This window comes from Triticum urartu, chromosome 2, assembly GCF_003073215.2.
Source record: "Triticum urartu cultivar G1812 chromosome 2, Tu2.1, whole genome shotgun sequence".
In the NCBI taxonomy this organism is placed as follows: Eukaryota; Viridiplantae; Streptophyta; class Magnoliopsida; order Poales; family Poaceae; genus Triticum; species Triticum urartu.
Window position 1 is genome coordinate 695,300,838 of NC_053023.1, and position 72,089 is coordinate 695,372,926.

Below are 72,089 nucleotides of genomic sequence, written 5' to 3' on the forward strand. Positions count from 1 at the left end.
GACAAACTCACTCTACTGAAATCAGTCTTCTCCAGTATGCCAACTTTTTTCATGTGTACTCTCATGCTGCCTAAATCAGTGGTCAAACAGATTAACATATACCTGAAGCAATGTTTTTGGAGGAAGTATGGCACCCTGGACAGTGGCCCTTCCCTTATCTCCTGGGAGAAAGTATGTAAGCCTAAGAAGTTAGGTGGTCTTGGTGTCCTTGATATCACCACCCACAATCAGTCCCTCCTCATGAAGCACCTCCATAAGTTCATGAATAAAGTAGATACTCCATGGGTGAATGTAATATGGGAATCCTATTATCAAGATTCTGTACCTCGTGATAGGATGGTTGGATCATTTTGGTGGAAAGCCTTGCTGAAACTACTACCCACCTTCAAGATTCATGCTAAATGCAAGGCATTTAGAGGAGACACAACTCCTTTCTGGTTAGACAACTGGTCTGGACAATCTATGCAAAACAAATTCCCGGAGCTCCACTCCTTTGCAATAGACAAGAACTCCACTCTTGAGAATATGCAGAGTCAAGATGATATCAACCTTCTTTTTCATCGACCTTTGTCTGAACAAGCCTACTCTCAATTTAATATGGTCCAAGATATGATCTCCAACAGAATGGTTTCAGTAGATAAAGATCAATGGCACTATGCATGGTCATCACCACACTACTCTTCCAGGAAAATGTACAAGCAGCTCATGGGTCCCAACTCTGCACACATAATTTTCAAACACCTCTGGAGCACCAATTGCAGGCTCAGGCACAAGATTTTCTACTGGCTACTGCTATATGATAGACTTAACACCAGAAATCTTCTTCATAGGAAAAATATGTGAAAGTGCAACTATCCCTAGGTGGTTTTGGTAATTCATAACAACATATAGCTCATTGAGCTAATGCTATTCCAAGATGACTATTTCAGGAAAGCTCAATGATTGGCATGGCATGGATGTGAAAGTGGAACCCTCAAAATGCTAAGGACAAAGGATTGGCTCAAGCTCAAAAGCTCAAGACTCTTCATTTTATATTTTAGTGATCCAAGATCACATTGAGTCTTTAGGAAAAGCCAATACTATTAAGGAGGGATGAGGTGTTGCTTAATGAGCCTCTTGCTTCATGTGCTTAGTGATATGCTCCAAAAGCCACAACTACTTTCCCATATCCACATATGACCTAAACCCTAAGCCAAACTCGGTCCTACCGATTCTTTCTATCCAGCGCCACCGAGTTTCACTTGTCATAAGCCACTGCCAAACCCTAGCAATTCGGTTCTACCGATGGGGATCTCGGTCTCACCGAGATGGGATTGCAAACTCTCTGTTTCCCTTTCGTAACTTTTCGGTCTCACCGAAAGAGCGAATGGTCCCTCCGAGATTGCAATGTAAACTCTATGTTTCCCTTTTGTAACTTTTCGGTCTCACCGAAAGAGCAAATCGGTCCCACCGAGTTTGCCTGACCAACTCTCTGGTTAGCTTATTACCAAACTCAGTCTCACCGAGTTTGTGTAATCGGTCTCACCGAGATTACGTTATGCCCAAACCCTAACCATATCGGACCTACCGAGTTGCATGTCAGTCCCACCGAAAATCTCTAACGGTCACTAGGTTTACCTTTTCGGTCCGACCGAGTTTGTTGATTCGGTCCCACCGAGATTGGAAAACTGTGTGTAACGGTTGGATTTTGTGTGGAGGCTATATATACCCCTCCACCTCCTTTTCATTCGTGGAGAGAGCCATCAGAACACATACACAATTCCAACTCATATGTTCTGAGAGAGAACCACCTACTCATGTGTTGAGACCAAGATATTCCATTCCTACCATATGAATCTTGATCTCTAGCCTTCCCCAAGTTGCTTTCCACTCAAATCTTCTTTCCACAAAATCCAAATCCTATGAGAGAGAGTTGAGTGTTGGGGAGACTATCATTTGAAGCACAAGAGCAAGGAGTTCATCATCAACACACCATTTGTTACTTCTTGGAGAGTGGTGTCTCCTAGATTGGCTAGGTGTCACTTGGGAGCCTCCGACAAGATTGTGGAGTTGAACCAAGGAGTTTGTAAGGGCAAGGAGATCGCCTACTTCGTGAAGATCTACCGCTAGTGAGGCAAGTCCTTCGTCTGTGATGGCCATGGTGGGATAGACAAGGTTGCTTCTTCGTGGACCCTTCATGGGTGGTTGCTTCTTCGTGGACCCTTCGTGGGTGGAGCCCTCCGTGGACTCGCGCAACCATTACCCTTCGTGGGTGGAGCCCTCCGTGGACTCGCGCAACCGTTACCCTTCGTGGGTTGAAGTCGCCATCAACGTGGATGTAGGATAGCACCACCTATCCGAACCACGGGAAAAACATCCGTGTCTCCAATTGTGTTTGAATTCTCCAAACCCTTCCCTTTATATTCTTGCAAGTTGCATGCTTTACTTTCCGCTACCAATATACTCTTTGCATGCTTGCTTGAATTGTGTGATGATTGCTTGACTTGTACTACAATAGCTAAAATCTGCCAAGAACTAAAATTGGGAAAAGGTTAAGTTTTTATTTGGTCAAGTAGTCTAATCACCCCCCCCCCTCTAGACATACTTTTGATCCTACAAGTGGTATCAGAGCTTTGGTCTCCATTTGCTTTGATCTCCATAGCTTTTGGTGGTCATAGCCTTGGTTTCACAACCTAGGAGAGTATAGCGTCTAGCGAGGGAAATTATCACCGTAGAGGTCCTTACTTTGATGGTACTAATTTTGCTAGTTGGAAGCATAAAATGAAAATGCATATTCTTGGACATAACCCCGCCGTTTGGGCTATTGTGTGTGTTGGTTTGCAAGGTGACTTCTTTGATGGGAAAGAACCAAACCGTGAAGCTACCGCGGATGAGTTGAAGATGTTGCAATACAATGCTCAAGCTTGTGATATTCTCTTCAACGGATTGTGCCCCGAAGAATTCAACAAAATCAGAGTCTTGAGAATGCAAAGGAAATTTGGGACACTTTGATTGATATGCACGAAGGTACCGACTCCGTCAAAGAATCCAAGTTGGATGTGCTTCAAAGTCAACTTGACAAGTTCAAAATGAAGGATGGTGAAGGTGTCGCTGAAATGTACTCTAGGCTTGCTCTCATCACAAATGAGATTGCCGGCTTAGGAAGTGAAGAGATGACCGATAGATTCATCATCAAGAAGATTCTAAGAGCCTTGGATGGAAAATATGATACCGTGTGCACATTGATCCAAATGATGCCCAATTACAAAGATCTCAAGCCAACGGAGGTGATTGGAAGAATTGTTGCTCATGAGATGTCACTTAAGGATAAAGAGGAACTTCACAACAAATCAAGTGGTGCCTACAAAGCCTCATGTGAAGCCCCTACATCATCAAGTGAGAAACAAAACTTCAATGAAGAATTGAGCTTAATGGTGAAGAACTTCAACAAGTTCTACAAGAGTAGAAGCAAAGATAGAAGCTTCAAGTCAAGGTCCTACAATGACAAAAGATCTTCTAGTCGAGAGCGGAACTGCTACAGTTGTGGAAGACCCGGACACTATTCCAATGAGTGTACGGCTCCCTACAAGAGAAGAGAAGATTCTCCAAAAAGAAGAAGCAAAGAATCACCACCAAGAGAGAGAAGGAGTAGAGATGATCCTTATGAACGAAGATACTCACGGAGAAGCAAGGATTCGGAAAGGAAGGAAAAATCATCAAGGAGCTACACAAAACAAAGACATCAAGCTCATGTTGGTGAATGGGTATCCGGCTCCGACTCCGACAGCCACTCCGAGAGAAGTTATCACTCCGACTCCGAAGATACTCAAGATGAAGGTGTTGCCGGTCTAGCACTTGTGTCAACCAACTCCTACGACGTATTTGACTCACCAAATGAAGGAATTGGAAGATGCTTCATGACCAAAGGTCCTAAGGTAACACACCCCGAGTATGTTGATTTCAATAGTGATGAAGATGACTTGTTAGGTGATGATTTGCTTGTTGACAACTCTAGTGATGAATACTATGATGAAACGTCAATTAATCATGCTAATCAAGATAAAACGAATGACAATGATAAGGAGAAGATTGAGGCTCTAACTAAAGAACTAAACACTCTTAAGTTAGCTCATGAAACTATCTTCGAAGATCATCGAGAACTTTTAAGAGCTCATGAGAAATTACGCTTTGAAAAGCTCAATCTTGAGCAAGAGCATGAGTTCTTAAAAGCAATCAATGATGATCTCCGCAAGAAAACTTCTTCTTACATTGCCAAGCGTTTACTCTTATCCACTTACATGCCTCAAGTCAAGTCTAGTAACAAGAACAAGAAAGGTTCTTCCTCTAGCGGTAACAATGATCATCCTAAATCCAATATTGTTGCTTCTAGTAGTTCTCTTGATTCCACTAATGATTCTCTTAGCCAAGTTACACTTGAGCAAGAAAATAGCTTATTGAAGGGAATTATAGAGAAAGGAGTGTACAAAAGCCTTGCCGGGAGTAAGCAATTCGAGGAAATTGTGCGCAAGCAAGGAATGCACCGGAAGAATCAAGGTGTTGGTTTTGAACGAAAGTTCAATGCCAATGGAGTTGAGTGGGAAGAAGATCAATACCCCAAGACAAAGTTTTTTCCTCAACAAGATAAGTATGATACTTCTTTCAATGGGACACAAGCTCAAGATGATCTTCCACCACAAGACCACAAGCTATTTAGGTGAGACTATAGAATACTCAAGCTTCAAGAGGAAATTGATGCATTTGAAGAAGCTCCTAAGACCTTAGTCAAGTGGATTCCCAAGACTACTTCAAGTTCCACTTCATCAAGTACGACTACAACTCCAAGGATTCCCATCAAGATGGTGTGGATCCAAAAGAAGAAGAACTAGAGAGTTCTTGAGGGTGACTCCGCCAACATACTTCACTCTTATCATTTTGGCAAGAACAAGTGCAATCAACTTCCACATCTTGCACTAGTTCAAGGAGTCACAAACCCTCTTGTTGGTAAGACAAGGAACAAGGTAACCTAAAAGTTTTCATGGACATCATCTTGTGTGTGCATCACTCTATGTCTATGGATATCCTTGTTTGTTCCTTGTGGGACTAACCCATGTAGGTATTGAAAGTGCAATTCACTCAAATGGATAGCTCCAAGTGATCTACATCAACATTGAGCATCCACATCTTCAACATCTACATGAAGTCATCATCGACAAAACCCGAGGTTAGTTCATCCCTCTAAGGGGGGATATCACATCTAGGGGGAGCTTTACTCTAATACTTGAGCTAAAGCAACTCTAAAGATGTGAACACAACAATGCTTTATGTAAAAGTGGTAATCCCACTTGAGCTTAAACGATGAGTATGACCAATGATCAAGTGTTCTCACTTGACTCCTAAGTCAATATACTCATATATAGATGACCTTGTCATCGCAAATTGCTTGATAGATGCTAGAATTGGTTGTGCATGCCTTGTCACATATTTCATTTGCCATCTTATTGTGTGAGCATGCTGGTTGCATATTTTACTCATTCGAGGACATCCACTTGTTGTTTTGATTGTTTGGTTTTATTTCCTTTTGCCAAGTGGATGGACAAGAATGCCTAAGAACCTCCTCTAGCTATCTATGCTTTTCTCGTCTCAAACTCTATTCATGCTACATCACAAAATTTGATCAAGTCAGATTCGAACCACTTTGTGTGAGGAGTGCTCGGAGTCCCCGATTCGTCATAGACTTAAACTTCCAAAACCTCTTTATGATTCTCGGTCTGACCGATACCCTACTTTCGGTCCTACCGAGATCATTAAGTTGATCTAGGTTTTCGATCTCGGTGCAACCGATTTGAACCATTCGGTCACACCGAGTTGCAAAAACTGTATACAGTTTTGCATCTCGGTGCCACCGAGTTATTCCACTCGGTCACACCGACAGGGTCGGGCTATATATAGTCACGGGCAAAAATTTGGAAATTTCTCCGAACCCCTTCGCCCGTGCGATAGCCTGCTCTGCCAACTTGGTCTCCGGATCGTCTCCTTGCCGCCAGCCGCCTCCAGTCGCTGGTCTCCGTCGCCGTCAATGGAAATTCAACCCCGCCGTTGCCGCGGTAGCGAGTCTCCGCCGAACTAGGGTATGGACTCGATCTTTGTGCTATTCCCCAATCTGATTCTTAGCACATTGTGATCATCATGATTCTTGCCACGTTTGTTAAACTTCTGTCCAGTCAATGAACTCGTAGATTAGGTTTAATTTGAAAATTTTAGGGTTAGGTTTCCGCCAAAACCATCTCGGACCCACCGAGTTGAAAAACTCGGTCCCACCGATTTGGCTTATGCCATTGCACAAGTGAGACTCGGTCTGACCGAGAATTACTTATCGGTGTGACCGATTTTGGAACTCTGTGAAACCCTAGCAGTCTCGGCGCCACTGAACTGTGACTCGGTCTGACCGAGTTCACTAGTTTAGGTGCCAAAACTGCTTCTGTATCACCGAGTTTAGGTGCCAAAACTGCTTTCAGTGGGAAACTAAAACTAAGTTTTTGAATTATTCTTTTGCAAAAATATCTGCATTTTGTGATGCTTATCCACTCTATCTCATCTATAACCTATTCACAGGGTCAGCAGTCAGAGTTTGCATCATGTCAGACCAAAGTGATAGCCAGAACTTGTCAGAGCAGCAAGTGCAGATGAGTGAGGGCACTAGTCCCTCAAGTTCCTCAGATGATGGCAGCAGGAGCACTCCTAGCAATCTGCCTAAAGCTGCCACAAGACAGAGAAAGAAGAGAACCTCAGACTCAGAAGATGAGATTATGTGGCAGAAGAGGAAGCAACTTCCAAGAGAGTTGAGCCAGCACAGGGCATAAAACCAGGGATGAAGATCAAAAAGCTAGCAGGCAGGCAGCCTATGTCAAAGGCTAGAGCTTCAACTGAGAAGCCCACTTCCATTGAGCCAGTTATTGCTGAAGGCAATAAGAGGAAAGAAAGGGTGAAGAAAACTGTAGCCAGAGTGCTTGGCAAGGCTTCCATCATGGAAGATGAAGAGGAAGAAGAAGAGGTTGCTGCACCAGCACCTAAGGCACCCAAGCTAATGGGTGATGCTATCAAATCAGGGGCTACTGCATCTAACCCCAAGGAAGCACCCAAGGCTGCATCAAAGGTCAAGATAGCTCCAAAGAGAAATACAAGGAGCATACCTGCAACTGAATAGAACAAGGCCCCAGTGCCTGAAGCTGCTGAAGAAGATGATGAAGAGCATGTTTTGAGAAAGCTCAAGCCCAAGATCCCAGACCACAATGATGCTCATCCTGTGGCTGAGGACATGAAGCTCGGAAGAGACTCAGGGCTGAGGAAGTGGAGAGAAGCAGATCCGTATGCTTCAAGGAGAAGAACTGCTGTTGATTACAGGTTTCACACTAAGGAACAGCAGGACTTCTATGAGACAGTTTTGTTGGACAAGAAGCCCATAGTTTGTGACATGAGATGGGTTGATTGGGAGTACATCAAGGACAATGAAGAGCACTATCCTGGAGTGCAAGACAACTTCAATGCTTATGGAGTAGCAGACTTTGTTGGGCAGAAGCTCACAAAGTGGAACGAGGAACTTATTATGCAATTCTACTCCACGGCACACTTCTATCCAGATGGTAGGATAACTTGGATGTCCGAAGGTACGAGGTACCAATCTACAGTTGCTGAATGGGCTCAGCTGATCAATGCCCCAGAAGAGCAGGAAGATGACTTGGATGTATATGACAAGAAGAAGATGGACCACAACTCTATGTCCAACATGTACAAGGAAATTCCAAATGAAGCACTTGATACTTTCAAGTTTGGCTCAGTGCATTATCTTCTGTCAGGGCTGCCAACTATCAACTGGATTCTTAGGCACACCCTATTGCCCAAGCCTGGAGATCACAAGATGATCATAGGCCATGCAATCAATTTGCTTCATATATTTGATGTGCCACAGAAGTTCAAAGTGATGAGCCTCATGGTAGAGACCATTAAGAGGACAGCAGCTGATCAGAAGAGGAGCTGTGGATATGCCCCACAAATTTAGGAGTTAATCAACTCCAAGATGGGCACAGGCATATACTTATTGGACAAGGAACACCTGCCCATCCGTCCAGATTTTGAAGATAATCAAGTTGTCATGAATGAGAATGAACCATCATCTGCACAAGCACAAGCAAAGAAGGAGAAGGCAAGGAAGGAGAAAGCTGCCAAGATGCCAACTCAAGAGGAGGCATCTGAGTATTTCTTGAAAACCAAACAAGAGCAGCTTGGTTACTTGATTGCATCCACCCTGCGGATTGAGCAAGGACTAGCCACCCTAACTCAGAACCAGGCAAGCTTAGAGAGGATCATGGAACAAAAGTTCTATTACTTGGATGTCAAAGTGACAGAGATTCAGACTGCAGTGGAGCAGCTTCAGGATGACATGCAGGAGAGGAGAGGCAAGACTACAACTAATGCCTTTGCCAGAGTGCCACGAGGTCCGAGGTCGTCCGCAGTGCCAGTTGCTGACCCCAGAGCCACCACGTCTGCACCAGCTACAGCCTCAGTTCCTGCACCACCTGAAGATCAAGCCTGAGTGTCGACTTAGCACTATGCATTTTCTAGGAACTTTTTGGTAACTTGTTGCCAAAGGGGGAGAAAATGTATAGATCATAGGCTTCGAGAGAGAGTGTTGCTTTTATTCTCTCTTGTTTTATTTGGTGGTTTTTCAAACTTTGTTTGCTTTTGTGTGAGATACTATGTCATTGCTCGTGAGACATTGATGATCATGTGTTTGATCATAAGCTACATTTAATGTTTGCTTAATATTGTCATCTTATCTATCTTATGTGATCACTCACTATTCTTGGTGATGAGTGCATGTATTTCATTCTTATCATTTTAAGCGCTCCACCAAGATGTATGTGACATGGAAGAGTAACCCATGACTCTAACTCTTTGTGCATTTGCAGTCCAAAGCAAATTTTAAATATGCACAAATTTAGGGGGAACTCTTACTTGTCACATACTTCTCAAAGCCACGATATATTTCATGCTTATTATCATTTGTCGAAGCTTTGATCTATATGTTGTCATCAATTACCAAAAAGGGGGAGATTGAAAGTGCAACTATCCCTAGGTGGTTTTGGTAATTCATAACAACATATAGCTCATGGAGCTAATGCTATTCCAAGATGACTATTTCAGGAAAGCTCAATGATTGGCATGGCATGGATGTGAAAGTGGAACCCTCAAAATGCTAAGGACAAAGGATTGGCTCAAGCTCAAAAGCTCAAGACTCTTCATTTTATATTTTAGTGATCCAAGATCACATTGAGTCTTTAGGAAAAGCCAATACTATCAAGGAGGGATGAGGTGTTGCTTAATGAGCCTCTTGCTTCATGTGCTTAGTGATATGCTCCAAAACCCTCAACTACTTTCCCATATCCACATATGACCTAAACCCTAAGCCAAACTTGGTCCTACCGATTCTTTCTATCCGGCGCCACCGAGTTTCACTTGTCATAAGCCACTGCCAAATCCTAGCAATTCGGTTCTACCGATGGGGATCTCGGTCTCACCGAGATGGATTGCAAACTCTCTGTTTCCCTTTCGTAACTTTTCGGTCTCACCGAAAGAGCGAATCGGTCCCACCGAGATTGCAATGTAAACTCTATGTTTCCCTTTTGTAACTTTTCGGTCTCACCGAAAGAGCAAATCGGTCCCACCGAGTTTGCCTGACCAACTCTCTGGTTAGCTTATTACCAAACTCAGTCTCACCGATTTTGTGTAATCGGTCTCACCGAGATTACGTTATGCCCAAACCCTAACCATATCGGTCCTACCGAGTTGCATGTCAGTCCCACCAAAAATCTCTAACGGTCACTAGGTTTACCTTTTCGGTCCGACCGAGTTTGTTGATTCGGTCCCACCGAGATTGGAAAACTGTGTGTAACGGTTGGATTTTGTGTGGAGGCTATATATACCCCTCCACCTCCTCTTCATTCGTGGAGAGAGCCATCAGAACACATACACAATTCCAACTCATATGTTCTGAGAGAGAACCACCTACTCATGTGTTGAGACCAAGATATTCCATTCCCACCATATGAATTTTGATCTCTAGTCTTCCCCAAGTTGCTTTCCACTCAAATCTTCTTTCCACAAAATCCAAATCCTATGAGAGAGAGTTGAGTGTTGGGGAGACTATCATTTGAAGCACAAGAGCAAGGAGTTCATCATCAACACACCATTTGTTACTTCTTGGAGAGTGGTATCTCCTAGATTGGCTAGGCGTCACTTGGGAGCCTCTGACAATATTGTGGAGTTGAACCAAGGAGTTTGTAAGGGCAAGGAGATCGCCTACTTCGTGAAGATCTACCGCTAGTGAGGCAAGTCCTTCGTGGGCGATGGCCATGGTGGGATAGACAAGGTTGCTTCTTCGTGGACCCTTCGTGGGTGGTTGCTTCTTCGTGGACCCTTCGTGGGTGGAGCCCTCCGTGGACTCGCGCAACCATTACCCTTCGTGGGTGGAGCCCTCCGTGGATTCACGCAACCGTTACCCTTCGTGGGTTGAAGTCTCCGTCAACGTGGATGTAGGATAGCACCACCTATCCGAACCATGGGAAAAACATCCGTGTCTCCAATTGCGTTTGAATTCTCCAAACCCTTCCTTTTAGATTCTTGCAAGTTGCATGCTTTACTTTCCGCTGCCAATATACTCTTTGCATGCTTGCTTGAATTGTGTGATGATTGCTTGACTTGTCCTACAATAGCTAAATTCTGCCAAGAACTAAAATTGGGAAAAGGTTAAGTTTTTATTTGGTCAAGTAGTCTAATCACCCCCCCCTCTAGACATACTTTCGATCCTACAATATGACCATTCAAGACTACAACTGTGCTTTATGTTCAGAACATATTGAGGAAACGCTGTCACACCTCTTCTGGAATTGTCCATTTGCTCTTCAGTGTTGGGATTTCATTTCCCCAAATAGACACAGAGGTATTTCTACCTATGATGAAATTCTGATGATCACCAGACAACTACCCCAGGAGATTGCTCAAGATATAGTGCTTATGAGCTGCTGGGGGATTTGGTCAGTCCGTAATGACAAGATTTTCAGATCAGCTGCACCGCACATTAACTCCTGGAAACACTATCTTAAGGAAGGCTTATGGGCAACTCAACTCAGGTCTAAGCAGAGCAAAGCAGAGATTCTAAGAACTTGGACTGAACAGATCCTTTAATTGACCATGTGTTCTTTCCCTAGAACAGGAGTGGGATGATGATGTAATATTTTAAGACTTTGTACATACTTCTTAATTTAATGAGTTTACCGTAGAACTATTGTTCTACGGTCTCAGTTTCAAAAAAAAACATCACACAGTACACGGACAGGTAATCAACTCCAATTTGAATTCTGTTATAAGAGGAAAAAAACAGTTTGTTTAATTTACATCTAGATGTTTTTTAAGGATGTCACATCTAACCTCCCACAAGTATATAATGCATCAACAAGAAACAAAAAAACTAGGACAAAAAAAAATAGACCACAAACAGAGTGAAAATCAGCTTAGATGTGACATAACTATGTCACATCTAGATGTGTCCTAGACAGACCCAAAAAAAATCCATAGCCACCTAGACTACGTAGGGAATCTGTCACCTTTTATGTATTGGAAGGATCCTGCCACATTTTTGCCCAGTTTCACGCCCCAGCCAATCAAGAAAAGCATATGGGGAAATAGTAGTGGCTCCAGCTAATCAGAAAAGATTACAGGCAAATAGTAGTAGGCTATCAAAGGGTAAAGAAACAAGCGAGGTGATAAAAGACTGGAAGCATGAAGCACACAGATCCGTTAATCTATAAACGACGCTTACGAGATGGATAAATAATATTCCATCCGATCCAAAATAAATGCCATGGTTTTAGATGAAATTTGAACTAAAACCACAACGCTTATTTTGGATCAGAGAGAGTAATATATATGATATTATTAGAAAAACTAGCACTTTTGTTTCAAAAACAAAACTAGGAACATATATATGATGCTATTTTAAATCTGTGTATAATTTACAAATATTATATATGAATTAAGTTGTAATATTAGAAACACTTGGTGAATGGTTAAACAAAAATATATGCTGACTTAGTGAATTAAGTTGTATCGTATGATATGAAATACTTAATAAATAAATAAAAACAATCAAATTGCAGCTAAAGAGTGCAAATATATGCTTACTAAATGAACTAAAATAAAATAAAAAATAGAAAATTATTTTTGTTTAAACCCTGAGTGAAATCCTCAATCGATAGAAGGAAAATAAATGTCTATATCTAGAAATCTTAGCAGTTGTGTTGTGATTACTACTCTGTTGTGTATGAATTTGGGAATAAAGAAAAACAGAAAAATGATTTTCATAAAAAAATCCAAAGATAGTCTATAAATGAATTGCAAACTTTACATGTATTAAAAATTGGACTAATCAAGTAACATCATAGTACATTTTTCATTACTATTTTTTGTAATAATGTCATTTATTAATTCATACAGTAATAGCCATATGAAAAACACTGCTTAATGTTGTGAAAGATGATCATGTGAAGACATAAGCTGACATGCACAAATTGTAACGGTTATGGCTGTAGTAATGCGCGAGTAAACGCAGCGTAAAAACATGGTCCGGATTTAGAGGTAAATGCAAACTGTCTATGCAAGCTATATGGCGCAATATGTGTTCATTTGTAAAATGAAAGAACAATTGATGACACAAAAATCGAAAAAAGCACCGCGTCTTGCCATAGATTATGTCATCGATTAGATTCCTAAATTTCCCAATATGTAATTCTATTTAGAGCAGATTAAAAAGCTAATGTTAATTTTATTTCTATGTTGAGTTTTTGTTGCAAGGGCCGGATTAACGACAAAACGTGACATGGAAATATTAAGAAATTTCATGTGCTATCAATCTAGCGATTAGTTATAGTCACTTCTAACTATAACTACTATTGTGACATTCATAAACAAAAAACTAGACGTAGAGTCAAACTTAATAGAAATGTTAAGCAATGAGGTCTATAGACATGATCTTGGTACAGTCAAACTAGATGTAAATCTCTAACAACATAGAAATAATTCAAAATAAATTATGGACACCAATTTCAAGAAAACATTATAAGTGTAAGTAGCTAGAATCTACATGCATGATCTTGGTTGAAAGAACGACAACTAATGGTGTTCAACGACAAATTCGAGCTGGGAATCTTTGCATCCTCTATGTTACAGCCAGCCTAGGAAAGAGAAGGGTGAGAGTCCGGAAAAAAAAAACCTATCGCTAGGCAGTTCCTAATCTTCTCTAAGGAAGGACCGATCCGATTTGTTGGTCACCGTATTGGAAGTTGGATGTTGGACTATATGCCGACCTCTCCCATCATCCGCGAGCGTGGCTCCACGATGTGAGCATTGGATTGGCCGGTCCCTAAATCGGGACATCATGCGTTGCTGCATGGCACCGGCGCACATACACACTTTGCCTGATCCCAGCTGAGACACACAAGTATAAGAGATCTGGCTTTGGAGGCAGACTGCAAGATCGTTTCCGTCCAACGTTAGCTAGCTTTCGATCGGCCGGAAACACATGCATGTTACAGCCTGGGTTAATCGATTTCATTGATCATGTTGGCGATAATTTTCTGAGACATAAGAAATACACCGACCTCTGCATCTGACATGCTCTCGGTGCACATCAAGCAGTCCCGAAAATTCAGACTAAAACCATTGTCTACTCATTTTCGATTCCTTCGTGTCGCCTGCATTGCCCTAAGTACACGTATAGGATTGGTATCTACATTAAGATGCAAAAGAATTATTCGCGTGTAGGATGCCAACATGTGGCATGATTGGAGAATGGGATTACATGCCGGTATTGGGCTAGGTGTGCCCCGAGGGACAAGACAGCAGCCTAGGCCTCAGGCATTCTCTTTGTGCATTGCAATCAGGAATGTAAATTTAGACTATGGTCTCTGTTGACTCATACCTTGAATTTCTTTGGGGCTGCAGGCCGGTGTTGGGAGAAGTGCGCTCGGAGGGACAAGATGACGGCCCCCGCCTCGGACATGCTCTTAGTGCACTGCAAGCAGCCATGCAAATTTAGGCTGTGGTCTCTGTTTACTCATCTTGGATTTATTTGTTTTTTGGAGAAAAAGGGCGAAAGGCCCCAGCCCCATTGCATTACCAGCGTGAATTTCTTTGTGCGTGTCGCCTCCACTGCCATGTTTAAATTTCGAACTACATGTATATAGGATAGATATTGACAATAAGACGCAAAAGAATTGCTCGCATATAGGCTGCAACATGGGTAACAAGATGAATGTTGTGGTTCTGATATCTGTTTATGCATTGTCGTGTGTGAAATGTAAGTAAACACAATGTAATTTATTTCTGATGGTAGATTATATGTTTTTAAAATACAAATGATTTTCCACTGAGATTATATGACGTAGCAAGCAGAACCTACAAGACAATGCCATTTTTTTACATTGCAGATGGTAGAGGACTCGCCTAATATAAACAAAATTACACAATAAGGTTTTTCATGTCCATGTGCCTGATCTTTTTTTTCTTCTGTATATCAGTTCCTTGCAAGCCTTTTTGTTCAGCTAGAAAAAAATATAAATAACTACAATAGGAGATTCACCCAACTAAGGAACACATTTATGTCTTGGGTTTCAAATACTTCAATTCTGATCTGAAGCATGAATGGTTAATCAAATGCTTTTTTTTATCATGCACTGTAATTATTGATTCTTCTGTGTTTTTTTCTATGGAAGAACCATTCAAAGTGTGCAGCAGCATTGGAAATTGGAGGTTTTTACGTAACATGGCGAATATGTTTATTTTGTTGGTATTACAGGCAGTAGTGTATGTTCTACAATCTCCATATTCTGTACTTTTTTGTTTCTTTTAGGTCATCCTGCATTGCTTGGGGACAAGTGAGATGCTTAAAGTGCATGAGCATAAGAGTCACTAAATTTTGTACCTATCTATCAATTTTATCATCCTGCAGTAATTAATCCTATTGTTACACTCATAAATATTTTTTATTTATCTATTATACTATTAAGAAGATAGAAAATGAATGTCTCGAATGCATAGTAGATATATCTTTTACGATTTGGATAAAAGAGTAATCCTTTCTTTTAGGTATAAAGTATAAAATACTATTAAATACCTCCTTTTTCCAACAATAGTGCAGTTAATGCAGAGATTTCTTCCTAAGTTTGGTTGTGTTTCATCGACTTCTACCTTATCATGAGTACGAACGATAGAACATTTACCAGTTTTGAAGCATTCACCAATAATTACAACTGCCGATAATGTAAACCAACTTTCATAATTAGATCACAATCAGAAGGCATTGAAACAAATGGATCAAGTATGATATGCCATTAAAAAGAACAACATAATTGCAATTTGGCCAAATGTGAGTCGAATGATGTAATGGATAACAGGGTTCATCAAAGATTAGGTTTTCTTTGAAAAGCCCTAAAATAAATTTTGTTAAGAAATATCAAGAGATAAAAAGAGTGGAATTAGGAAAGCTTGAAAATAGTACGAGCACTTATGGTTTTCGTTATGGGACATATACCATGATTCCTTTGATCTTTCACCATCACACATCAAATCTTTGCCAACAACTTAGTGAGAAATAGGGAAAACGTGTACTAAAGTTTAATCACATTTTCTCAAGATGTAACTGTTGACAATTTATTGACATTAATATTAGTGTAGCCAAAAAAATAACACTCACAGAAAAATAACACACTAAAATAATATATAGAAAATCTAGCCGCGCAAATGCGCGGGAGAACCTGCTAGTTTCTAAAAAACTTGCGTACTTGACACATTGTTAATTGGAATAAATTTCTTGACATAAATTAGGACTTCATTTGAAAATTGTTTTTCGATGAAGTGCTTGGGCTAGATGGAGTGCTTGGGCTAAATAGCCTTGATATTAGGCATTGTGATCTATGGATATAGATTTGCCTAATAGGGCTAAGGAAAAATAAATATTGACAAGATGCTACAACAGTTTAACACTAAAAACGTCAAGGAGTTTTGCAAGACTAGGTGTCCCAAAACACTGATGAGCAAAATACCAAAGTGATATGTCCGATACTCCCAAGATATTCCACACACTCTTGTGTTTGGATTAATCATGTATTCCATGGTATGTAAAACAACCAGATATGTCCGATACTCCCAAGATGTTGCCAGTATATATACCAAAGTGACCAAAGTACTTATCATGGGACAACAATGAAAAGGGGTCATTGAGTACTAAAGTAGCATTGATGACAAGTTTTCTCACAAGGGAAGATCATGAAGAGTTCGTTGTAAAAGGTTACATCGATACAATCTTCATCAATGCTCCAAGTGATTTTGGTTTAAATTAAGGGTTTTGTGTAATACACAATATGGTGGCACGGTAGTTTGAAATTGTTCCAAACAGGTTACCATGGTGAATTCTATAACAAAGGCTAAGTATGTCGATGCTTTAGAAGTGGCAAAGAAGATGTTGAATCATATAGTTCATTCATGAACTTAATATGGTTCCAAGAAGGCTTGGGTCAATGGGAGATTATTGTAGATAGTTGCTCCATAGCTCAGTATGAGGAATCAGGTTTTCACCAATGATTCACATATATACAAAGCCAAGTCCACACAAATATGAATTTTGTGAAAGCATGAAAGCGTGAGGATATGCAAAAGATACACATGGAGCTGAAGTTGTCAGATCCGTTGGAACAGGCTATACCACAAGCGAAGCATATTTTACACTAATATGCCATAGGTGTAAAGTGAATTAGCATTGACTAGATTATTGACTCTAGTGCAAGTGTTAGTGTCGGTGTCAAAATCGGCGGATCTCGGGTAGGGGGTCTCGAACTATGCGTCTAGGCCGGATGGTAACAGGAGGCAGAGGACACGATGTTTTACCCAGGTTCGGGCCCTCTTGATGGAGGTAAAACCCTACGTCCTACTTGATTAATATTGATGATATGGGTAGTACAAGAGTAGATCTACCACGAGATCAGAGAGGCTAAACCCTAGAAGCTAGCCTATGGTATGATTGTATGTTGTGATTGTTGTCCTACGGACTAAAACCCTTCGGTTTATATAGACACCGGAGAGGGTTAGGGTTACACAAGGTCGGTTACAAAGGAGGAGATATCCATATCCATATTCCCTAGCTTGCCTTCCACGCCAAGTAGAGTCCCATCCGAACACGAGACGAAGTCTTCAATCTTGTATCTTCATAGTCTAACAGTCCGGCCAATGGAGATAGTCCTGCTGTCCGGAGACCCCCTAATCCAGGACTCCCTCAGTAGCCCCTGAACCAGGCTTCAATGACGATGAGTCTGGCGCGCAGTATTGTCTTCGGCATTGCAAGGCGGGTTCCTTCTCCGAATACATCATAGAAGAATTTGAATACGAGGATAGTGTCCGACCCTACAAAATAAGTTCCACGTACCACCGTAGAGAGAATAATATTTTCGCAGATCTAATTGGTTGGCTTGTTTCGGCAGCATGACGTTATGTCATGGCCCGGTGATTATTCGAACCGTTCCTTTTAACCAGCTCCACACATAACGCGGGGCGGTTTCTTGACACATCTTGTCAGAGCAGAGATCGTGTTCCCCCAATTACGGGATTCTCATTAATGCGGTCGTGGGTAACCCAACCGTGTCTAGGACTCCTAGATTATAGGCAAGTCCTAAACGGCTACGGAGAGGACGCTTGATATTCACCCTCTTTATAAAGGGACAGGGTTTTCGCTTTTTTCCTCTCGTGCTCAATCGAACCCTTCCCCCGCCTCGAGTTCCAACACCCAAAGCCCAGGTTAGGTGCTCCGGATCTTCAATCATGTCCGGATCCAGCCTTCAAGGCCGATGGATGCCCTCCTCCGTGACGGAAAAGGACATCAAGAAGTTGAGGGAGGCCAGATACCTGACCGCCGAGGTTTCGCATCGGCTTCCTGCTCGAGGGCAGGTCGTCCCTACTCCCGAACCTAACGAGAACGTCATGTTCGTCCCTACTCACTCTGGATCCCTTCATTGGGAGTTTGATGTTCTATTACGGGCTAGATTTCCATAATCTAACTCCGAACTCCTTTCTCCAAATCTCGACATTTATTGTCGTGTGTGAGGCCTTCCTCCGCATTACCCCTCACTTAGGCCTATGGCTCAAGACTTTGAAGTGAAGCCGAAGATGATCGAGGGGCAACATGCAGCGTGCGGAGGTGCATCAATAGGCAAGATGGCAGGAGCTCCATGGCCGAAAGGTTCCTTTCCAGAGGTGTCCGAATTATGGCAACGGGAGTGGTTTTACGTCACAGCTACTAGAAGTGCCAAGTGGGCGGCTGCCCCCGCTTTCCGCTCGGTCCCCCCACCACGAATAATGTCATGGATTAGCAGAGGTCTGAGCTGGGGTCCCGCCAAGGACGTGCCGATACTGCAAAGCCGCATTCGAGATCTCTTAGAGGGAGATTTTGATTTGGTAGTGGTAATACAAGTTATGCTGGTTCGTCAAGTCCAGCCTTTCAAACACCGGCCCCTTCGCTTGTGGGAGTTCAACCCGGAAGGACTGCGTTCCATTCAAAGTTTCCTTGGCCTGACGCACGAGGAGATGTACAAGTCATTCTTCGGACCTCAAATAGAGTGTCGGGATGCTACTGAGGACGTGGGCCTGAGCGGTAGCCGCACCGCCGAACAAGTAAGAAATCCTCTAGCCGAACACACCGCCTTTTATTCATCATGAAGTTATTTCTGAGAGATCGCTCTTTGACCAGGACTGGCTAACAAAGGCGAAGATGATTCGGTGTTCGGCCCCCCTCCGTGAGGGTTTGGAAAATCCGGTATTGGAAAAGATGCTCGAGCTCGCACCTTGCCCAGAGCCCTCGAAGGAAGATATAGGGGGAATAATATGGGAGGAAGCGGGCCCCCATCGCTGCCAGTTTCAACCGAGGGAATGAACGCCTCCTTAAAGGAGGATAACCGGGGGAGGAAGAGGACTGCTTCCGAGGATCCGGAAGCCGAGGCCTCCAAACGAGAGAAGAAGTCTCCAACAGAGGGTCCTGCCTCGGGGGGTGCTCTTGCCGCACATAGTCCGCGGGGGGATCAGCCCTCCAACGAGTCTTAAGTGATCCAAAAATTAATTTAATAGTGAAGGTATACTATCTTTCTTCTGAGAAAATAACCGCCGCATATATCTTGCAGTTTGGGTCTTAGCCCTTCTCAGCTGAGCTCATCTTCGGGGGATCTTGTTTCGAAGATGATGGAGAGCGAAACGCCTCCCCCAGACTCCTCCGCTCAAGAAGCGGGCGACCCCGAAGTGTCGTCACGGAGGGCCTCTCCGGATTCGGTGAGGCCAGAAGATAATCCCATAGATCCCCGAAGTCCCCAGCGTCCGGCTCCCAAAGAGAGCAAACAAAAGAGTCCGGCACCGTCTGGTATGCGGTCGGACGTTCTGAGGGAGCTGTTGGGCGAGCGGCCATCTCAGAAGAACACCGTACGCTGATGGGTACGGTGATGGAAAGAATTTCGTCCGTCGAAAGCGGATTACATGAAGCATTTATGAGTCTACTGACAGGCTTTGAGGTACGTGAAATAATATGTGATAGTACCGCACATGTTAGGTGTGCCCTGTGTAGATAGTAGCCCCTGAGACTCTGGTTGCCATCGAGAACAGTGGCGAACAGAGGATCATAGTCCCAGGCAATAACCAGACTGCCTTTATGTGCAGGTGGTGGAAGCTCCGGTGGCTAGCCGGACTAGTGAGTTTGCCGAATTAAAACGGCAACTGGATGCGGCAGACACCGACATCGAGCTTGTTAACAAGCGGCTTGACGAATCACAGGGTAAGTAATGTTCTCTGGTGAATGTCACACAATAAGAGTAGCATGATGCCAGTATCTTTAATATGTTGTGACTGCAGACGGAGCTGCCAACGTGGAGACCCTTCGGGCGGAACTCGCCCAAGCAAAGGAACAAGTGAGGGTTAGTAATGCGGCTGCTTTGAAGGTGGCCGAAGAGTTAAGAGCCGAGAAGGCCCCCCATTTTGAAAGTAAAGAAAAGATGGCCAAGATGGCCGTAGAATTAAAAGGCACTGCCGACCGTTGCCAACTCCTTGAAGAAGAAAACTGAGTGAAGGTAGCGGACCTTGAGAAGGCCACTATGGCGACCAAAGACAGTCGCTCTGCTATGAGGGCAAAGAAGAAAGAGCAGCGCGAAGCCGGGGATATTGTTGCTGGGAAGCCCTTTCTGCTACAGAGGCAGTTCGGAGATCCGCGGTATGCCCCTCTGGATCGGCTGTGGAGTTCGGAAGACGCATATATGGACTTGGCGGCGAGCGTTGTCGATGCGGTCGAATACTTCCAAGATCAATCAGATCGTGAAGTGGACAAGCTATTCTGGTCACAATTCAACGTTCCAGAGCGTCCGCTTCCCTTGACTGATCAGCTAACCGAATGGGCCGAACTTAATAGGTTGTCCGGACTCGCCATGAGGTCTGTTGTAGATCATTTGTGGCCGGAGAAGCTGAAGCCGAACAACTATTTTAGCTTAGTGCAGCAGTTCCTTGGTGCGGTGCCACGCATCAACGCGATGAAGAGGTCGGCATGCATAGAAGGCTCACGGATGGCCTTTGCCCGTGTCAACGCATACTGGGCGGAGATGGATGCTACCACTATTGCGGCGCAAGGTTCGGCCATAGGCCGAGTAGCTGCCGAGCACTATTTTGAAGAGGTTCTTGAGGGTGCTCGCTTGATAGAGTCCCAGTGCTCGAAGAATATTATGTTTGAATGACATGTATTCCCATTGTAAACATAATGTTTTTATGAAATATAGTAAGGTTGTATTTATACTTTTGCCGGAAAGTAATGTGATGCCTCCTGTGCGGCTGTTTGTGTGTATATATGCATATAACCTGAAAGATTGCAGTCATCGGCTTCAACCCCCACATATATAATGCAGAGGTGCTCGCAAAAAACGCGTGTTCACACTTGACCCAATGTCTTGGTCCTATTAAGGAGGTGATAGCGCAGCGAACGAGGCAACTGGACTATAATGCTTTAACACTTTCACTTAGCCATAGGAGTTTGACAGTGGGGCTATTAGATAGCCCCTGGTGGCTCTGCACTCTCCCGATCTCGGGGTGCGTACATGCCTGGCCGGAAAACGGCCCTTCGTTAAGGCGGAGGAATTCTATCATTCGGATAGGTCATCGAGTGGTTGACTAGTATCACGCTATATCATGACAGTCAGTTTTCGGCTTTCTCTACTGAGCTGCTCATCCGGGTGAACCAGGGCACAATCGCAGTAGTTCTCCTGGTGCTGCCTTAGCCAATAAAGCGGAACGTAAGGCACAAAAACACAGGAGCCGGGCAAACCAAACATTTGACCAAAGAAAATGATTCAGAGCTGATGCATATAAGGCCAAACTAGCGACGCTGAACACTCCCTAAGGTATTCGGTCTTTATGGTATAAACCAGGCCTAAATAGTGCCCTTTGTAAGAAGCCCCTTGTGTCCAGGTACGTGCATTATTCTGACGTGGCCACATGCCAAGACGTCAGCATCCTTCCCAATTGTGCTGAGAATTCGGTGGATGTGTATCAACAAGAGACAGTAAAAAGGGTTTACGCATGGTCTTAATCTAAAAAGAATCTTTGGGCTGGGTCCCTGCTGCACGTCTGCGCCTGTGTCTCCGTTGTGCCGTATCCTGGACGGGTGTAGCACGATGATCATCTGTAAAAGAGAGGAACTTAGGTGAAAAAGTTGTCGTGCAAAAAGATAGTTTTTAAAGAAACCATGTAGAACTAAAAATGAGTAGAAATTGCCACTTGTCTGCGCGCGTTGAGCCCCTTGTATTTGTAATAGGGGTGTGGCCATCAATCCGGTACAAATTACATATAGCAGCGCCGGACTCGTCTAACCGCGTCCATGGTCTTGACGACCTATCAAATGCTTTAGTTGGTGAGGCCGTTTTTAGTGTGCGGCTGCCAAGGCAGTCGCATTCTATTCGGCATGCAAAGATCGCTTAATACTTCCCTTCACTGTAATGATGCCGCATGGTCCGGGCATCTTGAGCGTCAGGGAAGCGTAATGTGGTATTGCATTAAAGCGAGCAAAAGCTTCGCGTCCAAGTAGTGCTTGATAGCCACTTTGGAGCGGAGCGATATGGAAGGTTAAATGTTCGCTACGGAAGTTATCGGGGAAGCCGAATATAACCTTTAGCAGGGAGCCCGTGCAATGAGCCCCTGGGCCGGGCGTTACTCCTTTAAAGGTGGTAGTGCTATGGCAAATTTTCATTGGGTCTATCCCCATTTTGCGGATTGTATCCTGGTATATCAGGTCGAGACTGCTGCCACCGTCCATCAGGACTCGTGTGAAGTGGTATTCATCAATTATTGGGTCTAATACCAGGGCAGCCCATCCTGCACGCCGGATACTTGCTGAGTAATCACGATGGTCGAAAGTGATCGGTTGAGACGACCAGTGGCAGGACTCCGCGGTGCTAGGCCTTTGGGCATATTTTTCTGGGAGTGCCGTTTTGTTTCTCCCCTTGATCACGTGTAACACATTTACCGTTTTGACTTCTGGTGGAAATTTCTTTTGTTCCCCAGTGTCTTGCTTGAGAGGCTCATCCTCGTCTTCACTTGGTGTATCCTCCCCCTTGTGTATGGCGTTGAGCTTGCCGGACTGCTTGAAGACCCAACATTCTCTGTGGGCATGATTAGCTGGTTTACCAGGGGTGCTATGGATCTGACATATTTGGTCCAGAATTTTGTTTAGGCTGGACAGTTCGTCTCTGGCGCCTTTAGAGGGCGGCTTTTGCTGTCCTGGCCGAGAACTTTTGAATCCGGCGTTTACTGCCGTGCTCTTCGTGTTGTCTTCTTTATTCTGGCGTTTGTTATTGTTGTTGCGCCGTGTTTTCCCGTTTCCATCTCGAACTTCAGATGTACTTCGGTCGCTGGTGCTGCATCTAGCTAGCCAGTTGTCCTCACCCGCGCAAAAGCGGGTCATGAGGCTTGTTAATGCTGCCATTGTTCTCGGCTTTTCTTGGCCGAGGTGTCTCGCAAGCCATTCCTCACGGACGCTATGCTTAAAAGCTGCCAAGGCTTCGGCGTTCGGACAGTAAACAATTTGGTTCTTTTTAGTAAGAAACTTGTTCCAAAGCTTTCGGGCTGACTCTCTGGGCTGTTGAGTTATATGACTCAAATCATCCGCATCCGGAGGTCGGACATAAGTCCCTTGAAAATTTGCCCGAAAAGCGTCTTCGAGCTCTTCCCAGCTTCTAATGGAGTTTTCGGGAAGGCTTTTAAGCCAGTGATGAGCTGGCCCTTTGAGCTTGAGGGGTAAGTACTTGATGGCGTGGAGATCATCTCCTCGAGCCATATGGATATGGAGGATATAGTCCTCAATCCAGACCCCAGGGTCTGTTGTTCCGTCGTATGCCTCTATGTTTACGGGTTTGAATCCCTCTGGAAATTCATGGTCCAGCACCTCGTCGGTGAAACATAGGGGGTGTGCGGTACCCCTGTATCTGGGTGTACCGCGTTGTTCGGATGTTTGTTGTGTTACATCGTATGCTGGGGCGCGCTTGCGTGGTCCATAGATGGATCTGGTTGCGCCGTCCTTTTAGTGCGAGCCCTCGCGTGGATCGCGTATTGGCTTGTGAGTGGCGTTGTTTGCCACTCTATGTTGGCCGTGAGGTCATCTATCCGGCCAGGTGGCTGTTTTGATTTTTGGTTGTGGGGGGTCTGAGGCCTCCTCATCAAATTCAGGTAGCAACTTCCGCTTTGGGTAGCTCTTGGTGGGGCGATTGTCGCCGTACTTCGCTGCTGTGTTGAGTAATTTACTCCATCTAATTTGGAGTGTGTCCTGCGCAGCCTTGAGCCTTTGCTTCTACTTTTTCAGACTCCTCGCGGTGGCAACAAGCCTTTGACGGGCATTCTGCTACTCCGGGTGCTTGTCCGGCGTTATGTCGTCCGGACTATTATCTTTGACAGAATTGGTTTGTTCAGATTGATTCTCCGTATTGTTGTGGTCCTGCAGTGGTTCGCCCTGCTCCAACGCTGGATCTGTATGATCGTTATTTCTGCCGAGGCGGGATTTGGGGCGGCGCTTGCGCCGCCGCTTTGACTGCTTCGCGAGGGAACAAGCCTTCGGTGCGTCCTTCCATTCCTCGTCGTCGTCTTCTTTTGGTGTGTCCACCATGTATACGTCATATGATGAGGTGGACGTCCAGCGCCCTGTGGGCGGTGGTTCCTCTTCGCCTCCCGCATCGTCGTCCGTACCGTCGATGTCTTCAGAGTCGAAGTCGAGCATGTCGGTTGAGTCATCGACAGTGGCTATTAAGTGGGTGGTGGGTGGGCGTCGAATTTCTTCATCGTTCGCGTCCCAATCCTATTGACCATAATCCGGCCAGGGCTCTCCTGACAAAGAGAGAGACCTTAGTGAATTCAGAATGTCGCCGAAGGGCGAGTACTGAAAGATATCCGCTACGGTGAATTCCATGATCGGCGCCCAATCGGGTTCGATTGGCAGGGGCGCGGGCGGTTCAGAGTCAGAAAAAGAGTCCGGCACCTTGGAGTCACGGGCTGCGCAGAGGATTATGCTGGTGTTTGGCTCGATCGCCGTTGAGACTGCAGCCCCTGAGGCGGTGTCTAACCACACGTCCTTGATTGGCGCAGTTGGCTCCGAACTAAGGGTCAGAGCTGATGCGGGCGCGGCCTCTGGGGTACTGTTCGGTGGCAGAGCTAGGTCATACCTATCGCGACAGTGCGGCGCGCCCGGCTGTGGCTCGAATCCGACGAAGATCATGTCTCCGCAGATGTCGGCCGTGTAGTGCAAACTTCCAAATCTGACCTGACGGCCAGGGGCGTAGCTTTCAATCTGCTCCAGATGACCAAGCGAATTAGCCGGCGGCGCAAAGCCGTCGAATACGAAGATCTGTCCGGGGAGAAAAGTCTCACCCTGGACCGCATCGCTATCGATGATAGTAGGAGCCATCAGACCTAACGGCGACGACACAGAGGAACTCCCAATGAAAGCACCAATGTCGGTGTCAAAACCGGCGGATCTCAGGTAGGGGGTCTCGAACTATGCATCTAGGCCGGATGGTAACAGGAGGCAGGGGACATGATGTTTTACCCAGGTTCGGGCCCTCTTGATGGAGGTAAAACCCTACATCCTGCTTGATTAATATTGATGATATGGGTAGTACAAGAGTAGATCTACCACGAGATCAGAGAGGCTAAACCCTAGAAGCTAGCCTATGGTATGATTGTATGTTGTGATTGTTGTCCTACAGACAAACCCTTCGGTTTATATAGACACCGGAGAGGGTTAGGGTTACACAAGGTCGGTTACAAAGGAGGAGATATCCATATCCGTATTGCCTAGCTTGCCTTCCACGCCAAGTAGAGTCCCATCCGGACACGAGACGAAGTCTTCAATCTTGTATCTTCATAGTCTAACAGTCCGGCCAATGGAGATAGTCCGGCTATCCGGAGACACCCTAATCCAGGACTCCCTTAGTTAGTCTATAGGAGATATGCCCTAGAGGCAATAATAAATTTTATTGATTATCTCCTTGTTCATAATTATGTTTATGTTCCATGCTATAACTTCTATGGTTCTCGAGTATACAATAACACGAGGCTTGGAGGAAGACTCATATGCACGTGTGGAAAAAATGGTAAAATGTATTCCTAGTCTCGCCTCTAAGACTAGCTCAAGTGGTGCATGATGGTTCTGTTTTCCTGATCATGGGCATGACTATGCCGGCAACATTGAGGGCACAATGTTAGGAGAACACTTGTGTTGAATCGACCCAATTGATGTTATGCTATGAGATACATTCGTCACAAGTTAATGATTAATAACACAGAGATGGTTAATGCTTGCATGATTCCTTAGACCATGAGAGTATCGAGTTTCTTCATGCTTGCTTGAATTTTGGGGTTTGTTAAACGTCATCTGTAAATGGGTGGCTATTACGGCGGCTTACGGGTTCATGGAAAAGTATGTCAAGTAACTTGATAGCTCAAGATTGGGATTTGCTCCTCCGGCGATGGAGAGATATTCTTGGGCCCTCTCGGTGTTACGATATCCATCATCGTCTGGCCAGACACAGTGTGATTTGATCACAGGGATGCCGGAACACGGGAACAATACTGGTAACGAGGTAACTGGCATAGTGGACAAGTTGTTGATCCACGGGAATGCCAACACGTCTCACCTCGGGTATTTGTAACATATCGCTAAGCAACAAGAATAGCACACGGCAACTGGAGGTTCACTCGATTCGTGTGGGTATAGGGGTCAATATGGGTGCCCATGGCTCAGATGTTGATCATTGATCGGAAAGGGTTCCTGTCATGTCTATACTTCACCGAACCTATAGGGTCACACACTTAAGGGCCATCTATCTGCTGAATACTAGACAGGGAGTCTGAGAGAAATTCGCCGAAAAAGTTTCGGAGACAACGGAAGAGTTCCAGAGAGAGAATAGCGAAATAGTTTCGTAAAACCGAAAAGTTTTTTTGGGGTATACCATTAAGTCAAATTGGTTTCGGTACATGCCTGATAATTCTTGGAGGGTACCAGAATTATTTTGGAAACTTCTAGGAATTTTTTGGGATAAAAACCGGAAATGTTCCGGAGCTGTGGGTATCAGATTGGTTGCTTTTCGCAGATGAAATTCACTATTATGAAATTATTTCAGAATGAATCCAAATTCATTTTAGTGGGTACTGGAATTATTCTAAGACCCACAGAAATATTTTCGGATTTAATGGACGCGAAAAGTTGCCTTCATGAATAGTGAAAATGCATTCTTGTTTGCTTTTCGCACATGAAAATCACTAATCCGGAATTGTTCCGGAACGCGTGGAAAATTATTTTAGTGGGTACTAGAAATGTTCTAAGCCCACATAAATATTTTCGGTTCGAACGAACGCTGAAAAATATCGTCATGAATAGTGAAAGTGTTTTTTGCTTGGCTTCTTGGAGAAGTCACCTTGAGGGCCTTCTGTTATTATCCCCTTGGCTTCTTGGAGAAGCCACCCGTGGGTTTGGCCTATAAACAGGGGTGGAGGGGGCTGCCTAAAGACACACTCTTACTCTCATACAAATGCCATGCATGATCTGTCTCTCTCTCTCTCCCTCCCAAGCAAAATAGTTTTGTAGAGCCGAAAGGCTGTCTGGGTTCCGACAGGAACTAGTTCTGGATGGCGAAGCCCTGCCGGATAGATGACACCGTATGTGTGCAACCCCGTAGAGAGGTTGTAGTTTTGATCTTTGTGCCCCAGGGGCAGTTTTGAGAGTGCCTCCCATAGGGCTGTCCAAGTTTTGTGAGTTCTCCCAAAGAGCTATCCGAGTGATCGTCCGAGTTTTGAGAGTTTGAGGGAGTCCTGGATTAGGGGGTCTCCTCACAGCCGGATTATATACTTTGGCCAGACTGTTGGACTATGAAGATACAAGATTGAAGACTTCGTCTCGTGTCCGGATGGGACTCTACTTGGCGTGGAAGGCAAGCTAGGCAATACGGATATGTGTATCTCCTCCTTTATAACCGACCTTGTGTAACCCTAACCCTCTCCGGTGTCTATATAAACCGGAGGGTTTTAGTCCGTAGGACACAACAACTACAATGTACAATCATACCATAGGCTAGCTTCTAGGGTTTAGCCTCTCCGATCTCGTGGTAGATCTACTCTTGTACTACCCATATCATCAATATTAATCAAGCAGGACGTAGGGTTTTACCTCCATCAAGAGGGCCCGAACCTGGGTAAAACATTGTGTCCCCTGCCTCCTGTTACCATCCGCCTTAGACGCATAGTTCGGGACCCCCTACCCGAGATCCACCGGTTTTGACACCGACATTGGTGCTTTCATGAGAGTTCCTCTGTGTCGTCGCCGTTAGGCTTGATGGCTCCTACTATCATCGATAGCGATGCACTCCAGGGTGAGACTTTTCTCCCCGGACAGATCTTCGTATCCGGCGGCTTTGCACTGCGGGCCAATTCGCTTGGCCATCTGGAGCAGATTGAAAGTTACGCCCCTGGCCACCAGGTCAGGTTTGGAAGCTTAAACTACACGGCCGATATCCGTGGAGACTTGATCTTCGACGGATTCGAGCCTCTGCCTTGTGCGTCACGTGGTCACGATGAGTACGATTTAGCTCTACCATCGGACAGTGTTCAGGAGATCGCACAGGCAGCTGCTCCGACCCTCAATTCGGAGCCAGTTGCGCCGTCCATGGACGGGTGGATGGACCCCGCCACGGAGGCCTTACCCTCAGCGGCGATCGAGCCAAACATCGACCTTACCTTACACGAGAGCCGTGTTGTTAAACTGCCAGATCCTTCTCCGGCCACGGACTCCGAGCCGCCTGCGCCCGTTCCTATCGAATCTGATTGGGTGCCGATCATGGAGTTTACCTCCGTGGATATTTTTCAGCACTTGCCCTTTGGCGACATACTGAACTCATTAAGGTCTCTCTCCTTGTCAGGAGGATCCTGGCCGAACTATGTCCGGCAGGACTGGGATACGAACGACGAAGAAATTTGCGGCCCACCCACCACCCACTTAATAGCCACTGTCGATGACTTAAGCGACATGCTCGACTCCGACTCCGAATACATCGACGGCATGGACGACGATGCAGGAGACGAACCGGAACCACTGCCCCCAGGGCACTGGACGCCCACTTCACCACATGACGTATACATCGTGAACACACCAAAAGAAAACGACGACGAGGAACAGAAGGACGCAATGAAGGGTTGTCCCCTCGAGAAGCAGTCAAAGCGGCGGCGTAAGCGCCGCTCCAAATCTCGCCTCGACAGAAACAACGATCATATAGACCCAGCGTTAGAGCAGGGTGAACCATCGCCGGATCATGGCAATACGAAGAATCAAACCGAACAACCTGACTCTGTCAAAGATAATAGTCCGGACGACCTCACACCGGACAAACACCCGGAGCAACAGAATGCCCGTCAAAGGCTTATTGCCACCGCGAGGAGTCTAAAAAAGCAGAAGCAAAAACTCAAGGCTGCAAAAGACACACTCGGAATCAGATGGAGCCAAGTATTCAATGCAACAGCGAAGTACGGCGGTAATCGCCCCACCAAGAGCTACCCGAAGCAGAAGTTGCTACCCGAATTCGATGAGGAGTCCATAGATCCCCTGCAACCAAAAATCAAAACGGCCACCTGGCTGGATAGACGACCTCACGGCGAACATAGAGCGGCAGACAATGCCACACATAAGCCAATACGCGATCCACGCGAGGGCTTGCACCAAAAGGACGGCGCAACCAGATCCATCTACGGACCACGCAAGCGCGCTCCAGCATACGATGCAACACAACAAACATCTGAACAACGCGGTACACCCAGATAAAGGAGTGCCGCACACCCCCTATGTTTCACCGATGAGGTGCTGGACCATGAATTTCTAGAGGGATTCAAATCCGTAAACATAGAGGCATACGACGGAACAACAGACCCTGGGGTCTGGATTGAGGACTATATCCTCCATATCCATATGGCTTGAGGAGATGATCTCCACGCCATTAATTATTTACCCCTCAGACTCAAAGGGCCAGCTCGGCACTGGCTTAAAAGCCTCCCCGAAAGCTCCATTGGAAGCTAGGAAGAGCTCGAAGACGCTTTTCGGGAAAAAATTCAAGGGACTTATGTCCGACCTTCGGACGCGGATGATTTGAGTCATATAACTCAACAGCCCAGAGAGTCAGCCCGAAAACTTTGGAACAGGTTTCTTACTAAAAAGAACCAAATAGTCGACTGTCCGGACGCCGAAGCCTTGGCAGCTTTTAAGAATAGCGTCCGTGACGAATGGCTTGCCAGACACCTCGGCCAAGAAAAGCCGAGAACAATGGCAGCATTAACAAGCCTCATGACCCGCTTTTGCGCAGGTGAGGATAGCTGGCTAGCCAGATGCAGCACCAGCGACCCCAGTACATCCGAAGTTAGAGATGGAAACGAGAAATCACGGCGCAACAACAATAACAAACGCCGGAATAAAGAAGACAGCACGAAGAGCACGGCAGTAAACGCCGGATTCAAAAGCTCTCTGCCAAGTCAGCAAAAGCCGCCCTCTAAAGGCGCCAGAGACGAACTGTCCAGCCTAAACAAAATTCTAGACCAAGTATGTCAGATCCATAGCACCCCCAGTAAACCTGCTAATCATACCCACAGAGAATGTTGGGTCTTCAAGCAGTCCTGCAAGCTCAACGCCGTACACAAGGGGGAGGATACACCAAGCGAAGACGAGGATGAGCCTCTCAACCAAGACACTGGGGAACAAAAGAAATTTCCACCAGAAGTCAAAAAAATAAATGTGTTACACGTGATAAAGGTGAGAAACAAAGCGGCACTCCCAGATAAATATGCCCAAGGGCCTATCACCGCAGAGTCCTGCCACTGGTCGTTTCAACCGATCACTTTTGACCATCGGGATTACTCAGCAAGTATCCGGCGTGCAGGATGGGCTGCGTTGGTATTAGACCCAATAATTGACGGATACCACTTCACACGAGTCCTGATGGTTGGTGGCAGCAGTCTAAACCTGATATATCAGGACAAAATCCGCAAAATGGGGATAGACCCAACGAAAATTTGCCTCAGCAATACTACCGTTAAAGGAGTAATGCCCGGCCCAGGGGCTCTTTGCACGGGCTCCCTGCTACTAGAAGTTATATTCGGCTTCCCCGATAACTTCCGTTGCAAAAATTTAACCTTCCACATTGCTCCGTTCCAAAGTGGCTATCAAGCACTACTTGGACGCGAAGCTTTCGCTCGCTTCAATGCAATACCGCATTACGCTTCCCTCACGCTTAAGATGCCCGGTCCACATGGCATCATTACAGTGAATGGAAATATTAAGCAACCCCTGCGCGCCGAAGAGAGTGCGACTGCCTTGGCAGCCGCACACTAAAAAGGGCCTCACCACCTAAAGCATTTGATACATCGTCAAGACCACGGACACGGTTAGACGAGTCCGACACAGCTATATGTAACTCACACAGGTTTGATAAGCCACACCCCTATTGCAAATACAAGGGGCTAAATGCGCGCAGACAAGTGGCAATTTTTACTCATCTTGAATTATACATGGTTTCTTCAAACCTACCTTTTTGCACGACAACTTTTCACCTAAGTTTCTCTCTTTTACAGATGACCATCGTGCTACACCCATCCAGGATATGGCACAACGGAGACACAGGCGCAGACGTGCAGCAGGGACCCGCTCCAAGGATTCTTTTTAGATTAAGACCCTGCGTAAACCTTTTTTACTGTCTCTTGTTGATACACATCCCTCGGATTCTCAAATACAATTGAGAAGGATGCTGACGTCTTGGCATGTGGCCACGTCAGAATAAACGCCCGTACCTGGACACAAGGGGCTTCTTACAAAGGGCACTATTTAGGCCCGGTTTATACCATAAAGACCGAATACCTTAGGGAGTGTTCGGTGTCGCGAGTTTGGCCTTATATGCATCAGCTCCGAATCATGTCTTTGGTCAAATGTTGGGTTTGCCCGGGTCCTATGTTTTGGTACCTTACGTTCCGCTCTATCGGCTAAGGTAGCACTAGGAGAACTACTGCAATTGTGCCCCGGGTCATCCGGACCAGCAACTCAGTAGAGAAAGCTGAAAACTGACTGTCATGATATAGCGTGAGACTGGTCAGCCACTCGATGACCTATCGGAATGTTAGAATTCCTCCGCCTTAACGAAGGGCCGTTTCCCGGCCAGGCACGTACGCACCCCGAATTCGGGAGAATGCGGAGCCAACAGGGGCTATATAGTAGCCCCACCGTCAAACTCCTATGGCTAAGTGAAAGTGTTAAAGCATTATAGTCCGGTTGCCTCGTTCGTTGCGCTATCACCCCCTTAATAGGACCAAGACGTTGGGTTAAGTGTGAACACGCGTCTTCTGCGAACACCTCCGCATTATATGCATGGGGGCTGAAGCCGACGACTACAATCTTTCAGGTTATATACATATATACATAAACGGCCGCACAGGAGGCACCATATTACTTTCCGGCAAAATTATAAATACAGCCTTACTACATTTCATAAAAACATTGTGTTTACAATGGGAATACATGTCACTCAAACATAATATTCTTCGAACACTGGGCCTCTATCAAACGAGCGCCCTCAAGAACCTCTTTGAAATAGTGCTCGGCAGCCACTCGGCCTATGGCCGAACCCTGCGCCACAACAGTGGTAGCATCCATCTCCGCCCAGTATGCTTTAACACGGGCAAGGGCCATCCGCGAGCCTTCTATGCACGCCGACCTCTTCATCGCATTGATGCGCAGCACCGCACCAAGGAACTGCTGCACTAAGCTGAAATAGTTGTTCGGCTTCAGCTTTTCCGGCCACAGCCGATCCACGACAGACCTCATGGCGAGTCCGGACAACCTATTTTGTTCGGCCCATTCGGCTAGCTGATCCGTCAATGGAAAAGGACGCTCTGGAACGTTGAATTGCGACCAGAACAGCTTGTCCACTTCACGATCTATTTGACCTTCGAAGTATTTGGCCGCATCAGCAGCGCTCGCCGCCAAGTCCATATATGCATCTGCCGAACTCCACAGGCGATCTAGAGGGACATACCATGGATCTCCGAACTTTCTCCGTAGCATGAAGGGCTTCCCAGCCGCAATATCCTCGGCTTCGCGCAGCTCCTCCTTCTTCGCCCTCATAGCAGAGCGAGTGTCTTTGGTCACCATCGTGGGCTTTTCAAGGTCCGCTGCCTTCAATCGGTTCTCTTTTTCAAGGAACTGGTAACGGTCGGCAGTGTCTTTTAATTCTACGGCCATCTTGGCCATCTTCTCTTTGCTGTCGCAATGCGCGGCCTTCTCGGCTCTTAACTCTTCGGCTGCCTTCAAAGCAGCCGCATTACTAACTCTTGCTTGTTCCTTGGCTCGGGCAAGTTCCGCCCGAAGGGTCTCCACGGTGGCAGCTCTGTCTGCAGTCACAACATATTAAAGATACTGGCATCATGTTGCTCTTATTTTGTGACATTCACCAGAAAAACATTACTTACCCTGTGACTCGTCAAGCCGCTTGTTAACAAGCTCGATGTCGGCGTTTGCCGCATCTAGTTGCCGCTTTAGTTCGACAAACTCATGAGTCCGGCTAGCCACCGGAGCTCCCACTACCTGCACATTAAAGCGGTATGGTTATTGCCTGGGACTACGATCCTCTGTTTGCCACCATCCTCGGCGACAACCAGAGTATCAGGGGCTACTATCTACACAGGGCACACCTAAAAGTGTGCGGTACCATCACAAATGTACATCATTTTACGTACCTCAAAGCCCGTCAGTACACTCACAAAGGAATCATGCAACCTGCTTTCGGCGGATGAAATCCTTTCCATCATCGTACCCATCAATGTACGGTGTTCCTCTGAGATGGCTGCTCGCTCCAACAGCTCCCTCAGTACGTCCAACCGCATACCAGACGGTGCCGGACTCTTTTGTTTGCTCTCTTCAAGAGCCGAACGCTGAGGACTTCGGGTGACTATAGGATTATCTTATGGCCTCACCGGATCCGGAGAGGCCCTCCGTGATGACACTTCAAGGTCGCCTGCTTCTTGAGCGGAGGAGTCTGGGGGAGGCGTTTCGCTCTCCATCATCTCCGGAAGAAGATCCCCCGAAGACGAGCTCTGCTGAGAAGGGCAAAGATCCGAACTGCAAGATAAATACTTCGGTTATTTTCCACAGAGGTAAGGTAATATATCTTCACTATTAAAGTACTTTTTAATTACTTACAGCTCGTTAGAGGGCTGATCCCCATGCGGACTTTGTGCAGCAAGAGCACCCTCCAAGGCAGGACCCTCTGGTGGAGATTTCTTCTCCCGCTTGGAAACCTTGGTTTCCAGATCATCAGAGGTAGTCCTCTTCCTCCCCCGGGGTGAGAGACTGTCCGATTCCTCCCCTCGGTTATCCTCCCTCGCGGAGGCGCTCGTTCCCTCGGTCGGAATAGGTAGCGATGGAGGCCTGCTTTCGCCCTCGTTATTCCACCCTTTGTCTTCCTTTGAGGGCTCCGGGCAAGGTGCTAGCTCAAGCATCTTTTCCAGTACTGGATTTTCCAAACCCTCAGGAAGGGGGGCCGAACACCGAATCATCTTCGCCTTTGTTATCCAGTCCTGGTCAAAGAGCGATTTCTTAGAATAATGTCATGATAAATGAAAGACGCTGTGTTCGGCTAGAGGATAACTTACTTGGTCGGCGGTGCGGTTCCTGCTCAGGCCCACATCCTCGGTAGTATCCGGACACTCTATCTGGGGTCCAAAGAATGATTTGTACATCTCCTCGTGCGTCAGGCCGAGGAAATTCTGGATAGTACGCTGCCCTTCTGGGTTGAATTCCCACATGCGGAGGGGCCGACATTTGCAACGCTGGACTCGACGAACCAGCATGACTTGCGCCACCATAATCAAACTGAAATCTCCTTCGAAGAGATTTTGGATGCGGCATTGCAGTACAGGCACGTCCTTGGCAGGACCCCAACTCAGCCCTCTGTTAATCCATGACATCAGTTGTGGTGGAGGGCCTGAGCGAAAAGCAGGGGCAGCCGCCCACTTGGCACTTCTAGGAGCTGTGATGTAAAACCACTCATGTTGCCATAATCCGGACACCTCTAGAAAGGAACCTTTGGGCCACTGAGCTCCTGCTATCTTGCTTATTAATGCGCCTCCGCACGCTGCATGCTGCCCCTCGACCATCTTTGGCTTCACGTCAAAGGTCTTGAGCCACAGGCCGAAGTGAGGGGTAATGCGGAGGAAGGCCTCACACACGACAATGAATGTCGAGATGTGGAGAAAGGAGTCCGGGGCTAGATCGTGGAAATCTAACCCGTAATAAAACATCAACCCCCTAACGAAGGGATCTAGAGTGAGGCCTAGTCCTCGGAGGAAGTGGGAGATGAACACGACGTCTTTGTTGGGTTCAGGAGTAGGGACGACCTGCCCTCAGGCAGGCAGCCGATGCGAAACCTCGGCGGTCAGGTATCTGGCCTCCCTCAACTTCTTGATGTCTTCTTCCGTAATGGAGGAGGGCATCCATCGGCCTTGAAGGCTAGATCCAGACATGATTGAAGGTCCGGAGCACCTGACCTAGGCTTTGGGTGTTAAAACTCGAGGCGGGGGAAGGAATCGATTGAGCACGGGAGGGAAAAAAGTAAAAGCCTTGTCCCTTTATAAAGAGGGTGAATATCAAGCGTCCTCTCCGTAGCCGTTTGGGACTTGCCTATAATCTAGGAGTCCTAGACACGGTTGGGTTACCCACGCCCGTATTGATGAGAATCCCGTAATAAGGGGACACGATCTCTGCTTCGACGAGCCATGTCAAAAAACTGCCTCGCGTTATGTGCGGGGCTAGTTAAAGGAAACGGTTCGAATAATCACCGGGCCACGGCTCAATGTCATGTTGCCAAAACAAGTTAGCAAATTGGATTTGCGGAAATATTGTTCTCTCTACGGTGGTATGTGGAACTTATTTTGCAGGGTCGGAACCTATCCTTGTATTCAAATTCTTCGGTGATGTATTCGGAGGGGGAACCCGCCTTGCAATGCTGAAGACAATACTGCGCGCTGGATTCATCGTCATTGAAAGCCTGGTTCAGGGGCTACTGAGGGAGTCCTGGATTAGGGGGTCTCCGAACAGCCGGATTATATACTTTGGCCGGACTGTTGGACTATGAAGATACAAGATTGAAGACTTCGTCTCGTGTCCGGATGGGACTCTACTTGGCGTGGAAGGCAAGCTAGGCAATACGGATATGTGTATCTCCTCCTTTGTAACCGACGTTGTGTAACCCTAACCCTCTCCGGTGTCTATATAAACCAGAGGGTTTTAGTCCCTAGGACACAACAACTATAACATACAATCATACCATAGGCTAGCTTCTAGGGTTTAGCCTCTCCGATCTCGTGGTAGATCTACTCTTATACTACCCATATCATCAATATTAATCAAGCAGGACGTAGGGTTTTACCTCCATCAAGAGGGCCCAAACCTGGGTAAAACATTGTGTCCCCTGCCTCCTGTTACCATCTGCCTTAGACGCACAGTTCGGGACCCCCTACCCGAGATCCGCCAGTTTTGACACCGACAGAGTGCCTCCCGAAGGGCTATCCGTGACACTGTTCGAGGGACTGTCCGACCGCCTCCCAGAGGATTGCCATGGGGCAGATGAGGGAGTACATACTCATGGTTGGGAGGTTGTAAATCCTAGCTGTGGGGATCTGCATCACCAATCATCATCGACTCTACTTCCACTGCACTACGAGTCGGTAGCAAAAAAGATCAAACCTTGTATGTAGTTTCCATACTAGTCTTGGGCTGGTGTGTAGGGCAGAAATTTTTGTTTTCTGCTACGTTACCCTACACCAACTAGCGAGGAAGCTAATGATAATGATCATGAAGCTTCGGATCAAGTTACTACTGAACCTCATAGGTAAACCAGAGCATGTTCCGCACCAGAGTGGTACGGTAATCCTGTTCTGCAAGTTATGTTACTAGACCATGAAGAACCTACGAACTATAATGAAGCGATGATGAGCCCAGATTCTGCAGAATGGCTTGAGGCCATGAAATTGAGATGGGATCCATGTATGAGAACAAAGTATTGACTTTGGTTGACTTTCCCGATGATCGGCAAGCCATAGAGGATAAATGGAACTTCAAGAAGAAGACTGATGTTGATGGTAATGTTACTATCTACAAAACTCGACTTATCATGAAAGGTTTTTGAAAAGTTCAAGGAGTTGACTACAATGAGACCTTCTCACCCGTTGCGATGCTTAAGTCTGTCCGAATCATGTTAGCAATTGCCACATTTTATGACTATGAAATCTGGCAAATGGACGTAAAAACTGCATTCCTTAATGGATTTCTTAAATAAGAGTTGTATATGATGCAACTAGAAGGTTTTGTCGGTCCTAAAGGTGCTAACGAAGTGCACAAGCTCCAGCGATCCATTTATGGACTGGTGCAAGCATCTCGGTGTTGGAATATACATTTTGTTGAGGTGCTCAAAGCATATTGGTTTATACAAAATTTTGGCGAAGCCTGTATTTACAAGAAAGTGAGTGTGAGCTCTGTAGCATTTCTAATATTATATGTGGATGCAATATTGTTGATTGGAAATGATGTAGAATTTCTGGATAGCATAAAAGGATACTTGAATAAGAGTTTCTCAATGAAAGACCTCGGTGAAGCTGCTTATAAATTGGGCATCAAGATCTATAGAGATAAATCAAGACGCTTAATTGGACTTTCACAAAGCACATACCTAGATAAAGTTTTGAAGAAGTTCAAAATGGAACAGTTAAAGAAAGGGTTCTTGCCTGTGTGAAGTTGAGTCAGACTCAATGGCCGACCACTGTAGAAGATAGAGAGAAAATGAAAGTCATTCCCTATGCCTCAGCCATAGGTTCTATCATGTATGCAATACTGTGTACCAGACCTGATGTGTGCCTTGCTATAAGTCTAGCAGGGAGGTACCAAAGTAATCCAGGAGTGGATCACCGGACAGCGGCCAAGAACATCCTGAAGTACCTGAAAAGTACTACGGATATGTTCCTTGTTTATGGAGGTGATAAAGAGCTCATCGTAAATGGTTACGTCGATGCTAGCTTTGACACTGATCCGGATGAATCTAAGTCACAAACCGAATATGTATTTATATTGAATGGTGGAGTTGTTAGTTGTTACAGTTCCAAGCAAAGCGTCGTGGTAGGATCTACGTGTGATGCGAAGTTCATAGCTGCTTCGGAAGCAGGGAATGAAGGAATCGGGATGAAGGAGTTCATATCCGATCTAGGTGTATCCAATGAAAATCTTTTGTGACAATACTAGAGCAATTTCCTTGGCGAAGGAATCCAGATTTCACAAAAGAACCAAACACATCAAGAGATGCTTCAACTCCATCCGTGATCAAGTCACTGAGGGAGACATAGAGATTTGCAAAATACATACGGATCTGAATGTGGCAGACCCGTTTACTAAGCCTCTTCCACGAGCAAAACATGATCATCACCAAGACTCCATGGGTGTTAGAATCATTACATTGTAATCTAGATTATTGACTCTAGTGCAAGTGGGAGACTGAAGGAAATATGCCCTAGAGGCAATAATAAAGGTTTTATTTTATATTTCCTTATATCATGATAAATGTTTATTATTCATGCTAGAATTGTATTAACTGGAAACTTGATACATGTGTGGATACATAGACAGAACACAGTGTCCCTAGTAAGCCTCTACTAGACTAGCTCGTTAATCAAAGATGGTTAAGTTTCCTAACCATAGACATGAGTTGTCATTTGGTAAATGGGATAACATCATTAGGAGAATGATGTGATGGACATGACCCATCCATTAGCTCAACATAATGATCGTTAAGTTCTATTGCTATTGCTTTCTTCATGACTTATAGATATTCCTTTGACTATGAGATTATGGAACTCCCGGATAGTAGAGGAATACCTTGTGTGCTATCAAACATCACAATGTAACTGGGTGATTATAAAGATGCTCTACAGGTATCTCCGAAGGTGTTTGTTGGGTTGGCATAGCTCGAGATTAGGATTTGTCACTCCGAGTATCGGAGAGGTATCTCTGGACCCTCTAAGTAATGCACATCATGATAAGCCTTGAAAGCAATGTGACTAATGAGTTAGTTGCGGGATGATGCATTACGGAACGAGTAAAGAGACTTGCCGGTAATGAGATCGAACTAGGTATGAAGATACCGATGATCGAATCTCGGGCAGTAACATACCGAAGACAAAGGGAATAACGTATGTTGTCATTACGGTATGACCGATAAAGATCTTCATAGAATATGTGGGAACCAATATGAGCATCCAGGTCCGTTGTTGGTTATTGACTGGAGAGGTGTCTCGGTCATGTCTACATAGTTCTCGAACCCATAGGGTCCGCACGCTTAACGTTCGATGACGATTTTGTATTATATGAGTTATGTGATATGGTGACCGAATGTTGTTCGGAGTCCCAGATGAGATCAAAGACATGACGAGGAGTTTCTAAATGGTCGAGAGGTAAAGATTCATCTATAGGACGATAGTATTTGGACACCGGAAGTGTTCCGAGGGTACCGGGCACGTATCGGGTCACCGGAAGGGGTTCCGGGCTACCCCCGGCAAACTATGTGGGCCTATTGGGCAAAGAGGGGAAATGCAGCAGCCAGCATGGGCTGCTGCGCCCCCCTAGTTGTCCCAATAGGAAGGGGAAGGGAAAGGAGGAAGAGAGAAGTAAGGGGAGGCAATACGGCCTCCCCCTTCTTCCCTCTTCTCCCCCTTCCTTCCCTCTTCTCCCCCTTCCTTCCCTCTTCGAAAATGGTGGTAAGGGGGGCAAATTGGACAAGGCCCCCAAGTAGGATTCCTCCTACTTGGGGCGCCCCATGGCTGTCCCCCTCCCCCTCCCACCTATATATATGTGGGGAGGGGGTGCCTAGAACACACAACAAACATTGTTAGGCATGTGCGGCGCCCCCCTCCACAGTTTACGCCTCCGGTCATATTCACGTAGTGCTTAGGCGAAGCCCTACGCGGATCACTTCACCATCACCGTCACCACGCCCTGACGGAACTCTCCCGTGACACTTTGCTGGATCAAGAGTTCGAGGGACGTCATCGAGCTGAATGTGTGTAGAACTCGGAGGTGTCGTACGTTCGGTGCTTGATCGCTAGGAACGAGAAGAAGTTCGACTACATCAACCGCGTTGTCAAACACTTCCGCGTTCGGTCTATGAGGGTACGTGGACACACTCTCCCCCTCTCATTGCTATGCATCTCCTAGATAGATCTTGCGTGAGCGTAGGAATTTTTTGAAATTGCATGCTACGTTCCCCAACATATTCCTCCTGGTCAAGGACAGAATAACGGATTGCTGCGACCAAGAAATCATACCGACCTTTCGACATAACTGCCGAGACGAAGGGATCTCGAACGCCCTCGCCCGTTGCCACGTTCAAAACTTCACCGAGTTATCGAATCTTGTATGCAAATATTGCGCCATGGAAAGCGCCTGGAAGGCACAACAGATGTGTGTGGAGTCAATCCATGCCAAATAACCCAGAAAGGCTTGGGCAAAATGTGCATACCCATGACAGTCGGCCAAACACGAGCCCACCAAGAAGAAGAAAAAATCCCTCACCGGACCCAAGGAAGTCCTCGACAAGCTACTAGACAAACCATGCCCCATACACACGGTCTTGCTAAACACAAACCCATCCCACAGCCTTCGAGCTTGTTGGGTGGTTAGGAATGTGGCTAAAAGTGGGGAAGCCATCCTCAGATTTACACCCTCCAGTAGGTGGCCAGCAACACACCACCCTACAACGACACTAAGGTCCTAGCGATCTATGAGACATTTTCCTCAAATAATCATAGGAAAAGAGCCTTTCGAGAGCTCGACAAATCCACCAAGTTACAATCGTGAATTCATGGATGAATACACCAATCACCTTCAACGAGGAAGATGAGCCAAGGGCCCACCCTGTCCGAGCACCCGCCACACTCGTCCTTGATCCCCCAGTGGATGGATTTAGACTAACCAAGGTGCTGATGGACGAAGGCAGCGGTTTAAACCTCATTCACGAGGATACCCTTGACAAAATGCAGTTCGACAGATCTCGTATCGAACAGAGCCACACCACCTTTCGAGTAATTATCCTCGGCGGAGAAGCATGCTACTCCAGATGAGTCACGCTCGACGTGGTATTCGGCACCCCCGAGAACTACAGGTCCAAAGAACTACTCTTCCACATTGTGCCCTTCCATAGTGGATACCACGCCCTATTGGGGCGTGACGCATTCACAAGGTTTCAGGCCATACCACATTATCAGGTATATGAAACTCAAACTGCCAGGGCCCAAAGGCATGACCACAATTACAAAGCAATGTGGATAGTGCCCTTCGAGCCGAGAACAAAACAGCTTCGCTTGCCCTCAAGGCATTATCCGAGGCTCTCGCAGCTAAGGAATTAACGACACTCCGCACAATGGTGGATAGGGATGACGTAATCCTCAATAAAAGGCCCAAATCCACATCCTTCAAACCAGCTGATGTAATCATCATATTTCAAGTGCATCCAACGGACCCCAACAAAACAGCGACCATTGGAGCCCAGCTGGACCCCGCGGTCGATGAAGCATTGCGCACATTCCTGTGCGAGAATTGGGACATATTTTCCTGGCACCCTTCGAACATGCCAGGAATCCCACGAAGACTGGCGGAGCATGGCCTGAATATATTTAAGGGCTTCAAGCCAACTAAACCGGCGTTGCACCGATTTTCTGAACCCATGCGTCAAGCCATGGGGGGTGAATTAGCAAAATTACTTGAAGCTAGCTGGATTCATCCGAGAAATAAAACACCCCGAGTGGTTGGCGAATCTGGTCAAGGTGCCCAAGAAGGACAAATCTTGGCGGCTATGCGTAAGACCTAAACAAAGCATGCCCTAAGGATCCCTTCCCCTTACCCCGAATAGACCAGATCATCGACGCAACCACCGGACACGACTCACCGTGCTTCCTCGACGCCTACTCCGGATACCATTATATCAAGATGAAGGAGTCTGACCAAGCTGCAACCACCTTCATCACCCCCTAATGGCCATTCTGCTTCAACACAATGCCCTTCTGGTTGAAGAACGCATACACCACATATCAGCGCATGATACAAACATGCCTGGAAAACCAAATCGGCAAAACAAATGAAGAATACATGGAGGACATGGTCATTAATACCAAACACGTCAGCTAGTTGGTGGATGACCTCCGCCAGACCATTGAAAATTTGCGAGCTTACGATATACAGCTCAACCCAGACGAATGCGTCTTCGGGTTTCTCGCTGCAAAACTGCTCGGATTCATTGTTTCCCACAAGGGGATACAGGCCAATCCGACTAAAATCCGAGCCCTTATCCTAGCTAGCAGTACCCATGGAGCCTAAACATGTCCAGAAGTTGGCAGGTTGCATACCAACCTTGAGCTGCTTCATCTCCCGCTTTGGTGAAAAGGCAATGCCACTCTATAGATTGCTCAAAAAGACCAAAAACTTCGATTGGACCGATGAAGCAACCATTGCACTGGAGGAAATAAAAACACTACTAGCAGGCAACCCTATACTAGTAGCACCCGGCATAGCGAACCCATGTTGTTATACATCTAGGCCACAAATGGAGTGGTGAGTGTGGTACTCGTGGTAGAACAAGAAGCGGAGGGCCACAAGTTCTGGGTGCAGAAGCCAGCCACAAATCAATGGTGTGCAGCGACTCTAGGCCGTCTCGGCGAGATGCGGTGAGAAACGAAGAACGTGTGGAGCGAGCGAACAGCGGCAGTTGGAGTCGACGAGATCGATTCGCTCGATCGAAGTAGCAGCTGGCAACACGGGCGGCCTGTGGGGGCGCTAGAGCATGCACCATGAGTGGTTGTGTGTTGCGAGGGCCAAGGCCGAGGGCGGCAGTCCAAGTAGCCTGATGGGCTGGCACAATGGGGCAGTTCAAGTGAGCGGGCCAAGTCATAGAGTCATGGTTCTGTGTGGGGAGATGCTGCATGCGAGATTTGTTTAAGACTAGCCATAGTGGGGAGTAACTTAGACTGGTAACATGCATATGTTACTAGTCTATGTTACTACCTCTATAGTGGGGAGTAACATATATGTGGTGTCATGTAACACTTCATTTATTATGTTGTAGACTCATCTTGCCTTGATATGTGTGATGTTACTCATACTACTAGTAACTAGCCATGTTAACACATGACTCTCTTTCTTCATTAATTACTTGCCACATCATCTATTTTTCCTAGATATATGTGATGTTACCACCTATGTTACTCTCACTGTGGGTAGTCTAAGAAAAAAGAAGTCTGGTTCCAGGATACTTTGCAATGTGTCAGAAAAATTAAAATAGATGCCCATATCGGAGTAAGATCATGAGCAAAGCAAAGAACAAGGAAGATAGCAAAGGTGGCCGTGTGTATTGTTTATTGTGGAGCTGAGAGTTTTTATTGAGCTAGTTGCTACATGGGCACAAGGCTACGAGTGACTACTTTTGGGATTCTTTGCTTTGCACATGGATCGGAGATGGCATCATGGCAGGAGTGTTCTTTAACATGAGCAATTAAACAGGAATCAGGGACGGAGACAAGTGTATAAGGCTTGGACGAGTCTGGAGCACGTCGTGCAGTATCATGCATATACAGGGCATCAAGCAAGGCATGAAGATGTGCGGGCAGATGATGTCTGCTAGAACTACATCGGTATTTCCCTAAAGAGGAGGGGATGATGCAGCACAACAACGGTAGGTATTTCCCTCAGTGATGAGACCAAGGTTATCGAACCAGTAGGAGAACCACGCAACACCATGTAAACAGCTCCTACACACAAAGAACACATACTTGCAACCCATGTAAGAGAGGGGTTGTCATTCCCTCACGGATAAAAAGGTAGGTAAAATTGTAGTAAATTGGATAAATAGATCTCGTGGGAACGCGAGATAAAATAAATAAATAAATAAATGAATGAATGAAAATTGCAGCAAGGTATTTTTGGGTTTTTGGAAATATAGATCTAAAAATAAAAGAAAAGGTAAATAGATCTTGAAGGCAAATATGATAAAGAAGAGACCCAGGGGGGGCGTAGATTTCACTAGTGGCTTCTCTCGAGAAAAATAGCATACGATGGGTAAACGAATTACTGTTGGGCAATTGATAGAACTTCAAATAATCATGATGATCTCCAGGCAATGATCATTATATATGCATCATGTCCAAGATTAGTAGACCGACTCGTGCTTGCATCTACTACTATTACTCCACACATCAACCGCTATCCAGCATGCATCTAGTGTATTAAGTTCATGGAGAAACGGAGTAATGCAATAAGAATGATGACATGATGTAGACAAGATCTATTTATGTAGAAATAGACCCCATCTTGTTATCCTTAATGGCAACTATCAATACATGTCTTGCTGCCCCTTCTGTCACTGGGAAAGAACACCGCACGACCGAACCCATCACAAAGCACCTCTTCCCATGACAAGAAAAAACGATCTAGTTGACCTAACTAAACCGAAGATTCGAAGAAGAAATACGAGGCTATAAGCAATCATGCATATAAAGATCAAAAGACTCAAATAACTTTCATGGATAAAAACATCGATCTGATCATAAACTCAAAGTTCATCGGATCCCAACAAACACACTGCAAAAAGAGTTAAATCAAATAGATCTCCATGAGACCACTGTACTGATAATCAAAAGAGAAGAGGAAGCCATCTAGCTACTAACTACGGACCCGTAGGTCAATAATGGACTACTCACGCATCATCGGTGTCGGAGGTTGGGTGCGACATATGCCAAAGGATGGCTCATCATGGTGGGGGTGAGTAGAACGTCGCCGGTGCCTGGAAACGGGATAAGGTAAAGACATGCACGCCGGTGAATCTTACCCAGCTACAGGGCTCTCCGGGGAGATAATACCCCTACTGCTGCTCTACGGGGCCTCCGCATGATCACTACGGTAAAGTGTTTACACGGTTGCTCCTTGAGCTGTTTCCTGGAGGTAGAAGAAGGCAAGGCTAGCTCTCTCCTTCCTATATGATCTGGTCTAGTGCTAATGGATTCCAACCCTTTGCATGGATGCCCTGGGGGTTTATATAGGCCTACCCCCCAGGGGTACAATGGTAATCCGGCTGGGCACGGGCCCAGCCCTCAGTCTCTCTGGCCACCGTCTTATCCGCCGACTCCTGGGGCCCACCGACTGGCTTGGTGTGGAGCCGACAGGCTGCGTCCACCGCGGGCGGGTCTTTGCCGGCTACAGATTACTGTAGTCATGCCTCTCATGACGCAGGCTCGGTCATGAGGTCGTGGCGACAGCCCCGCCGTCTGGCGGGCGATCACTTTGGCCACTACTTGTCATGTCTGATTTATGGCGCGTGGGGCCCGTTGGAGGGGCCGGCCGACTTCTGGTGGCCGACATCCATCCGGGCCAACTGGTGGTGCTTTTGCCGTCTTTTGTACGCCCGTCGACTGGTGGGACCCATCATCCCTGGGTCGTACCAGCAGGCCGTCGTGGGCACAGGGCTCCGCCCCCTGGGGCCGATGTCAGGGCCGGCATGGCAACTGTGTCACGCCGCACGGAGATCTCCGCGGGTACGGCATTCTGTAGCCACGCCTGCCCTTGGAAAAGGGGTGGGAGTGGACCTTACTGTGGCCACTCCCCATCCCATCCCTTTTTATGAGGGCATGGGGGTTGTTGGCGTCGCGGGCCGACTCCCCAAGGCTGGCTTCTCTGGAAGTCGCCAGTCAGGAGTCGGCTCATCCTGAAGTCGTCCCTTGGACTCGGCTGCGAGTGGGCAGCTAGCTGCCTCGCCGCCGACTCTCAGAAGGCGGCTCTTCGTCCTGGGATCTCGAGGGGCGCAGTCTGCCTCAATGTCTTGAAAGGTTCTGGGCCTCGGTTAGCCTACCCGTGGCCCATTACTCCGATAGTTGTCCCCGAAGCTGGTGAGGCTCCAAGGGCGACATGTCATGGAGCCTCAACAGTTTCTTCTCTCCGGCAGTCGGATGTAGGCTTCGCTATCCGTCTTCTGTCAAGCCGACTAGTTGGAGTCGGACTTGCTCAAGGCCGACTTGCCCCTAAAAAAGTTTGAACGTTGTGGCGGAGTTCAGGCGGCGTGCCTGATAAGCTTCCGGGTTGCCGCCCGTGGTAGACCCGTCGCGAGGCGCCACGTGGTAGAGCTAGTCTGATCGCCCACGCGCGCGACAGGACAGGCCTACAGGCGGGGCCTGCCACTACCACGCCTCGGCATGCAAACGGATCCGTTGCGGCCACGCGGATGGTTGGGGTTCCCGCACGATTATTGCGCGTGGTAACTTCATGTGGTAAATTGTGGGGGTCGTGGGTCCCGGGCACAGTTAATCCCACGTCCGCCCCCTCGACTTCTCAGCCCACGAGCCTACAAGTAGGCGGGGGGAGGGGGCGGCGAAGCACGCGCGCCCATTCTCCCCACTTCCTTTCGCTCCTTCTTGCTTCTTCTTCTTCTTGCCGCTGCTGCTTCGAACCACGCCGTGCCGCAACGATGAGCTCCTCCTCCGCCGTCGCGCCTCCTGTTGTTCGCTCCGGAGTGTGGGATGGCTCCGAGGTTGACGATGACGACATCGAGATCCTCTGCCAGACACGGCGGCTGCCTGGCAGAGACTTAGTGCGGGTCCGCCTTGTTCCAGAGGGAGAGGTATCGCCGGCGTCGGAGGAGGGCGAGCGGGTCATATTCTGCTCGCACCTCATGCGCGGCCTGGGACTGCCGGCGAGCGGCTTCTTCCGCTCCTTCTTGGAGTTCCACGGGCTCCAGCCGCACCACCTTACTCCAAACACGGTGGTGCTGCTGGCTGCCTTCGCCACCCTGTGCGAAGGCTTCCTCGGCGTTCTCCCCACCATCGAGCTCTAGGGAGCGTTCTTCCAATCCAAGCTCGGCACACACGTCGCCGGCGTGCCGGCCTAGTGCGGTGCATTCATCGCGATGCGGAGATCAATGGCCGACAATCCGTTTCACACCATCGCACTAATTAAGTCGGTGAAGATGTGGCAGCGGTCATATTTTTATGTGAAGAACGTCGCCCCAGAAGGCGACTGGGTCAACCTGCCGGCTTACGAAGCTGGCGCGCCAGCTGGAAGGCTCCCCAGCTGGTCACACCGAGCCAGGACATTGTCTCCTGCTGGTGCCGCCGCCGTCGCACGACTCCGAGTGCTGATGTAGTCGAAGGGCCTGACCGGGGCCGACTTGCTGGCCGCCTTCGTGGCGCGCCGAGTCCTCCCACTCCAAGGCCAACCTCACCTGATCTGCCAGATGAGCGGTCATCGGGACCCGAGTCAGATGTGCTCCAAGGACATGCCTCACGCGGAGGTGGCGAACACGGTGAACTACATCGCGAACTGCGGTCTCTCGGTGGACTGGCGGTTCGGCAAGGAGCCGTATTCACGCGCCAACCCCTCGCCTATTGTAAGTCGTCTTCCATCTTCTTCTGTTTCTTTTGTTGCCGAGTGCGACTTGTCAAGTCTAACCGTTTTTGTTTTGAATTAGAATCCTCTCGTCCCTCCTTCGGCTGGCACCGCGGGGCCGGCTCGTCAGTTTGTCCCCGATCGGGCGGAGAGCGACGTCGACGATCCCGACTTGGGGGCGGCAGCCATGGAAGCCGACGCCGAGGGAGGAGGAGGAGAAGCAGGCGGCTGCAGGCCTTCGGCCACTTTCACCGACTGGCCTGACGACGAGGCCAAGGGAGAAGTCGCCAGCCAAAAGCCGGCTAGCCAAGCGCGAGTTCCTCCGCTGGCTTGGATGATCAAGGCGGTGCGAAGAAGCGTCGGGCCGGGCCGAGTACGCTTGGTGGCCGGTCGAAGAAGTTCAAGGGAGCGGCCGCCGCGACCAAGCGAGAAGAGGCGGCCGCGAAAGCCAATCGCTTCTGCAAGGAAGTGAAGAAGCCGCCGCTGGTCTCTGCGTAAGCGCCTCCATTCCTTATCTTTATTTTCTCTTTGTTGATTTTGTCTGAGTTTTTCATATGCTTTTCTCGCCTCAGGGCTCCCCTCACTCTTGAGAGGGTTGCTGCCACCTCTGTTATGGGGTCGGTGGAGACGTCTGCCACCACTCGGCGGATTGACCCCGCCGCGACCTTCAGGAGGCGACAGAGCGGAACGCACGGGAGAAGCGCGAGGAGGATGAGGCCGCCCGCCGGGAGAAAGCGGAGGCCGAGAAGGCGGAGGCCTCCGCCCTGAAGAAGCTGGAGGCGGCCAAGGCTGCCGCTGCAGCAAAGCAGCCGGCTAAGGAAGTCGCGCCCCGGCGGTCGGCGATGTTCGTCACCCCTTTGAACTCCGCGCCGCCGCCCCCGGAGTTCACGGGGCAGTCAGGGGAAGCCGGCGGCGAGTTCTCGATCGTGGAGAGAGGCGGCGGCGACGCCCCCATGTCGGACGTGGTCGCGACGCCACAGCCGCCCCGCCGCCGTCTAGAAGCGCACAAGGCAAACAGCCGGCGGATCCGCCCTTGCCGCCGACTGAAGACGAGGACGTGGCAAGGCTACTCCTTCAAGTCGGCTCGCCAACGCGCCGCCGTCTTGAGAAGGCGACTTGGGCGCCACGCCCCATGGAGACCGGCACCGCCAGCTCGACGATTCCAGACGCCAAAGCGACGAGCGCCGCGCCCATTGGGTGGGTACGAGGAGGCGGCACGGGCCCGCTGAACTAGGCGCTTCTGGATGTCCAGACGAAGCTACGAGCTGAGAGCGACGCCATCCAGAACTGCACCAAGGCGCACCTGGCATCGCGGGCAGCCATCCGGGTATGCTTTCTCCTTTGTCCCTGTTTTCTTGTTTCTCTCTGTGGGGGCGCGCCAGCGCACCCACTTGGTGTTCTGGGCCAGCTGCTGAGCAGGCAGCCCGGAACTCCAATTGGTAAGTTCCGGGTACTAACCTTTGTTCTGAAATACTTCTTGCAGGACTATCACAACCTCCGTGTCACCGCCTTCAACCGTAACGTTGAAGAGCTGGGCAAGCGGACTGCCGACTTGTCGGAGAGCCGGAGTGAGTCCTTTTTCTTCTTTGCGGGGGCGCGCTGGCGCACCCGCGGGCTGTAGTCCCCGAGATTCGGGCCGACTGCTGAGCAGTCGGGCCAGATCTCCCCGGCGACCTTCTTCGTTGATGACTTAACGCCTTCTTTCTTCTTTCTCTTCAGAGGCCAATGCCGCTCTTCAACAATAGCTGAGCTAAGCCAACTCCACGTTGCCGCCAAGGAGGAGGAGTGCAGCAAGCTCGCCGCAGAGCACGATCTGCTGGCCGCACAATTGGCAGAGCAGAGGGAGCTGCTTATGAAGACGCAGAAGGAGGCGGAAGAGGTGGAAGCCGCCCTCCTGGCCGAATTCGCGAGCGAGCGCTCCTCCTGGACCGACAAGGAGGCAATGCTGGTCTCCGGCTTCCACGAGATCGAGGACCTCGTCGACGGTGAGCTTCTTTGCTTTCCTTCTTCGAGCCGCCGACTATATGTCGAGCCGACTCCTGGTTTTTTTGACTTGTTCTTTATTTTTTCCGTCTTGGCAGACTTCTTCCCCGGCCACTCCCAGGCCGCCATTCAAGCTATCGAGGCCGACCACGAGGAGCGGAGGGCGGGTGGCGCGGAGATCGCCACTGATGCCCCTCGGACTCTTGACGAGCACATTCTGAGCATTGGGGCTTGCATGCGGCCGGCCCACCAAATGTTGCGCCGGCTTCAACGTGTCGGCGCCCAAGCGATCGCCGCCCTGTGGCCAGACATGCAGGCTCCGCGCACCCCCAGTCGGACTGCCGACTGGCTAGAGGTCGCGGTTGGCTGTCTTGAGGCCTGGAAGGGTTCCTCGGCCCGGGCCAGAGCGCGCCGAGCCTTGGAATTCATCAAGGCATGGTATCCGGGGCTGGACCTGGACCGGCTGGACACACTCCGGTCAGAGGCCAAGCCGGAGCTGCCAGCCGCGGAAGACGCCATTGTCAAGCGTGCGGCGGCGATCGCCAAGTACACCGACACCAGCATCTTTGTCCCTGAGCGGGCTGAAGACGGCGAGGAGGTGCCGCCGGAGTGGTTTGGGTTGAACCCCAACTACGGCGAGGACTCGACAGAGGTGATTGGCTCTAGCATCGAGGAGGAAGATGAGGCGGAGGACGGAAGCGAGACGGAGGCACCGGAAGACGGAGCGGACGGCCAGCCTCAGCTCGACCGTGCCTCCAGCAACGAGCCGTGCCCGCCCGAGCCGACTGCTGCTGGAGGTGATCAAGCCGAGACCGCCCAACCGGCCGCCCCAACATCCGACATCGTCGTCTCCTCCTATCCTCCAAACCCGCCTGCCGCCCCTTAGGCTGCCACCTTGTCTTTGTTTTATCTGTTCTAATAGTTTTTGAAGAACTCGTTAATCCGCACAATTCCACCCGCGGGGTGTATTTTGAAATTCTGCTCGAAGATTCGGCCAAGGGCCTTTGTTATGTAAATATTCATCCGACTTCTATCTTTCTTGCTCATTGTTCTTTTGGCTTTTTCCTTTGTTGTCTTCCCTCAGTTGCCGTGTTTGTCAGTCAGACAGCCGCTCCGCGGACTGCTGCTGTATCAAATTTTTGGTCACTTTTGGGAAGGCAAGTACTTAGCCGTTTTTAGGGTTGTTTAACAATCAGATAGAAGGCGGCAAACCGACTATTCAAGAGTCGGTTTGCGAAAAAAGGCTGGAAGCCGGCCTTAAGATATGTTTGTGCTTTGAGTCCTTAGCCATTTTTCATGTGGACGCCCATTCTTCCTTACTCCTGCCCACCAGACTGTCGCTCTGCGAGCTGCGGCTTCTGGAAGGAGACGGTTTAGACGCCACACACTACATGTCCGGCTGCAGGAAGCATTTCATAGCGCAGGTCGGCAAGTCCCCGGGCCGACTAGTCGAACCCGGTGCCAAGCGGCATAACAAAGAGTAATATACTCGAAGGCATATTTCTTATCATATAGATAAAAGAGGGTAGTCCCCGAGCTCTTCTCGGGGGGGGGGGGGGCGAAGTCTTGGTACTTTTAATACAAAAGGTAGCGTGATACATAGTGCGTTTAACTGTAAAATTTTCGGAGGAGATTTGCATTCCATGGCCGCTCTGTCTCTTTGCCGGAGTCGTCCCTCTTGCGTGCTCGGGGCTTCTGAACATCGATCAGGTAGTAGGAGTCGTTGCCCAGCACTTTGCTGATGATGAAGGGGCCTTCCCAAGGTGTCGACAGCTTGTGCTGGCTGGCTATTCGCTGGATTAATCGGAGCACGAGGTCGCCCTCCTAGAAAGATCTCGGCCTGACCTTCCTGTTGTAGTATCTATGCAGGCTCTACTGGTAGATGCTGGACCGGCTGAGTGCCAACAGCCGGCCCTCTTCCAGCAGGTCGACGCCGTCTTGTCGTGCTTCTTCTGCTTCTTCCTTGGTGTACATGGTGACTCGCGGGGAATCGAACTCTATGTCCTTTGGGATGATGGCAGAGGACAGCTGGCAACTCGTCGAGCCAGCAGCCCGCCGAGCGCTCCAGAGGCTCGATCAGTCAGGGCTTGATGCCGGACAGGATGAGGCCGTTTGCTCGCTCCACCTGGTCGTTTGACTGTGGATGGGCGATGGATGCTAGGTCCAATCGGATGCCCTGTGTCGCATAGAAACGGGGCAAGGCGCCTTTGGCAAAATTCATGCCGTTGTCGGTGATGATGCTGTGTGGTATGCCATACCGAATTGTGATGTCGGAGATGAAAGTCACGGCAGTCGGACCGTTCAGTTTCTTGATTGGCTTCGCTTCTATCCACTTGGTGAACTTGTCCACCGCGACAAGTGAGTTAAGCCACCTCGTGCCATCTTGAATGGTCCCACCATGTCTAGACCCCAAACTGCGAAAGGCCAGGCAATGGGGATGGTCTTGAGTGCAGAAGCCGGCTGATGCGGCTTGGAGCGGAACTTCTGGCACCCTTTGCACTTTTGGACCAATTCCTTGGCCTCTTCTAAGGTCGTGGGCCAAAAGAAACCATGTCGGAAAGCATTGGCGACGAGTGCTCTTGAAGACGCATGGTGGCTGCACTCGCCTTGATGGATGTCTTTGAGAATTGCTTGGCCTTGCTCTAGCTCTATGCAGCGCTGGTAGACACAAGTGACGCTGCGCCTGACCAGCTCTCTGTTGACTATGGTATAGGCTGCCGCTCGGTGTTGTACTTGCTGAGCTAAGGTCTCATCAGTCGGCAGCTCTTTGCTCACCAGAAATTTGAGGATGGGCTGGGCCCATGAGGGTGCTGCTATTTCTTCGACTGCCAGAACTGCGACTTGGACGAGGGCGGCTGGGCTGGGAGGCGGCGGGCTGGAGTCAATAACCGCTTGCTGGATTAATGAAGTCCCCGGGCCGACTGGCATAGCTCTTGGGCCGAGTTCTGGAGTCTTCGAGCCGGCCGCCGCAGTCCCCGGGCCGGGTCCTGCAGTCCCTGGGCCGGCCTCGACTGTGGCGGCTTTGGAGGCATCTGCCAAAATCCCTGTACCTTCCGTCGGGGTTCCGGAGTCGGATCCGAATTCTTCGGGAGGAGCCGGCATGAAGATGGAGTCTGATTCTGGTGAAGGCTTGACAGACGGCTTGAGGAGGCGTTGAAGGGCGACGTCGAATGGTATTGCTTGGCGGGTAGAGCCGATTCGTGCCAAGGCGTCTGCTTGGTCATTGTCGTTTCTTGGCACATGGAGGAACTCGCACCCCACGAAATACCCACTGAGTTGCTGCACGAGGAAACGGTAACTCGCCATCTTTGCGTCTTTGGCGTCCCAGTTGCCAGACGACTACTGGACCACTAAGTCCGAGTCGCCATAACACAGGATCCGGCAAATGCCAAGTTCTTTGGCAAGCCGGAGCCCGTGAATGAGCGCCTCGTACTCGGCGACGTTGTTGGAGGCGGCAAAATGGATTTGCAGTGCGTATTTGAGTTTCTCGCCTTTAGGAGAAGTGAGGACAACGCCGGCTCCCAAGCCGGTGCGCATCTTGTAGCCGTCGAAATGCATCCGCCAATGGGTGGAGTCGGGCGCTGGAGGTAAGTACTGGGTCTCAGCCAAGTCGACGAGAAAGTCCTCCAGTTCTTGTGACTTGATGGCGGTGCGGGGCTGGTAGTGAATGGTGTAGGGAGCCAGCTCTATGGCCCACTTGGCCACTCGGCCAGAAGCATCTCGGCTTCTGATGATCTCGGCAAGTGGGGCCGTGCAGACCATAGTGATTGGATGCTCTTGAAAGTAAGGCTTCAATTTCTTGGCGGCAAAGTGCACACCATAGCACATCTTCTGGTAGTGGGGGTAGTTCTTCTTGGAGGCTGACAGTACTTCGCTCAGGTAATATACCGGTCTCTGGACAGGTAGTGCCTTGCCTTCCTCCTTGCGTTCCACTACAATGACTGTGCTGACTACCCGGCTGGTGGCGGCGATGTACAGGAGCATAGGTTCCTTAGGAGTCGGAGCCGCCAGAACGGGTGGAGTAGTCAGCATCTTCTTCAACTAGAGAAAAGCTTCGTCCGCCTTGTGGTTCCACTCGAAAAAAGTGGTCTTCTTCATGAGCTGGTATAAGGGGAGAGCTTTCTCGCCCAGCCGACTGATGAATCGGCTGATGGACGCCAAGCAGCCGGTGAACTTTTGCACGTCCAGCAGTCGGCTAGGTACCTCCATCTTCTCAATGGCCTTGATCTTTACAGGGTTGCACTCTATGCCGCGTTCAGAGACCAGGAAGCCAAGCAGTTGGCCGGCTGGTACTCTGAAGACGCACTTCTCAGGGTTGAGCTTGATTTGGAATTGGCGCATGTTCTCAAAGGTCTCCTTGAGGTCTTCCAGCAGTGTTCCACGCTTTTCCGTCTTCACCACCACATCGTCCACATAGACGTGGGCGTTTCTGCCGAGTTGCTTGGGGAGGCACTTCTGCATGCAACGCTGAAAGGTGGCACCAGCATTCCTCAAGCCGAATGTCATGGTGAGGTAGCAGAAGACTCCAAACGGCGTGATGAAGGCAGCCTTCAGTCTGTCAGCCGGGTTCAGCTTGATCTGGTGATATCCTGAATATGCATCCAAAAATCTCAACAACTCGCATCCGGCTGTGGAGTCTATCACCTGATCAATTCTTGGTAAAGCGAATGGGTCCTTGGAGCAGGCCTTGTTGAGGCTTGTGTAGTCAATACACATTCGCCACTGCTTGTTCTTCTTCAGTACCAGGACCGGGTTGGCTAGCCACTCTGGAAAGAATACTTCCATAATGAAGCCGGCTGCTAGGAGTCGGGCTATCTCTTCTCCGACAACTCTTCTCTTTTCTTCTGATAGGCGGCGCAAGGGCTGCCTGACCAGCTTTGCGTCAGATCGGACATGTAACTTGTGCTCGGTGAATTCCGTCGGTACACCTAGCATGTCTTTGGGGGACCATGCGAAGATGTCCCGATTCTCACGGAGGAAATCGATGAGCTTGCCTTCCTATTTCCTGTCGAGGTTTGCGCCTACGACAGCGTACCTCTCTGGGTGCTCTGGATCCAAGGGTATCTTCTTTGTATCTTTGGCCGGCTTGAACGAACCCTCAGCCTTCGACTCCTTTGGGTTAGGCGACACCTCTAGCTGCTTGCCGGCCATCGCCACAACCTGGTCAGGGAGCCGCTTCTCGACCGCGATCACCAGGGACTCGGCCAGCCGACTACTCTCAGCCGCGCAGGCAGACGACTTCCGATAGTCACCGGCTATGGTCAGAATCCCCCTGGAACTGGGCATCTTCATTTTGAGGTAGGCGTAGTGGGGGACCGCCATGAACTTGGCCAGGGCAGGTCGGCCAAGTAATGCATGGTATGGGCTCTCGAGGTCCACCACCTCAAACCAAACTGACTCTTGGCGGAACTGATCTTTGTCTCCAAAGAGGACGTCCATCAGGATCTTGCCGATTGGTGAGCAGGAAACACCAGGAACAATGCCGTGGAACACATTCCGGCTGTTCTGAAGCTGTCTTTGCTTGATTCCTAACTTCTCCATGGTGTCCTTGTCCAGGATGTTGATGTTGCTGCCCCCGTCTATCAGAACTCGCGAGAAACGAGCAGCTCGTCTATCCATGGCAAAGGTGGCATCCAAGACCAAGGCATAAGAGCCCGGACTCGGCATCACCTCTGGGTGATCAGCCCTGCTCCAGCTGATAGGCTTCTCGGACCAGTGCATGAACTCTGGTGTCTTTGATGCTACTACATTCACCTCTTATCGCTGCAGCCGCCTGCTGCGTCGATCATCAACCACGCTGGTAAATATCACGTAGGCTCCGTGCTCTTCGGGGTACTTGTCTTGTACTGCGCCGACTGGCCTGACAGCCGGCTGCTGGGGCGGAGGCGGAGGCTGCTGCCCAGCAGGCGGGGGAGGTAGGAGGCCGTCTCCTTTGGCGATCCTGTTGAGCCAGTGGCACTTCCGGGTGGTGTGGTTCGACGGCTTCGCGCCGCTATGGAACTTGCAAGGACCATCCAGAGTCTGCTCGTATGAGAAAGCCGACAACCAGTTGGGCTTGCCACCTTTCTGTTGCTTGGGTGGAGGCTGCCCATCCGGCTGCTGGTCTTCAACTGTCGCGACCTGCCGGTTGCTGGAAGCCGGCTGCGGGGCCTTGCACTTGTGGTCGTTCTGCTGTTGCCGCCGACTGGCGTCTCCCGCCGGAGTTCTAGGAGCTTGAGGGGCCACTTTGCCAGTCGCGCTAACTTGAATCTCCGCCTTCATGGAGGAGTCGGCCGTGGCATACTTGTCTGCTATGATCAGCAGCTCATCGAGGGTTTCTGGCTCGTCGCAGAGGAGCTTGTGCTTGAGGAGGGTGCCTTCTCTGCACCCGGCGGTGAAGTACTCGATAGCCTGCACCTCGTGCACGACCTCGCAGGAGTTCCGAAGCTCGGCCCAACGCGTGAGGTAGTCCCGAGTCGACTCGTTGGGGCCTTGCATGCACAAGGAAAGCTGACGAGGCTTGGGAGGACGCTTGTACGTGCTTGTGAAGTTGCGGACGAATGCTTCGGTGAATTCGACCCATCTGTTGATGTTGCGGGGCTTTAGATTGTTCAGCCATGTCCGGGCCGTGCCCTGGAGCATGAGTGGAACGTATTTTACGGTGACACGCTTGTTGCCGTTTGCTATGTTAACAGCCGTGGAGTAGTCAACCAGCCAGTCCTTCGGCTTCACGGAGCCAGTGTACTTGGGCATGTCTCTTGGGAACATGAACCCTTTGGGAAAGGGCTCGTCTCGAATGCGGGGCCCGAAACAAGGCGGACCCAACTCGTCTTCTTCTTCCAGCGCCAGGGATCGGTGAAGTCGGTCGATCCAGTGGCGGGCGTCGTTTTCTCCGACTCCCTCTCTGCAGCCAAGGCGGTCTCCGAGAGTCGGATGGTCAACAGGCGGCGGGGAGACTCGCCTCTCCGAGAGTCGGATGGTCCCGTCGTTCCACTACTCTCGGGCGGCCGTCTTGGTCGCGCTCTATGGTAATGTGAGTCCGACTGTGGCTGACAGCCGGATCCTTGTCTTTCCTTCCTCGGGCGCCGCCAGTTGGCGTCCGAGACGCCGCGCCTTGATCTCGGTGAAGGTCGTCGTTTTGCCGCTGCGACGCCTCCGTGCGGCAGCCGGCCTCGTTCTACGCGGCAGCCGTATCGAGGAGCCGTGTGGTGCGTCCAGGTTGTTGGCGGTTTTGTTGCGCCGGTGGCGTGCGTCTGCCTATATAGGTCTATGTAGCTCGTGATTTGTTTACAGTTTGAGCTGGAGAAAAACGCTGTTCGTCAGCGAGGCGTTTGTCACCGCAAAACACCTATGCGTTTACTTCTTCTACCTCTGTCCCTGAAAACCAGTTCGTGCTATCTAGGGTTAGACCCAACAATTGGTATGCAGAGCCTCGTTTGTTCCTATGCTCGTGGCCATGGTGATTGTCCCGCACCGCGCAGGGGGTAGCACGGTGTCGATGCCGATACCGATGCTCACACCGGACAACTACACGGTATGGGCGATCAAGGCCGAAGCCATCCTCGACGCCCAGAACCTCTGGGAAGCAGTGTCGCCGGCCGGCGACGTGGCGGTCGACGCGGGGAAAAACAAGACGGCGAGGGCGGTGCTGTTCGGTGCACTCTCCGAAGACTTGTTGATGCAGGTATCGACGAAGAAGATGGCGGCTGAGGTGTGGGCCAGCTTGAAGACGAGGTTCGTCGGCGCTGATCGGGTCCAGGCGGCGCGGCTCTCCACTCTCCATGGCGAGTTTGACAACCTGCGCATGGAGGAGGGGGAGGCGCTCGACGCGTACGCCAGCAAAATCGGCGGCATGGCAGCAAGGTATGCTGGCCTCGACTCGACGCTCGGCGACGCCGCCATGGTGAAAAAATTGCTCGACACGGTGCCCGATAGGTTGTATGCCGCGGTGGCAGGGATCGAACAGTTCTGCGACGTGGAGACGATGGCGTTCGAGGAGGCGTTGAGCAGGCTCAAGGCGTTTGATGAACGCTTACATCGGCGCACACAGGACAACAGCGGACGAGGCGGCGATCAGCTGATGTTCACAGCGGCCCAGTGGGAGGCACGACAACATCAGCGCAGCGGCGGCCTCGACCACGATGACGGTGCGAGCAGCGTGGCCTCGGGCACGAGACGGCGGCGCGGGAAGTGCTACAACTGTGGCGTTTGTGGCCACTTCTCCCGTGACTGCCGGCAGCCAAAGAAGGAGAAAGCGCTCCTCGCCGACGTCGACGAAGAACCTGGCCTCCTGTAGGTCACGGTTTAGGGGGAGATTGTTAGGAATAAACCGTGTGTGTGCGGATGTGCGTCGCGTGTGTGTGCGCGTTCCTGTCCGTGGTCACCAGCGTATGTGTGCGCGTGTGTTTGGGTCGAGTCCAGCCGGTTTGTGGCGATCGTATGGCGATCGAGATAGCGTGCAGCAGGTGCAACGGGAGGAACCTGGTGCCAGGTCGGGCGGACGAGCAAGCCGGGCTCACGATCGATGGAAGACCGGATCGCTAGGAGGCTCCGTGAGCGCTGCGTTTCTGTTAGCTAAAAAGCTGGCTGATCTCGTGTTTGTTACGAGATGTGTGGTGCGTCCAGGTTGTTGGCGGTTTTGTAGCGCCGGTGGCGTGCGTCTGCCTATATAGGTCTATGTAGCTCGTGATTTGTTTACAGTTTGAGCTGGAGAAAAACGCTGTTCGTCAGCGAGGCGTTTGTCGCCGCAAAACACCTATGCGTTTACTTCTTCTTCTACCTCTGTCCCCGAAAACCAGTTCGTGCTATCTAGGGTTAGACCCAACAGCGCTCTTCGCCCTCGAAGTTGTCCAGCTCGTCCGCCGCCGCCTGGGCGGCCCGAATGTTCTCCGCAGGCGTGGCGTACACAGGGCGATTTGCCACGAACAGGTTGGCGATGGCCTCGCCGCGCTGCTAGACCGCGCCAAGGCGACTGGGCCCAGCGGGGGCTGGCGAGCCACCCACAGCGTGATCCATCTCACGCTGGTAGGATTCTGTCAAGCCTCTCATGCTAGCCAGCTTCTTCGCGCCTTCGACGAGCTGAAGGCGGCGCGCCTCCAACGTCTCCGCGTCAGCGTCTTCCGGAATGGACGCAGTTAGGTCTTGTAGTGCCGCACCAAGTGGGTCATGTGCTCCTCCACTGGGAGGCTCGTCATGACCGATGACGAGCACCTCAGTGACGGTGCTTTCGTCGCTCTCCGCGTGAGGGAGAGGCTCGTCGTAGACCACCACATTGGTGGGGAACGCGTCGAGTGACGCGATGTCGGAGTCGACCAGCATCGGGTCGGTGGAGCCTACAATTCCAAGTCCACGGCTGGCTCACCGGCGACGTGGAGTTGGTCGAGGAGGCCCGCGAGGAGGCTCTCGGGGCCGCCCGTGCCTGCGTTGGATGTAGGGTCGTCGGAGAGGCGAACCTCGCCAACAAGATCAGCGAGGCAACTGGCTGCACAGGCGATCTCAACATTGTGCAGCGCATCAGCGCAAACTCCGTCTGGCGTGCCAGGCTGGCTGCGCTCGCCAGGGAGAAAAAGGGTTCCTGTCCAGAGCAGGTCTCCGGACGACGGTGCACCATGCCCCATGGTGGGCGCCAAATGTCGGGGGTTGGGTGCGACATATGCCAAAGGATGGCTTAACATGGTGGGGACGAGTAGAACGTCGCCGGTGCCTGGAAACAGGATAAGCTAAGACATGCACGCCGGCGAATCTTACCCAGCTTCAGGGCTCTCCGGGGAGATGAAACCCCCTACTGCTGCTCTACGGGGTCTCCGCATGATCACTACGGCCAAGTGTTTACACGGTTGCTCCTTGAGCTGTTTCCTGGTGGTAGGAGAAGGCAAGGCTAGCTCTCTCCTTCCTATATGATCTAGTCTAGTGCTAATGGATTCCAACCCTTTGCATGGATGCCCTGGGGGGTTTATATAGGCCTACCCCCCAGGGGTACAATGGTAATCCGGCTGGGCGCGGGCCCAGCCGTCAGTCTCTCTGGTCGCCGTCTTATCCGCCGACTCCTGGGGCCCGCCGACTGGCTTGGTGTGGAGCCGACAGGCCGTGTCCGCCGCGGGCAGGTCTTTGCCGGCTGCAGATTACTATAGCCGTGCCTCTAATGATGCAGGCTCAGTCATGAGGTCGTGGTGATAGCCCCGCCGTCTGGCGGGCGATCACTGTGGCCACTACTTGTCGTGTCTGATTAATGGCGCGTGGGGCCCGTGGGAGGGGTCGGCCAACTTCTGGTGGCCGACTTCCATCCGGGCCGACTGGTGGTGCTTTCGCCGTCTTTCGTATGCCCGCCGACTGGTGGGACCCATCATCCCTGGGTCGTACCAGCAGGCCTTCATGGGCACAGGGCTCCGCCCCCTGGGGCCGATGTCAGGGCCGGCATGGCAACAGTGTCACGCCGCGCGGAGATCTCCGCAGGTACGGCGTACTGTAGCCACACCTGCCCTTGGAAAAGGGGTGGGAGTGGACCTTACTGTGGCCACTCCCCGTCCTGTCCCTCTTTATGAGGGCATGTGGGTTGTTGGCGTCGCGGGCTGACTCCCCAAGGCCGGCTTCTCTGGAAGTTGCCAGTCTGGAGTCGGCTCATCCTGAAGTCGTCCCTAGGACTCGGCCGCGAGTGGGCAGCCGGCCGCCTCACCGCCAACTCTTAGAAGGCGGCTCTTCGTCGTGGGATCTCGAGGGGCGCAGTCTGCCTCAATGTCTTGAAAGGTTCTGGGCCTGGGTTAGCCAACCCGTGGCCCATTACTCAGAAAATCGGAGAGGCACCAATGAGGATGATGAACCCCTATGTGATGGTGTCTAGATTGGATCTGGTGGTTCTGGAACTTGCGACGGCTGGAATTGATTTTCGTCGACTCCCCTAGGTTTTCTGGAATATTGGGGTATTTATAGAGCAAAGAGCTGGTGTGGGGGACCCCCGAGGTGGGCACAACCCACCAGGGCGCGCCTGGGCCCCCAAGCGTGCCCAGGTGGGTTGTGCTCCCCTTGGATCCCCCTCTGGTACTTCTTTGGCCCAACTTGTCTCTTCTGGTCCAGAAAAATCCACAAAAAGTTTCGTTGCATTTGGACTCCATTTGGTACTGATATTCTACGAAGTAAAAAAACAAGCAAAAAAACAGCAACTGGGACTAGGCACTATGTCAATAGGTTAGTACCAAAAAAATGATATAAAATGATTGTAAAACATCCAAGAATAATAATATAACAGCATGGAACAGTCAAATATTATAGATAAGTTGCAGACGTACCAGCATGTCGGTGAGAACGACACCTATGGGGTCACTGGGATCCCTTCTACGGTCGGCGGGCACGAGGTTGTGCAAAGAGCAGGTCTGATAGAAGGCACACGGGTCGTTTACCCAGGTTCGGGCCGCGAGGATGCATAATACCCTAGTCCTGCTTTGGTGATGTATTGAGTGTTCTTGAGCTCTCGAACTAGCTATGGTGGTTGCATAGTTCCAAAAAGCCGAATCCCTCCCCTGGTCGCCTCGGACCTCCTTTTATAGGAAAAAGGGGTTGCCACAGTGGCACACATGAGGTGGAAAGGCCTACAGTGCGCGAGCTTATCGCGCGGTGTTACAGGGCAAAGCGCATTAAATGTGCTACTTAGGTGTTCGTTAGCTTTATCGAGGACGGGAACGAGGCCCGTCCCATCCGTCGCCGCTCCGCCTCACTTCGACAGGCGCCCAGGCCAACGATGCATGCAGCGCCATGTAGGCAAGTAGGCATCTGAGGTGGCGCGGTGGTAGGGCCTTCATGAAGATCTGCATGCCACCACATAGGTGTTTGCTGAGTTGGCCTGGAAGCTGCATGTTGCCACGCAGGTGCCTGCCCAGCTGCATGGGATGGCAGCTGCATGCGAACGGCGGTGGAGTCTTGGTTGGTGTGGGCCTGGCTATGGCCCCGCCGACGCCCTCGGCAAGGGTCTTGCCAGGGGCCCGGCAAGGGTCTTGCCGTGGCATTGCAGTCGTCCCTGGCAAGGCGCTTGCCGGGGGTCTTGTGGATTCCCTCGGCTGGGATCCCGCCGAGGGTCACCGTCTTCCGGTCCTCATCTGATCTCACACATTCATGATTTTGACGAGTATCTGCATGCCACTACGGAGGTGCCTCCCGAGCCCTGGTTCCAATGTAGTTGTTGGCGGTGTTGGAACCCTTGGCTCAAGGGTGGCTCACTCCATTGGCGTCAGGCAAGCTGCCCCGGCAAGGCTCTTGCCGGGGCCACGGAGTCGCCTCGGCAAGCCTCGACGACGACGAATTCGTCGTGCCAGAGGATCCCGTCGAACAAGAGCGTTTTCAACGCAGGCTTATGGCCACGGCAAGAAGCCTCAAGAAAAAAAGCAATAGCTTAAAGCTGATCAAGATTTGCTAGTCGACAGATGGACTGAAGTCCTTGCGGCCGAAGAGCATAAACTCGAACGCCCCTCCAAGAGCTACCCAAAGCACAGGTTGCTACCCCGATTAGAGGAGGAAGCACTTGATGCGGCCGACCGGCCACCTCGTGGCCGCGACAGAGAGGCCTCTCAGCCCTCCACACAAGCTGCACCCCGTACCAAGGCACGGGAATATGCGCCGGACTTACGAGATATGTTGGAGGACAAGGCAAGGCAAACAAGATCGATCTACGGATCGCGTGGGCGCCCCACGGCTCGAGACGGTAACCGTCACGCCGGTCACAAATTCGGCAAGGCCGAACACAGTAGACAAAGCTCATTGGAGCTACATCATGATATAGCACAGTACAGAGGCGCCGCACACCCACTATGCTTCACAAACGAAATAATGGATCATCAAATCCCCGAGGGTTTCAAACCCGTAAACATCGGATCATATGATGGCACAACAGATCCCGCGGTATGGATCGAAGATTATCTCCTTCATATCAATATGGCCCGCGGCGATGATTTCCATGCCATCAAATACCTCCCACTCAAGCTTAAAGGACCAGCTCGCCATTGGCTTAACAGCTTGCCAACAGGATCAATCAGTTGTTGGGAGGACCTGGAAGCCGCATTCCTCGACAATTTCCAGGGCACTTATGTGCGACTCCAGATGCCGATGACCTAAGCCACGTAATTCAGCAGCCAGATGAATCGGCCAGGCAATTCTGGACACGGTTCCTAACAAAGAAAAATCAAATACTCGACTGTCCGGACGTAGAGGCCCTAGCAGCCTTCAAGCACAATATGTGTGACGAGTGTCTTGCCCGGCACCTAGGATAGGAAAAGCCGAAATCTATGGCAGCACTCACGACACTCATGACCCGCTTTTGCATGGGAGAAGACAGCTGGCTTGCTCATAGCAACAATATGACCAAGAACCCTGGTAATTCGGATGCCAGAAACAGTAGCGGCAGGTCGCGTCGCAACAAGCAGAAGCGCCGCATTAACGGCGACAATGCTGAGGATACGGCAGTTAATGCCGGATTCAGAGGCTCTAAATCCGGTCAGCGGAAAAAGCCATTCAAAAGGAATCCTAGGGGCCCGTCCAGTTTGGACCGAATACTCGACCGCTTGTGCCAAATACATGGCACCCCCAAAAAGCCGGCCAATCACACCAACAGGGATTGTTGGGTGTTCAAGCAGGCAGGCAAGTTAAACACCGAAAATGAAGACAAGGGGCTGCATAGCAACGATGACGAGGAGCCCCAGCCGCCGAACAAAAGTGGACAGAAGGGTTTTCCCCCACAAGTGCGGACGGTGAACATGATATACGCAACCCACGTCCCCAAGAGGGAGCGGAAGCGCGCGTTAAGGGACGTATACGCGGTAGAGCCAGTCGCCCCAAAGTTCAACCCATGGTCCTACTGCCCGATCACCTTTGATCGAAGGGACCATCCCACTAGCATCCGTCATGGCGGATTCGCCGCATTGGTTCTAGACCCAATTATTGATGGATTTCATCTCACTAGAGTCCTTATGGACGGCGGCAGCAGCCTGAACCTGCTTTCACTACTAGGAAAAGGCCTACTAATGGTGCACCAGTTTTGCCTACTAATGGCGCATCACTGGTGCGCCATTAGTATCACGCCACTAGTATTTTTTACTAATGGCGCACCACTGGTGCGCCATTAGTATCTGGTATACTAATGGCGCACCACCCAGTGCGCCATTAGTATATAACACCATGCGCCATTAGTATGCCTCCCAGGGGCCATATTTAACCATGTGCTTTGGCACACTAATGGCGCACTGCGGATGGATGCGCCATTAGTATACTTGGCATACTAATGGCGCACTCTGTAGTGATGCGCCATTAGTATGAATATTAGGTTTTATTTTTTTTACTTTTCTGATTTTTGCACATGTTACAAAATATATTATTTGACAGAATATAGACAGTAGCACACAGCAACAGCAGATTCATCGAATACAATAGAAGATTAGTCTCCGTATACAATTCATTATATTAGTCTCCGAATTCAAAAGACCGAACAAAGATAAAACATTACAAGTCTCGAGACTGCGAGTATCGAGTTTGTCGGAAGTAATACTAATCCTAACAAGTCCTACTAATCATCATCATACAACTTCTACTCGTTATTCATAACTAGTCATATGACCATCATCTTGATAGTCATCGAACCAACCCTACTTAATTGTTCTTAGCACATGATCATTAGTATTACGCAGGACCTAAATACCCTATTTAAGCTAAAATAGCATAAAACAATATAGACCCTGACTCTCCATTATGGAGAATGGAGAACATCCTGTCTCCAATTCTTGCGCTTCGCTTCCTTTTGCTTCCAAGAAGCTCCTTACGACTGTCCTTACATTTTTTCCATCCTTTGATTTTCATGTCTCCACTTCTTTTAGAAATCTCGTATGGACAGTTGAGATTCGTAGGACGACCTGGCTGTATGTTCAAAACATTAACACTACCTTTCTGATACATCATATGAGGCACACAATTCTCTGGGATTATCTGTTGAAGAACATAGTAATAACTTCATAGTTAGCAATGATGTACTAGTTTTAGAAGTATGCAAAAGATGCACGAATGTCGTAAGAGTAAAAATCCTACCAGGGTATCTCCATGGTAGTTACCGTAGTTCAACACATGCACTAGTGGCACGTATTTACCATAATGTTGAGGAGTTTGATTGTGGATAATGTAATTCTCAATGTCAATACAAAATCCGGCCAGATGATTTTTCTCCTTGTAAGTTGTTAATTCGGAGCCATCGGTGTAGTGGGTTTTTTCTACCATCTCCCGCACATTCTTTGAACAATAAAAATAAGCTGTCAATGGAAATAAGCTGTCAAGTATTTTGAAATAAACAATATAAATTAGCTAATAACTATGTTTGAGAAACTCACATAGCGGTAGAACTGGAGGCGTATCAACAAGGACCCAAATGTCCATATTGTCTTGGTCGATGTCAGGATTACCAAGATCCATGGTGATAAGCATACCCTCATCAAAACCATACATCTTGCAAAATGCTTCCCAATTTTTGCAACCAAAATGGGTTACGCTCTCAGAATTATATAGATTTACTTCAAAGTCCACATTGTGATCAGTCCTTAGGTGAATTTTCTTTGTTTCAGAAATTTCATGGTCTTCAAAATCCATCCTCTCCAAGACATAGCGTCTTGCATGGCATGGGATAAGCTATACTCGAATTGTAAAAGATGAAAATTACATGTTGAAATAGTTGAAGTCATGCTTAATTATGAAAATAACACTTGTCGTCGTTGTGTACCGTTTCAAGTTCGAAGGTCTCCTCGAGCTTAATGCTGAAGCGCCGATCATCGTCCAGGTGAGGCATGTCGCATAGACCTCGATCGTCGTGGCACCAGTCGCACTCCGCCGGGAGACTTTCGTCGTCCGATGATGATGACGACATATCCTACGTTCATAATTCAAAACTACATCATTTAGGGTTTGTTGACACCGAGGCATCCTAAAAGCTAAGCTTTTATCATTTAGGGTTTGTCGACGCTGAGGCACCCTAAAAGCCTAAGCTTTCATCATTTAGGTTCTTATCGACACCGAGGCACCCTAAAAGCCAAGGTTTTATCATTTAGAGTTTGTCGACGTCGAGGCACCCTAAAAGCCTAAGCTTTCATCATTTAGGTTTTGTCGACGCCGAGGCACCCTAAAAGCCTAAGCGTACATCATTTAGGTTCTCATCGACACCGAGGCACCCTATAGAAGCAAAGTTAAGTTTTCATCATTTAGGGTTTATCGATGCCGAGGCACCCTAGGTTGGGCCTAATCACTTGGCACTAATCACTTGGCTCTATTTCCACCTATGTTGGGTTTATCATCTAGGGTTTATCGATGCTAACGAGAATTCTAAGTTGGGCCTAATCACTTGGCTCTATTGCCACCTATGGTTTAATGCAGCAAGAATGGCGGGGTAGTTGATCCTACTTAACTAAGTACTAAGATACCCCGGCCAATGCATTAGTCGCAAGTACCTCATATGTCCTACTTTTAGCAAAGTCATGCTAAAATTCACGGAAAATTTCAGCATGACCTTTGCTGAAAATAGGACATATGGAGTACCCGAATTTGCCGGAACGGAAGTTAATCGACATTCCGGCAAACTCAAGGGCCTCTCGGGGTACCTGCAAATTCATCACGACACATTGGTCGGAGACAAAACCCAGCCACAAACCATATGGTCCTCTGCTTTCATATGGAAAAAATCAGCTCAACTTATGTGAGCTTCCATTCCAGATATAATAGGTCACCAAACTGTAAGTGCATCTAGTGCCACCCCTAGTTGGTTTTGGAGTATTGACGACAAACCTAGCTGAGGGACTAATGTGTTTGTGAGAATTGCAGGAAAACACAGGTAGAAGTCCCTCATTGATTCGGTTTTACTACCAGAGATGACCCCTAAAAATGTACGAAGACATTGAAGACAATGGTGGTTTATGAAGATATTCATATTGAAGACAATGACATGAGAAGACTCCCTATGAAGCTTTTGGAACTCGAAGACCTAGATCCTTCGTAGTTTTATTTCATTCATCTTGTGTCATAGGAACCACCGTACTGTTAAGTGGGGTCGAAGAGAACCAGTCAGAATGACTGAAGTGATGCCTAATTCAAATCCTATGTCTTCGAGCGAAGACTTTGAGAGAAAATCTTGTCCAGAGTCAGACAAGTCAGCTTTACTTGTAGCCCAAGTAAAGTTGCCGTGTGAGTTCAAAATTCGACCGTTGGTACACGTGTCAGTTCCTTAGTGACCCAGGGTCATTTCGGACAGATCAGGTCGGGTTGCCAAGTGGCTATAAATAGTCCACCCCCCCACAACCATAAACGGTTGGCTGCTCAGATTTCAGTGCACGGCTTTTGTCGTTTGAGAGCAACCCACCTCGAAGCCTTTGAAAGAAAAATTCCCAGTGAGGAGAAAAGCCCTAACCACCCAGAGCCAGAGTAAATTGGGCATCACTTAAGTCTTCGTGTCTGTGTGATTTGAAGACTTATTACACTTGAGGACTGTGCATCCTCCAGACGGTTAGGCGTCGCGTTCTGAGCATCCAGAGAAATTGTGGATTGTCAGTGAACGAAGTCTGTGAAGGTTTGGGAGTCTACCTTGAAGACTTACCTGAGTGATTGGGCGAGGTCTGTGTGACCTTAGCTCAAGGAGAAAACGGTGAGGACTGGGTGTCTTGGACTAAGTGTCCTTGACTGGGTGTCGGGACTGTGTGTCTTTGGTTTAAATACCTAGCCGCCTCCAACCAGACCGTACAGTTGTCACAGCAACTGAACTGTCAACAAAATCATTGTCTTCACGTGTCACTGGTTTCATCTTCACTTCCTTTTTCTTACTGTTACTCATTGTGAAGCCATTGCATGCTTGCTCTATGTTTTGTCTTCACAACGTGAATGTATGATCTGTTTGGCTTCATAACTTCTTCCTACCTGATCCTTATTACACTGCAGCTGTTTGTCTTTGTGCTTTCACTCTATTGAATACTTGACCATGGCTTGCCTAGTGTAATCTAACTTCCGTTGCATAGTAATAGGCAAAATCTTCACTGTTTGTCTTCATAACTCTCACGTTTTGAAGACTTTCATAAAAATTGCCTATTCACCCCCCCTCTAGTCGATATAACGCACTTTCAATTGGTATCAGAGCAAGGTGCTCCCTTGTTCTGTGTGATTCGGTTTAACCACCTGGAGTTTTAGCTATGTCGACTGCAGGGATAATCAAAGTCTCCGCTGCGTGCCCCGTCTTTGATGGAACTGAATATCCCTACTGGAAGAATAAGATGCGCATGCATCTTGAAGCCATTGACGTCGACCTATGGTATGTCATCGAGAACGGCGTTCCCAAGGCTGGAGAAGGTGTCACTGCTACTGATGTCAAGAAGTTCACTCAACTGGACTCTACTGCCAAAAATATCATCTGTGGTCATCTGACCAAAGGACAGTATGGCCGTGTGAGTGCCTTGAAGACATCCAAGCTGGTCTGGGACTGGCTGTCCAAGGTTAATGAAGGCATATCAACCCAGAGAGATCAAAGAATCAGTGTCCTTCGCAATCTCTTCAACCACTTCAAACGAAATGACAATGAGAATGTCCAGCACACCTTTGATCGGCTCACTGACATCACAAATGAGCTTCAAGCCCTCGGCGCTACTGAGATCACCAAACATGAAATCGTCAAGACGCTGCTGAGATCACTTGATAGTTCGTTTGACATTCTGGCCCTGATGATTCAAGAACGTCCTGATTTCAAGACACTCGATCCGTCTGACATACTTGAGAGGCTCAACACACATGAGTTTCAGCTTTCTGAGAAAAGAGATATCTACGGTCCAAACTATGGGCGAACTCGTGCCTAGAAGGCAAAAGCTGTCTCCTCATCTGAAGAAGAATCTGACTGCAGTTCTGATGATCCTGAAGACATTGGAAGAGAACTTGCAATGCTAGTGAAGAAGTTCCAAAAATTCACTAAGAAGAAAGGCTTCAGGAAATCTTCACGATCAAGCTCAAGGAATGATGAAGCTTCTGCTCATGACTACAAGAAGAAAACATGTCACAAGTCCAAGAAAACTGGACACTTCATCTCTGAGTGTCCACAGTGGGACAATGAGAACAGAAGGAAGAAGAAGAGCAAGGAATATGATTCTGACGACAAGAAGAAGAAGAAATACTCAAAGTCTTCTTCCAAAACTTCATCAAGGTCTTCATCACACAAGAAGAGCTCATCCGGCAAGGCACGTGCGTTTGTTGGAAAAGAGATGGATTCAGAGGAGGAGTCCGCATCTGAGGAGGCAGAGGTGGAGTCTGAGGAGGAGTCTGATTCTGGCACTGCGAGTCTGGCTACAGCATACGTCGCCAAGTCCATCTTCAATACTGAAGACAATGACTGCATCACCGACACCGACGCAAATGACAAGGACGACTCCACTCCTACCTACTGCTTCATGGCACGCGGTGCCAAGGTAAACACACGCACAACTCGCTATGAAACATCTAGTGACGATGACTCTGAATGTGATTCAAAACCTAGCTACAAAACACTTGCTAAAATTGCAACTGAACAACAGAAAGCTATGGAACATATTCAAAAATTGTTAGACAGAAGCGATGATCTGTTGGGTGCTGAAATGACTCGATCTGAATCCTTAATTGAAGACATAAAAAACCTTCACGTTAAGTATCAGGAACTTGAAGATCGTCATGATACTCTCTCAACAACTCATGAAAAGCTTTCCTATGATTATCTTCAAAGGAAGCAAGAACTTGAGAAATTGAGGGTGGCTCATGAAGATCTTCAAAAGGAAAATGAGTCACTTCGCGCTGAACAGATCAGTCCCGCTCAGGAAGGATTTGAACCGCCATGTCTTAAATGCATTGAGCGTGATAATGCTGCTTCTGTTGCTGAATGTTCCACTGCTACTACTGTTTCAATATCTTCAACTGTTGATATGGTAACTAACCCCTCTGCTGAGGATACCACTGCTATTGCTGATGAGAATGCTAGGTTGAAGACATTGCTTGAAACAGGGATGTACAAAAGTCTGAAAGGGCATCAGACATTATGTGATGTCCTTAAGAAGCAGATTCTGAACCGAAACCCTAGGAAAGAGGGTGTTGGGTTCGTAAGGAAAATTAATGCAGATGGGTCTTACTGGAAACCTGAGCAGTACCCCAAAACTACATGGGTTGCTGCAAAGGAACTTTCAGCAGATCCATCCAATTTATCTGGCTTCACTTGTGCTAACCCAATTATCATTGATGAATCCTTTGATGCAAACTATAAGCTGTTTAAGAATCAGAATGGTGAAGTGTTTGCCAGGTACATTGGTACTAACTGTAGGAATGGACCGCATATGAAGAAGATCTGGGTTCCAAAAACATGTCTGGAAAATCTTCCTGTGAATGTCTTCATGACACCTCACTTGAAGAAGACAAACCTCAGACCAAAGGCTTCATATGGTCCAAATGCTTCATACAAACAGGGGACTCACCTGAGTCGCACTAACGCAAATGTTTTGCAGGGGAACCATACTCAGGCATATGAATATGAGAGCGTTCATGAACCGTCATGTTCATATGACCAAAAATTATTCTGCTTATTCCTATGAGTATTATTGTCCACCTGCTAGACTGTTTGCTAAGGTTTCAAAGCCAAAATTCTCAGATGCTGCACTTAGACTTATAGCTTCTAAGCCACCCTTGAAGATGTGGGTGGTTAAGAAAGCTTAACTCTCCTTTGCAGGGAAAGGTCTCCAGCACAAAAACAAAATCTTCTGATGCTATTGCTGGGGACCATAAAAATCTTGTGGGGCGCAAGATAAACTGCCCAAATGGCATCATTATGTACTTCGTTCCTGAATCGCATGCTACTCTCCCCATTAGTCCTAATTTGGATCTAAGCTTTCATAACCCACTGGTTCGTCAAATGTTTATGCTTCACAACACTCTTCGTGAAGCCTATCCCCCTAACTGCACTGTAGGGTACGATACCAGCAACTTCAAAGTCTTCAGAATGGATTATTGACAGTGGGTGTACAAATCACATGACTGGTAGAAGAAGCCTTCTTATGGACTCAACTTTACGTCCATCCGACAAGAGCCACATTACATTCGCTGACACTGGTAAAAGTAAGGTATTGAGTCTAGGTAGAGTTGCAATCTCAAAGGATCAACACATGGATAAAGTCATGCTTGTTGAATCCCTTGGCTTCAACTTAATGTCTGTCTCAATGCTTTGCGATTTGAATATGATTGTAATGTTTGGCAAATATCGCTGCCTGGTGCTAATGGAATCTGACAAATCTCTAGTGTTTGAAGGGTATAGGAAAGGTGATTTGTATGTGGTAGATTTCTCAGCAGGACCACAACTTGCAGTATGTCTTCTTGCAAAAGCTTCAGAATGCTGGCTTTGGCATCGAAGGCTTGGGCATGCTGGCATGAGGAACCTCCACACCCTTGCGAAGAAAAAGCGCGTCATAGGCATTGAAGGCGTCAAGTTCAAGAAAGATCACTTATGCGGTGCCTGTGAAGCAGGGAAGATGACAAGGGCAAAACATCCTTCGAAGACAATCATGACCACTACTCAACCCTTCGAACTGCTTCACATGGATCTTTTCGGTCCCACTCACTACTCAACTTTTACTACTTCTGCATGCCTCTATGGCTTCGTAATTGTTGATGATTATTCTAGATATACTTGGGTGCACATAATCCTTTACAAGACTGAAGTGCAGGATGTCTTCAGACGCTTCGCAAATCGAGCTATGAACAATTTTGGCGCCAAGATAAAGCACATCAGAAGTGACAATGGCACTGAATTCAAAAACACTGGCCTTGATACATATCTGGACACCTTGGGCATCACACATGAATTCTCAGCTCCATACACGCCACAGCAGAATGGTGTCGTCGAACGCAAGAACAGAACACTCATTGAGATGGCCAGAACAATGCTAGATGAATACAAGACTCCAAGAAAATTCTGGACTGAAGCCATTGATACTGCATGCCATACAATCAATCGTGTTTATCTTCATAAGCTTCTGAACAAGACATCCTATGAACTCCTAACTGGCAAGAAGCCAAATGTCAGTTACTTCAGAGTATTTGGCGCAAAATGCTGGATCAAGGACCCACACCACACCTCAAAGTTTGCACCAAAAGCACATGAGGGCTTCATGCTTGGATATGGAAAGGATTCGCACTCCTACAGAGTCTTCAACCTCTACCACTACAAAGTGGTTGAAACAGTGGATGTGCGGTTTGATGAAACCAATGGATCACAAAGAGAGCAATTGCCAAATGTGCTAATGAAGTTCCAGCAAATGAATCAATCAAGCTTATGGGAACTGGAGAAATTGTACCTTCTGAAGCTCAACCTGAAGAAGAACTTATCATCTCAGCACCTGATCCACATGAAGACAATGCTCAGCCTGAAGATATACCTTCAAATGACCACATAGATCAGCAAGAGCAAAGTCTTCGCCCCACACACCCTCGTGTTGCAAATGAAGTACAAATTGACAAAATAATGGACAGCATCAATGCACCTGGTCCACTCACTCGTTCAAGGGCAACTCAGCTAACAAACTTCTGTGGGCATTTCGCATTCGTCTCAATATCAGAACCCAAGAAAGTTGAAGAAGCCTTCATGGAACCTGAATGGATTCAAGCTATGCAAGAAGAGCTTCAACAGTTTGAGCTGAATAATGTATGGGAACTGGTCAAGTGTCCTGATCCACGGAAGCACAACATAATAGGCACCAAATGGATATACCGCAACAAGCAAGATGAGCATGGTCAAGTTGTCAGAAACAAAGCTCGTCTAGTTGCTCAAGGATATACTCAGGTGGAGGGCATTGACTTCGATGAAACATTTGCTCCTGTGGCTAGGCTTGAAGCCATACGCATACTGCTGGCCTATGCAAATCATCATAACATACTTCTCTATCAGATGGATGTGAAAAGTGCCTTTCTCAATGGCAAGATTGAAGAAGAAGTGTATGTTGCACAACCA